Source organism: Hibiscus syriacus, unplaced genomic scaffold (assembly GCF_006381635.1).
Source record: "Hibiscus syriacus cultivar Baekdansim isolate YM2019G1 unplaced genomic scaffold, ASM638163v2 tig00110683_pilon, whole genome shotgun sequence".
Classification (NCBI taxonomy): domain Eukaryota; kingdom Viridiplantae; phylum Streptophyta; class Magnoliopsida; order Malvales; family Malvaceae; genus Hibiscus; species Hibiscus syriacus.
This window is the reverse complement of record NW_024062823.1, coordinates 669,676-741,764: the sequence shown is the minus strand read 5'-3', so window position 1 is coordinate 741,764 and position 72,089 is coordinate 669,676. Positions and strand designations below refer to the sequence as shown.

Here is a 72,089-nt window from a genome sequence, read left to right as displayed (position 1 = left end):
GGGTGAATTGGCAATAAAAATTTAGGTGGAAGCTTTTGCAGAAAATTGAAAGAAATTGCACAGCGATTTAGAGTGGTTCGACTTTATCAACCAAAGTCTACGTCCACTACCTTAGCTATCCACACTAAGAATTTTCCAACAAATTCACTAATTTGTTCTTTCTTTTGAGGCCAAAGAGATAACCTTACAACTCCCTCAAGAATATACCCCAATTCTTAAGAACACTCTTTTCTCAAAGAGAAATACAAATTTGCAAACTTACAAGAAAAACCTCACAAGGCAAATATGTTTGCACAATTCTAGAAAAAAAGAAAGAACACTCAAGAATAAATACAATTGAGTACAATAAGTGTTCTTGAAAGCAAAATGAATATTGAATGAAAATATGTTTGAAATGCTCAAACTTGAGGTTTGATGCTTTCTCTTTGATTCTCTCTTGATTCTAATTGCTTGATGTTTCTTGTTGTTGATCAATGGCTTCTAAGCTTGCTTAAATACACCTTGAATCACTTCTGAACGTTGGGGATGATTAGAGAAAATAATATAGCCGTTTTAGTGTGAAAACAATTAATAAAACAGTTTGGAGCGTGGGGGGAATCGGTATCACCTATGGGGAATCAGTTCCCTAAGTGTAAAATTCAAATATTTCGACCGTTATACAATGGGGAATCGGTACCCCCTGGGGGGAATCGGTTCCCTCCGAGCATAATGGAATTCTCAGAGCCAAACCATTCAGGGGGGAATCGGTACCCCCTTGGGGGGGAATCGGTTCCCTCTGTGCAATCTGGAATTTTTAGCTTTGAAATGATTCGAAATATTTTGTAAAATTATTTTGAAATTGTTTTAAGATTAAAACTTAATTTTACACTTGAGTAAGGATTAAAAATGATCTTTAAAGATTTGGAGTATTGTTTTGATATTCGAATAGTTATATCGAATATATTTAGAAAATCATTTGGAAAATCTTAAAATTCATTTAACTTAATTTGTTATATCGAAATATCAAAATGTTTTCAACACATGTGCATAGCCTTTGTGTTTTGTTGAGCTTTCTTCCGTTCTTAATCACTCCACTTCTTTGCCTTTTTTGTAGGAAATGAATACCCTTTCTCGATTATAATCCAAGCTTCCATATCAAATGCTTGGATAAATATCATTATAAACCTCTTCCAACGATGATAATTTGTTCCGTTAAAGTGTGGAGGCACGTCAATTGGTCTGGATTCTTCCTTGGAGAATGAACCAGAAGTGAACGCCATCTTTATCGATTTAACTCTTCCCGGATCTACTCAAGAGGCGGTTAAACCTTTAAATGAGTCAAGCTCTGATACCAATTGTTAAGTTAATCGATCGACGGAATCGGCCAAGAGGGGGGTGAATTGGCAATTAAAAATTTGGTGGAAGCTTTTAAAGAAAATTGAAAGTAATTGCACAACGATTTAGAGTGGTTCGACTTTCTCAACCAAAGTCTACGTCCACTACCTTAGCTATCCACACTAAGGATTTTTCAACAAATTCACTAATTTGTTCTTTCTTTTGAGGACAAAGAGTAACCTTACAACTCCCTCAAGAATTATACCCCAATTCTTGAGCACACCCTTTTTCAAAGAGAAATACACAAATTTGCAAAATTACAAGGAAAACCTCACAAGGCACTATGCTTGCACAATTCTAGAACAAGATAAGAACACTCAAAGATAATTATAAATGAGCACAAATTGTGTTCTTGAAAGTAAAATGAATATTGAAAGGAAATTTGGCTTGAATTGCATAAACTTGATGTTTGATGCTTTTGATATTCGAATAATTGAGTCGAATATACTTATAAAATCATTTGTAAAATCTTAAAATTCTTTTAACTTAATTTGTTATATCGAAACATCAAAATGTTTTCAACATTTTCTTTGCGGATGACCTGCTCATTTTCTGCAAGGGTTTCATTGATTCTGTCATGGGAGTACAAGTTGTGCTAGATAACTTCTCCTCCATGTCAGGGTTGAAGTTGAATGCCAACAAGTGTGAGATGTATTCTGTTGGTATTCATGCTGAGCATAATAACACCATCAAGGAAATCACTGGTTTCAAATTAGGTAGCCTCCTAGTCAGATATTTGGGAGTCCCATTGGTTACCAGAAAATTAGTTGTGAATGACTGTCAAAGTCTCATAGATAAACTTAGGACAAAGCTGAGTTTATGGGCTAATAAGCATCTTAGCTTCGCTAGAAGGCTACAACTCATTCGTTTTGTTTTACTCAGTATCTCGAACTACTGGTGCGGGCAGCTCATATTGCCACAAGCAATTATCAGGAAAGTAGAGCAGTTGTGTTCCCAATTTTTTTGGAAGGGGTCTGATGCTCCTGCTAAAGGTACAAGAGTTTGTTGGAAGATTATTTGCTTAATGAAATTTGAAGGTAGATTGGGGATACAAGATATAGAAGGATGGAACAAGTCTTGCATTATTCATCTAATCAGGAAGCTTTTGTCTAATGAAGGCTCCCTTTGGGTGGCTTGGATGCACTCCTATGTAATTAGGAATGCTGATTTCTGGCAGATGGAAATCCCTACAAATGCTAGCTTTAGTTTCAAATATCTGCTGAAAATTAGGCCTGATGTTGCTCACCTCTTTTCAGGTCAGGTATGTGATCTTGATACGAGGCATGTCTGGGAAGATTTGCGCTCATTTGCCCCCAAGGTACCTTGGCACCATTTGGTCTGGTTCCCTGGACGTATTCCCAAACATAGCATTATTGTATGGATGGCCATACTGAACAGGCTGCCTACTCGGGTAAGGCTCTTGCAAATGGGTTTAGCCATTGAAACTAGGAATTGCTTACTATGTGGAATTGAGGAAGAGACAAGAGATCACCTATTCTTTGAATGTAGATTTGCTAAGGTGCTATGGGGCTCCATTCTTGATCTGTGTAGCATCTCTCGTGGAGCTAGCAACTGGATGGTGAACTGGCTTAGGCTTCTCTGCTTTTTAAAGGTAAATCTCTCATTGTGAAAGTTCTCAAACTTGCTTGGACTGGCCATGTCTATGGCATTTGGAAGGAAATGAACAGTAGATTGTTTGGGAGTAGAGCTAGATCAAAGGAAGATGTGCTGGGAGATATTAAAGAGATCATTCAAATACGGCTGGAAGGCAAATCTTTCAACAGAGCAGACTCGTTCAACATTGCTCTATGTGTAAAGTGGGGCATTGCCTAAGTAGGATTTGTCTCATTGTTTTGCTTCATATGTAAGTTGTGATAGTTTAGTATGCTTTCATAGCTTTGCTAATGAGTTGTTTATTGACTTTGTATTCTATAGCAGGTTTTCTGTTTCTTGGGTAATGAAATTGAATTATCCAAAAAAATTAATTTATTATTTTCACCCTTATTATATTTATATATCAATTTAATCTTTAAAATTATTTAGTTGCATCATTCTATAATAATTTTAACTTAAAATTTTAAATTTTAAATCCTAAATCATAATCCCTCTACTTCTAAATTATACCTTAAAACCCTAAACAATAATAAATAATTTAAATATTGATTCAATTGAATAATTTTGATGATTAAATTAATAAAAAAAATACTGTATACATAAAAATAAAAATAACAAATTAAATTTACTAAGTGAATAATGGACAAAAGTGATCCTTTTGTCAAAATAATAATAATAAATTAAAAAAATTCAGTAAAAAAAAAAAACTTCGGAAGAGAATACCAAAGTCTAAACAGATGGAAACATAACAGATTTAGAATAACCTGACGCGCACCAAGGTACTCGTCCATGTCTTAATGTTTACCAGTTCAATTTTAATTTTGATTATTATTTTTTAATCTTCTTTCAGTCATTTTCACAAACAACTGACAGGTGACAGGTGAAAGGTGACAGGTGAAAGGTGACAGGTTTTAGATCTCTCCTCGATACTGCGACACCGATCATCAAGCTTCATTTATCAGCCTTTTTTTGGTATTTGAAATGGTTATTATTACTAGTATTTGATTTTTTTTAATTGAAAGTTGAAGCTTCGTATTTGGTGAAAGAAAAAACTTCCATTGAAATTTCGTGAGGTAAAATGGACGGTGGAGACGGAACGGTAAGATTAGGAGCTTTGAATTTGAAAGCAGGTCGAGGCTTAGATTTGGATCCGGATGTCTCCGTTTCTTCGCCGGTAACCAGGCAAAAAGTTGCCGCCGCTAAACAGTTCATTGAGAATCATTACAAGAACTACCGGCAAGGTTTACAAGAGCGTAAAGAAAGGTAATTCCGATGGTCCGGACTATTATTGTATTTAAATATCCATGTGCTCTTTGAATTTAATAGTTTGCTATTTATTAGTTGAATTTATTTGTTTTAGGTAATAATTGAATTTTTTATTTTAAGTGGTGGATATGGTTAGCTCGCGGTTTTAGAATTGAATTGTAATTTTATTGGATTCTAACTGTCCATTTAAGACGACGAGCACTGCAAAGGATGGCTGAGGAAGCTCAGGTTTCCAGTGAAGAACAAGAGGAGATGATGAGGAATTTGGAGATGAAAGAAACCAAATATACGAGGCTGCAAAGACGTAAAGTCGGAATTGATGATTTCGAACAACTAAATGTAATTGGAAAAGGTGTATTCGGTGAGGTATATTTCAAATGTTTGTTATTTTAGGGCTCTTGATCCTTGGTTAACAATGAGTTGGTTTACATTTTCAGTGTTTTTTGAACTTATTTGGGATTTCTGAACTTGTTTCAATTATGCTTTAAAAGAAATTGCAAATGTTGATAATTACAAGGCTTGACACTTACCACTCTTTCAATGTAACAAATGCAGGTTAGGTTATGCCGTGCTAAAATTACAGGAGAGATTTTTGCCATGAAGAAGTTAAAGAAATCAGAGATGCTTAGTCGAGGACAGGTAACCCACCGAAATAATAGACACTTTCAAAATAATAAACCTTTTGATTATATTCTTTTATTACATGGTTTGTTTTTCGTTTCGTGCCTAGTGGTTTGGCTGTTGATTTAATCATATGATCACAAATCTTGTTAGATTCCTGAAAGTGATAAGTAGCCTTTTTAGAGATGCATTTGATTTAGAGATGAATTTGATGCAGGAATTATTTGCAAGGTTATTACTGTTGGGATTCCGATGAAGTTCAAATTGATCAACCGAATAATTTGTCAAGAGGGAGTGAATTGACTTTTTGAGATTAGGGAGTAAGGAGTATAAAGATGAGACAATTTGCACAAGAATTTATAGTGGTTCAACTTCTCAACCAAGTCTACATCCACTACCTTAGCTCCTCACTTAGGATTTTCTATCAAATTCACTAATTTGTTCTTTTTTTTCCAGTTTAAATAGATAACTTTTATAACTCCATAATTTTTAAAAGGTTAAGTTAGAATCAATCTCATTTAAAAAAGGAATAAAGATGTATACAAGAAAAACCTCTCAAAAGAAAGGTGTTTACAAAAATTAAACTCACATGCAATGAGCTCAAAAACACTTATGTACAAGAGAAAAAGAAAAATAAGAGTGAAAGAGTTTTTCTCTTGATCTCAATTGCTTGGATAGATGTTTCAATCTTCTTCAAGTGTCATCAACTTGTTTTTATATGTTGGAATGAGTTTGTGCCTATTTTTAGCCGTTGGAAATGTTTTGGAGCCGTTGATAATTAATTTTCTGCAAAATAAAATAGCAAACGACATGGAGTATCGGTACTCCTTTAATGAGTATCGGTACTACCTTTGTAATATTTAAATAAACTATCCGTTAAAGATCATTGGGCTTGTCCAATATCGATACTATGCTTCATGGTATCGATACTACTGTGTAAAGTAGTATCGGTACCCCTTGAGTATCGATACCTATTTTGCATTATGGAATTTGAGCAATTTGAAAAACAACTGATATTATCGATACTACCTAGAGAATATCGATATTTCTCTTACCTTTTGTATCGGTACCATACGAATAATATTAATAATGTTAATGTAGTATCTATACTGTAAGAATAGTATCGGTACTATGTACCTAGAAAACTATTTTGTTCTCAAATTCTAGTTTAATGGACTTTAAATTATTTTTAAAAATTTTGAACAAATTCAATCAAATCCAAAAATATTTTTCCTTAATTTGATATATAAAATATTATAAAACATGATTCAGCAATCTCATCCTTTTTTATATAACAAAACATTTGAAAAATTATTTTGCAAAACTCCCCCTTAATAAAATATTTCATGAAAAAGAGAAATATTTGGAAAATATTAAAGTCCCTCATTTTTCATTCTAGAAATTGAATTTTTCAAACTCATACTTCTCCCCCTCTTTGTTATATAAAAATAATTTAACTTTAAAAGTTCAAAACAACAATGGAGAGTAAGTAAAAAATTTAGCATAAAATCATTTGAAAAATCAAAGATCCCCTCAATAAAAGCATTTCAAACAAAAAATTGACTTTAAAAGCTTGACACTTAAAAGACATTGAATTTTAGCAAAGATAAACAAACATGTTATAGTAGCACATGAAATTCAATGTATCAAAGTCTAATATACTTTATGCAATATCAATTGTTGTATTTTAGTGCATGTGCATAAAACTATCCAAAAATGTTATGCATTTGAAAATTTGATATCAATTGTTAGAGAGATATCATTTGCAATAAATCACATGCATAAACATTTAAATTAAGGTAAACAATTAAAATTTGTAAAAACAAAACATTAAAACCAATTTTGACCAAAATTCATTATGATAAACAAACATTTATAAAAAATCATTAAAACTTTAGAAAATGTTCATCACAACACTTTTTAACATACATGAGATAGAAAATCAACATAAAATCATTTAAGTTCAAAACTCATGCATGCATACAACAAATAGGCAACCAATTAATCAAAACAAAAACATTAAGCTTAGAGGTCACCCATTCATTTTCAAGTGTGGCTAGAGCATTTGAATATCTTCATTTTCATCACTATTGATCTCACACTCCTAAAAGAGACACTTAATTGGATTTTGGTATCCAAATTGCTTTGGATCCTTGTGTGTTAGTTTCAATGCCTATTGTTCCCTTAGGAATCCATACTTGTTTAATTTTAAAACATTTTCCTTTATTTAAATGACAAGTATGTTCATTGTTACCATGATAATGATAGTGTGAGCATTTCGTCGTTATGAAACTAGATGAATTATTTAAAATGATTTCCTTTTCTTTTGTTAAGCATTCAAGTTTAACCTTTAAATCAAAACTTTTTTTTTCAAAAATTTTCAATTTTCATTTTCGAAAGCTCTAAATCTTTTTTCAAAATTTCATTTTGTTTTTCAAAATCAACTTTTGCTTTCAAAATAAAATCGTTTTCAACTTTATGTTTTGAAATCATTTTCTTATATTTGGAGTTCATGGTCTCAAACTCCAAAAATAATTCATCATATGCATCTTGTAACTCTTTAAAATAATATGAATCAGATTCATTAGAGTTAGAAGATACCTTGGGCTCTTCAAGAGCCATTAAGCACACCACCTTTGTTGGTTCTTTTTTCTTGTTTCATGGATCTCATCGAGCTTATTCCAAAACTCCTTGGCATTTGAACAAGAAGAAACTCCTTCATAGACATCGGAACCAAATGCACAAAACAACATGTGCATGACCTTAGAATTTTGTTGAGTTTTCTTCCGTTCTTGGGCACCCCACTCATTCGTCTTCTTCTTTGGAGAAGAGTAGACGTTCCCGATCATCTCCCATGCATCAAGATCATTGGATTGGATAAATAGCTTCATTAATTTCTTTCAATGACGTTAGTTGGCTCCATTAATGAAGTATGGAGGCTTGTCAATCGGTTGAGAGTCTTTCATCTGGAACGAACCGGTGGTGGAAGTCATCTTTTCGGTTGTGTAAAAAATGGATAGAACTTTTTCAAGGATCATCTCAAGGTTGTTAAACCTTCTAATGAGTCAAGCTCTGATACCAATTATTGGGATTCCAATGAAGCTCCAATTGATCAACCAAATAATTTTCCAAGAGGGGGTGAATTGGTTTTTTGAGATTAGAGAGTGAGTATAAAGATGAGATAATTTGCACAATGATTTATAGTGGTTTGACTTGTCAATCAAGTCTACATCCATTATCTAAGCTCATCACTTAGGATTTTCTAACAAATTAACTAATTTGTTATTTCTTTTTCCAGGATGAAAAGATAACCTTTACAATTCCGTAGAAGGTTAATCTAGAACCAATCCCCTTTACAAATGGAATAAAGATGTAAGCAAAAAAAATCTCTCAAAATGAATGTGTTTATAAAAATTAAGCTCACAATAAAAACAATTAAAAGATTTGCAATGAGCTCAAAAACACTTTTGTACAAGAGAAAAAGAAAAATAAGAGTGAAAGAGTTTTTCTCTTGATCTCAATTGCTTAGATAGATGTTTCATCCTTCTTAAAGTGTCCTCAACTTATTTTTATATGTTAGAATGAGCTTGTGGTTGTTTCTAGCCATTGGGGATGTTTTGGAGCAGTTGGGGAATTAATTTTCTACAAAATAAAACTGCCTAGGACAGGGAGCATTGGTACTTCTTTAATGAGTATCGGTACTACCTTTGTAATATTTAAATAAACTAGTTGTTAAAGATCATTGGGCTTGACCAGTATCAATACTATGCTTCATGGTATGGATAACACTGTGTAAAGTAGTATCAGTACCCCTTGAGTATCGATACCTATTTTGCATTCTGGAATTTGAGCAATTTGGAAAACAACTGGTAGTATCGATACTACCTATAAAGTATCGATTCTTCTCTTACCTTTGGTATCAGTACCACACGAACAATATATGTATTATTCATGTAGTATCATGTAACACCCATAGCCCATAAATGTCTTATAATACGAGCCACATATGTCACATCAACTCAACTGACATTTACTGAACTTAATTGCTTAAAAATTTTGTTTCATTTAATAATTTCCTTTTTTACTTTAAAAACTTTTTCCTTAATCATATAAATTTATAAAATATTATTTAATCATTGAAAATTAATCTGATTTCAGTCAGTAATTAGCACTTTAGTGTTGTTTCATATCTAAATACAATTGCCTAATACCGCTTGATTTTAAACCATTTAAAATATAAAATTTATATTATTCACTAAAAAATATGATTAATACTAAATTTAGACAAAACTAAATAAAATAACTCAAATTACTATTACAAACCCTTTTAAAATAAATCTGATAAAGCAACCCAACAGATATAATGTACATGCCACTAATAAGTCAAAGTTAGGATGTCTTACTGATATTGTTGGTAGGTTTGATTTTGCATAAGATGTTGGCAAGCTCCTCACTTCACGAACTCTACTTTATTCGAACCTACGCATAAAAATCATCACGCGCTAAGTAAAACTTAGTGAGGCAAAAATATAACTAAAATGTAAAATCTATAAAATATAAGTAATAAACTATAATTTAAATAAAAACATTACAACTTCAAACCCGGCTAGTCAAGTCATTTTTCCTTCTGAAAACCTGAAAAATCATCATCTTATGATTTTATCAAAAAACATGTAAGTCAACATTGAATATCATAAATATCTTTTGTTCTTTTGAATCAAACATATTTCAAAACTTTCCTTTCAATTCTATGTTCTTTTCACATTTATTGTTATAGCCCAATGTATATGTAAGAGAATTTAAGGTACGTGAGTGTAAAGTGTGCACTAGGCACAACATAGTATCGAATCATAACTGAAACTGCGATATGATGCACTTCAGTGCAATCATAACCTGAGTACCAACGGTGTTGAACATTGATACACGAATGTACCAAAGTTGAACTAATAACTGATAACTTATAAGCACTCATTTAGTGGCATGCCAAATACCTACGACTGTCAATGCAACATACAATGGGCTTATATTTATCATCATAAAATCATTTATTAACATGTATATGATAGTTGTAAAATATATAATATTTGTAATTATCTGATAATTGTAAATCATCTAATAATTGTAAATATCTGATAACTGAAAATCATATGATAACTGAAAATCATCTGATAATTGAAAATCATCTAGTAACTGAAAATCATCTAATAGTTGTAAATATCTGATAACTAAAAAATCATCTGATAACTGTAAATATCTGATAATTGTAAATATCATACTTGGGCAGTTCATACCCAACATTATTCATAAAAATGAAAATTATTATAGAAATATTTCAAACTAAAAATTATAAATCATGTTGGAAAATAAAATATGGTTGACTTATCGTAAGTCGTCCTTGATAAAAATAATTTAAAAAAATAAATTTCACTTACTTTAACACTTTATTATTATTATTTTTAAATCAAAATGTAAGCCTCACTAACCTTTAGATTTAAATAATTTGCCTTTCACTACTTTCAATATGCAATTTTTCAAAATTTTATATTCTGGCATTTTGCACTACCTTCAAACAAATATTATTATGTATTAATTAATATACTAAAAATTATTATGTTTGCACTAATGAAAATTAGACTCGAATATGAATATAACCATATAAGGAACTATGTCTAGTTCTACTTGTACAATTTATAGTGAATTTTCAAAGTTAACTAACAGAAGCTGTTTCGGGCAGAATCTATTGTCCTGTTTTCTGACCTATCACCGATTAAAAATTTATATCTTTTTTATACCCATCAAAAGCAGTTTCCATTTGTTCTAAACGAAACTAGATTGATATACAAATCTAATGACATAAGATTCATTCTTCAATTATTTTTGTAGAATATCGAGTGACTTTCTAAACTTTCTGTTCAGAACATAATTTCTAGGCAGATTCACCAACTTGCATCCTTAACTTATTCTCTAAATCTATAATCTTACCAATTGAACATATAGGTTTGAAGTACACTTTTTATGCGCTAGGTGTCCCTTCTTAATGTAACTCTGACACTAGCTCCTCGCAAGCCAATGGTTGTTTTGATAACATAAAGACAAGTTAAACACACTCACATTTGCCTCGCAATCGAACCTTCTCCACGATAAGTTTCTCGGTTTCACACTTTTTCCTTCCCTTTTAAGCTACTTGAATCTCTAAATTTACCTTGATATGACGATATTATATAATAACATAAAAAATTCAAACTATATATTAGCATCGAAATAACATAATCTAAACTTAAATATAAAATTCGATAGAAGTAAATCCGATACTTAAATCGATATAAAACTAAATCATACTTTCATCGTAACTTTCAAACTTCTCAAAATACTTATTCAATCCTATGAATATTTATTTTCACTATTAACCCTTCAACTTTTTCCAACTCCGCAATCAAACCACTAATTATGAATTCTTTCTAGAATTCACCTTGACTTTTATATTAATTTCATAATCATCCTTCACCATTATGATTATTTCACATTAATCACATAAAATTTCTGGCACCTTACTAAAATATTCAAATCAACACTTAACATTCAAAAACTTAAAATTTCATCCTAAACTTCACATTCTTGCAATAATATCCCGTAATTTTCAAAACTTGTATATTAGCCCTTTTTACTAGCTCAAGCTTCCAAATTGATTCAAATCAACTTCCAAGTCACTTTTATCATCATTATAAGCCTTTATGAAATTTTTGAGAATTTTTCCAAATATTTCCCCCTTTTTTTTTGAATAGTTTTATTCTTTTCAATATAATCTCTAAACTTGATTCAAGCTCAATTTCATCATTCACATAACATTTACAACCAATTCAACTCCTTTCCATATCAAATATAAATCAAACACAACATTTTCCTAAACATAACCTTGGCCGAACCATAAATATAGTCTTACACTTGATTTTTAACAACTTTCATGCTTGATTTCAACTTCACAACACTTCTAACATCAATAATCAACCTTTAATCATAAGAATCACACTTCCCCTTTATCCACATCTCATCAACTTAGACATAAAACATGAAGATTTTTATGTCAAATGAAAGAGAATTTCATGTAGGTTATTATATCCTTAATAACCTAACTTAAAATCCTAATGAAAATGGACCATTTTTTAAAAAAACAATTCACCTTTGTCTATGGAGGTTCGGCAGCTTGTTGGAAGAAAGAAGTTGATTTCTTGAAAATTCTAAACAAATATCTCCCAACTTTGACTTTTAAAAGCTAATTAAATTGAATTTTTAATTCAATTTAATCCAAAAGTCTAAATTACCATTAATGAACCCTATTTTTACCTCCATGCTACTCCTTTAATTCTATTTAATATTCTTAAATGGATGCAAAAAATCTCATCTCTCAATTTCCTTATTTGACCATCAAATTTTCTAAAATTTAATTTTAGTCACTAAATTGCACTATTCCACTTTATAGTGCAATTTTCATCAAATTCCACCAATCCAACTTAAATTTCACTAACTAAAAATATCCATATAATTTTTCTAACCCAAAAATACATTCCTTCAAAATTTTATAGACTTTAGATTCGATCTGATTATCCGAATATAATTTTGATCTTTGTCCTTTAATAAACTTTTATACAAACTCCAAATCAAAATTCTAAAACCTACTAAAATAATTGTTTTGGGCTGAACTACTTATTTAGAGACCCAAAATATAACTTTTAAAAATTATATTTTTGGGTCTCTGAACTTTTACAAAGTTTATACGTTAGCTATAAAACTTTCAAAACTTACATTTTAGTCACTAGTCAAAATTTGGTTATTACATATCGATACTGTAAGAATAGTATCGGTACTACCTACCCAAAAAACTGTTTTGTGCTCAAATTTTAGTTTAATGGACTTTGAATAAATTCAATCAAATCGAAAAACATTGTGCCTTAATTTGTTATATCAAAATATTATAAAACATGGTTGAACAATTACCTACTTCCTTTTCTTTTATCATCCTTTGTTTTGGTATTATGCTAAAACTAGATTTTTGGTAGTTGTCAATTCAATTTGCACAGAAAAAACATTAATTCCATTTGATTTGGAATGACTAGCATCTTTATGAGACCAACTCATACATTTTCTTGCTGGATCATGATAAAAGCTTCATAGCAAGTTAAATTATTATCCTTTCATTTGACTTTACTTTATTTCAAGGTTGAGCATGTTCGTTATGAGATAAACTTACTTGCCAAGGTTAATAGCTGGTGCATTGTAAATCTATTCTATTCTTTTCAAGATTCTGACTTATTGTACCTTATTATGGAGTATTTACCTGGTGGTGATATCATGACACCGCTAATGAGGGAAGATATTCTCTCTGAAGATGTAGCACGTTTCTATTTAGCAGAGAGCATTTTGGCTATTCATTAGATTCACCAACACAACTATATACATAGGTATTGCTTGTTGTTAATATGTTTCTAAGATTACGATTTTCTTGAATGTATGTTGGCATGTGGACTGTAATCAGTGAGAGAGTCTTGACTAATTGTTGAATATATGGAGGACATAAAATACTTAAACTAGAAAAGTTCTTTGCAGATATTTATTCTTGATCATGCTTTTCTTGTAGGGACATTAAACCAGATAACCTGATACTAGATAAGAATGGGCATTTAAACTTTCAGATTTTGGCTTGTGTAAACCCCTAGATGAAAAGTATTCAACAATTTTGTTGGAAGATGAAGATTTAGCATCCCAGGATGCTAGTGAAGCTGAGATCCAATCCGGAACTGAAAGACCCCCTTGGTTGATGCCAAAAGAACAACTACAACAATGGAAACGCAATCGCCGTGCATGGGTATTGTCTTTATTTTAGTTGCAACATGCACATTTTTTCACTTAATTACATTTATACTTTCAGATTTTACATTTGTTACATTTCTTAAGCAGGTATGTCATTCCATTCGGTATCAACAAATGTCTGGCTTTTGCAGGTGTCATAACAATATTTTTGAAAAAAACAATTAAACATTATTTTAAAAATGATTATGACTTTAATTTTAATAAATTGGGGATTTATGAATTGATTTGGATGAAATTGGATAGGAGTTGCCATCGACCTTTGGGTTTGGTAGGTCGAATACCTAAAAACGTCTTTTAAAAATAATTTTAAGAAAAATCATTTTTTAGACAAAAAATCGGTCTGTGTTTACCAAAGATTCGATTTAAAAGGTTTGGGAGTCGGTTACGTGTGGGGAAGGGTTAGCACCCCACAACGCCCAAAATTGATACTGTGTAGCTTACATATTATCGTAAATGGTGGAAAGTATGAATCGAATATAAAATTAAAATATGATCCATTTATTAAATTGCTTCGAATTAATTATTTAAAGAAAATCCTTTAACTCGATAAGAAATCTTGATATTCACAATATTCCGTCGGGAAAATTATCTCCATTATTTCTCATTTGTAAAAGAATATTCCCTCCTTGATTTGAAAATGTGAATCGAATAAATAAAAAAAACGATGCTTACATTCACATAAAATGAAATAAATTGTTAATTAAAATAACACACATTGCATCATTAAAAAAAATTAATTAGAAAAATAAACTCGATTTATTTCAAGTTACTATGTCGTACGAGATCGTACCACTTTGACCAAGTGGTGCTTTCCACGTTTATTCTACGCATTCGTGTTCTTGAAAATAAAATCGAATAATCTCATCAACAAATAAAACTATAATGGAAATAAACTCAATTGAAAATATACAATATAAGATATTTACATTAAATAGAGCTAGCAATATTTATTTAATATAGTGCAAAATAATACATAATATGTAAAACATACATTGAAAATGAAGGACTATGATACAAAGAAGAAAACATTAAGGATTAAAATACAAACAATAGAATAAGTTCATTCAATGATTTATGGGACCACAATAAAAATAACAAAAACTTAAAGGACACTACAACCATTATGAACAAATCAGAACCATAGTCAACATTTTAAACAAATATAGGTACTAAATATGAAAATAACCCATAATAATGCTAGAACTAAAATAAACTAAACTAAAATATATAAGGGAAAATAACGATTAAACCAAAATATAATCACATGCATATTAATGACCAAAATGACATAATTATGAATATTGTAACCAAAATCCAATATTAATTAAAGTAATACAATACATCATATAGGACTTAAATACAATATTTAAATAAAGGAGTGCTCGAAACATACTAATGTAAAATTTCATTAAATGGTCCAAATGGTGAGATTACAAAACAAGAAGGACCTGGTATGCTATTATACCCAAGCCCAAAAATATGGAGGGGATTGTGCCAAAACGACACCGTTTTGTGTGATGCATATAAGCTCCCAAAACAGGCTTATTTTTCATCTTTCTCTCATTTTCCACTTCTCAGAAAATAGAGAGGGAGAGATATATAAACCTCTCTCAACGTCCCTCGTCAGAGAGAGTGAGCTACGACGGAACCCGCCGCGACGCACAACGGTCGGAGCTAGCCAAAAGGACCCCAAAAGGTCCCTCTCTCTCACCTTAACCCGAAACTAACCCCACTTAACCTAAATCTTACCCCAAACCCCTCGATCTAGGAAAAGATACGACCTTTTTTACCTTCGATGAAGGACTCTTCCAACTCCGATGAGGTTACCCAAGTCCAGATCTGCAAGGGTAAGATTTATCTTTTCAGTTCTTTTTCTACTTTGATTTTTCTGGGTTTTTTTTAAACTCTCTCCCTATTTTTTTATGGCTCTCTCCCCGATTCTCTCTCTGAAAAAAATGGTTCTCAAATCTTTTCCCCTTTTATGTTGCATGTTCCTTGGTTGAAATCCACTGCCACCGAAACATAGGATATCATTATCCTACTTGTTGACAGAAATATGATTAGACTTGTTTTTCTTTTTGGGTATGATATTTCTGTCATCCTCACTGTTGATGATGTCACTGTAGGTAAAGCGACGGCGTAAAAAATTCCATCGGTGACAGGAGCAACAAGCGACGATGGTAACAGCAGCTACCTAGGGTTATGATCGAACCCTAGGTAGAATCGGGTCGGGTCAACTTAACTGGGTCGATTGGATCAGCTGTTGGGTTGGACCTTAGGTTCTGGTGGGCTGCTTTAATGGGTCACGGGTTTTGTAATTGGGTTGTTGGGCTTATATGTATTAGGTCGGGTCTGCTGGTTAAGATGTGTTGGTTGTAATTCGCTTCAGTGAGGGCCTTATCTTTATGGGCTTCGGGTTTATTAATGGGCCTGAAAAATATGTGAATGTAATAATAATAATAATAATAATTATTATTATTATTATTATTTTTATTATAATAATATTTTTTCCAGACCCAGACAAAAAACGGGTGTCTACAGTTGCCTCTCTTTGCACATTCTTATGTTAACAAGAATAGGACAAAGACGAAAAAGACAACCAGTTTTTTTTCGGTTCTCTTTTTTGGTTTTGAAATTTTATAGTGTTTGATTTGGGGATGACACTGCTCATACGTGATGAAGAGTTATGGTTGTCTAAGGGTGACACGCCTCCTACATGATGAGTAGATCTGGTCGGAGGATGACACTGTTCCTACGTGATGAGGACGGCTGGCCATCTTGTGGAAGGGTGATAACACGGTTCCTACGCGATGAGGACATCTGGTTATCTAGGGGTGACACGGCTCCTACTTGATGAGGAGGTCTGATCGGTGGATGACACGATTCCTACATGATGAGGACGACATGCCATCTTTAGGGATGATAACATGGTTCCTACGTGATGAGGACAGCTGGTTATCTAGGGTGACACAGCTACTACGTGATGAGGAGGTCTGGTCGGTGGATGGCATGGTTCTTATGCGATGAGGACGACAGGCCATCTTTAGGGATAATGGCTTCAAGAGAAACTGACTCATAGATGATGCTTCAAGAGAAGTTGTCTCAAGAGAGAAAAAATTCGTTTCAAGGGAAACGATCTCAAAAGATGGATGTTTCAAGAGAAACTGTCTAAAGAGAGACGAAATTTTGTTTCAAGGTAAACAATCTCAAAGGTTAGAGACAAAATTTGTTTCAAGAGAAACGACTCAAAGATAGTTTTATTTCAAGTGAAACAATTTTAGAATTTGTATTTTAAAGAAAAACTGTCTCAAGTTAGACGAAACTTGTTTTTAAAGAAATAATCTCAAGTGAGATTAATTTTGTTTCAAGTAAAATAACTTTGAAATTTGTGTTCTGATGGAATATGTCTCAAGTGAGATGAAATTTGTTTTAAGAGAAAATTGTCTCAAGCGAGACAACATTTGTTTTTAAGAAAAAAATGTCTCTAGCGAGACGACACTTTGTTTCAAGAGAAACAACATCAAAAGAGACAGATAGTCTGCTTGTTCCTGCATGTTGAGGAGATCTAGCTGCCTTTAGAAGATCTGATCGTTCTCTTCAAGATGTTGAATCTTTATATGACATTGTTTCTTTAAGCTAGAGACATTTGGTCATTTCTAAACCTTTATTTCTTGAAAATTAATGATACATTTATGAATGATTATCTTGGATGTTATTATGGATGTCAAGATGAAATTTATTTGATGTTTTATTGAATTTGTCCACAAAAGAGGGAAACTCAGAGTCTTTATTGCACATGATGATGAATGCAAAGATGCAAATTTCATGTGTATGTATGCGTTGATGTATGTATATGTTGATATGTGAGGGGAATGGTTGCGTGAGCAGTCTTCATTCTTTGTTTGATTCAGTTTGTCTTCATTTCCACCAGTGTGTACTCTTGCAAACCTCGACATGAGACAATTTGTTTTCCTTACCCCATCAAAAAATTGCCACAAAAATTTGGCTTCTCTTGCCCCAGCTTCGATCTTGAGCTTCGGAGAGATATTCGTTGAATTCCAAGATACTTCCAGAGAACTTATCTTATTTGAAAATGTTTTTCTTCCTTTGGATTTTCAAATTTTTGAAAAATATCAAAAGGAATTTTGAAAAATATTGTCTCCTTCTAAGTTTTATAATTGAAACAAATCATAAAACATGAGTTAATTGAATATCAAAAGAATTAACTGCTCTTTTAATCTTTGATAGCTACAAATCTTTGACAAATATCAGGATCGACAGGTAGGTTTTGAGGTTGGCTACCTAAATTCTAAGGTTTGTTTCATTTATTCGTCCTTCGTGAAGATTATGGCATGCCCCTTTTTATTATCTGGCATTTTGATCGAAGGCGAACAAAATGACACAACTAGCATAGTAAGTTGCTAGACTTTTTAAAACACTTTTGTTTCAGTTCTCTAAAAATCTTCCATTTGTTCAAGCTTCGTAGATTCCTCTAGTCAAGGTAGTGTAGAAATATCAGTCTAAAAATGAGATTTCTGAGTGCTCGTGTGAGTTCGACTATAACAGGTGTTCCTCAACTCCCTTAGTTCATATTCATCGAAACTCCTTATTTAGTAAATTTACTTAATTTTCCATTGTTTGGCTAGTTGAATTCAGCTTTATTGTACATATATTTTATAATTGCCTTTGTTCTGCTAGCTGAAGGATTCATGTCGTCACAAAGTCTTCGACTTGACAATCACGATGGAGCAAACACCGAATTTCCAAGTACCCGATCAATGTCATGGTTTGAATGAAATCTATTCATAAAGCCAAGGCTTTCGAGTTTCCTCTATAACCAATTGCTTTAGCGGAATAGCTCAACTTTATTGTATACTTATATATATTTTTCTGGATACAGATTCCATATCTTAAGTTCACTGAGGAAAACCTATTATAGCCCAAGTGTATGTTGAAAGTTAGAAAATCTCATCGTTAGAGTTCAATTCCCAAGCAACTAATCTAAACTAGATTCACCTACTCGACCATTCCATCTGTGAAGATCATGATCATCATTGAACATCATTACCAGAAGTAGAAACTAATCATCTTTGCTATTTCATGTGCTAGTTGCCCTATTTTGTACGCTCCTAACACATACATGAATGCTAAACCCTTGATTGACTCTGAATGCAAGGAGAAAGGTAGCTCGGTCCCTATAAAAGAAGGGTATGTATTCTGGTTTATATTCTGGAGTAGGATTAAGGGTTTTTATTTTGCAGGGGTTCAATCTTGTCATTATCAAAGATTTACATCCTCAATTATTAAAGAGCTTTTAATTAAAATGATATTCAAAGAATTTCAATATTGAAATTTGCTCATTGTTCATTTCCTAAGAAGGAAGCTTTTTATTGAAAATGTTTGAACCTCAAGTGACTTACAAACATTTAAACATAAGAAGTACAAAAGAAAAACAAGTTTAAACAAGATGACATGCATGAGAATGCAACAAAACTCCTGATGGATGCCTTAGCCGATTCCCAATCAGAATGCCCCATTATACATTGAATGTCAATACCTCTGAATCGATAAGATCTTGGACCTTGCGCTTCAATGCCCCACAGTTCTCAGTGGTGTGCCCTGAGCTCCTAATATAATAGTTGCATATGGCATTAATATCATGGCCTTCAGGATATGGGGCCTCTCTTGGTTTGGATTGAATTGGAGTCATAAGATTCTTCTCAACTAGCGTTGGGAGCAATTCCTCATACGTCATTGGAATTGGATCGATGCGAGTCTTTTCACGAAACACATTATGAGGTTTGGTCCCCAAACTAGCTAGATAAGATCCTGCTATGTTAATCTCAACTCTTTCCTCCATGTTGATACTACTATTGCTTTTTATCTGGCCATTCTTGACAGCTCTTTTGATCATTTCTCCACACATGACGATGTCAGAGAAACTCTTAGTGGAAACCCCTATCATGTGATTAATATATGGAGACTTCAATCTGTCGATGACTCTTTTTTAGTCATCGGTGGATGCACTTGAGATGCGACATCCCTCTATCGTTATGCGTACTGTCAGAAGTTTTACTCTTCATCTCCATATTTTGTAGTGTTACTCGATCAGGGGCCATATCAGTCATGTGCTTGTATTGACTCAGAAAGGCACTAGCCAAATCCTTCCAAAAGCGGATTTGAGCACGACTCAGTTAATTATAACACTTAGAAGCGGGTCCAATCAAATTGTCTTAGAAGCAGTGGATCAACATCTGATCATTATTGGTGTATCCAATCATCCTTCGAATAAACATCTTGAGATGGGTATTAGGGCAACTGGTTCCATTGTATTTTTCAAATTCAGAAATTTTGAATTTGGGTGAAAGAACCAAGTCGGGAACTAAGACTAGTTCTGTTGCATCCATTTCATTATGAGAGCTTTGTCCTCTCATTCCCTTGAATGTCTCTCTGTGCCACTTTTTCAAATTCTCCGGGATCTCATTGTTAGCTCTTTTCATCTCATCAAAATTTGGCATGTTGTGATCAGTAGAATTACCCCGAGGATCTAATACGGTTGTAAGATTTTTAGTACTAGATAAGCCTTCTTGGTGGCTTGAAAGCTAGTGGGGAAAAATGAGTATCGGTTGAATAGCATGAGACATCACATACTCGGAGGTTCCTCTGGTCGAGGAAATCTTCTCTTTGTGTCTTTCTTGGTTGAGCCCAACCAATTTTTCTACCATTTGGTCAACTAGGTCTTTTTGGTTTTGCAAGATACAATCCACATTGGCCTTTTGCTCATGCTCTATTTTAACCTTCCACTCTGCTTGCATTCTTCACAAATTCTCTTCTTGCTCTTTCTTCAGTTTCTCAAATTTCTTCCATTCTCAATACTTTGTGAATGTAGTTGCACAGTTAGAAGCACTTCCTCAAAGTCTTCCACGAGATAAACTCATGATTCCATGATTAATGCATTTAAAAATGCTTAAATGAATGCAATGCAAAATGTAATGATGCAAAAATGTTGATCCCAACGGTGAATAACATAGACTAATTTTTACCATAAATAAAAGATTTCACATTACAAAACATTCCATTTTACAGACACGCTTTCACTTAGATGTTGAGTCTGAATTGGATCACTAATTTGTCTCGGATCTTCTTCCTTGAAAATGATTCCCCTCAATTGTTTTGTAATCCGACTCCATTAATGCCCTGGTGGTGCTGAAGTTAATGCATCGCTCCTTGATGAATAGAGATGAAATGATCGTATGCGAAAATCTACTGCTGGATTACTCCTCAGATCAATGGATCATCGTTTTAGTCTCGAATGTTGTATGATTTTCGACCAAGTCTCCTTCTTGTACTCTGAACTTCTTTTAGCCCTCGATGCATGTCTGTGTATGTGACTACTTGATTGAAATTTTTTATCTCTTCTTGTAAAAATTTTCTCTTGAATATCACCTTGTGGATCAACACTCTTGCATTATGTTATGTTGATGCAATGCAATGCAAAAAGGTTAAAATGACACGAACAAAAGAGAAGAACTAAGTTAGTGAACGCAAACAAAAGAAAAGAAATTAGTTAGTACATGTAAGACAGTCGATAAAGATAAAAATGTTATTCAAAGATGAATATAACACCTACCCCGTCATGATATCTACCCGAACATGCTTTAATTAAATAACATTCCTACCCGGACATGCTATCTACCCAAAATGATTTTTTCAAGAAAATAATCCTAACCGTATGATATATAGTTTGCATGCTTTTATTCGAAAAGAAAAAATATATTCTACGAATCTTAAAGCAAAAAATGTAAGGGTTTAGAAATACTCCTCCTTTGTGTACACTTATTTTGGGTACCTACTGACGGACAGAGGTTCAGTATGACTATACCTAGGGTAACCGTTCTACGGCTCACTACATGCATGGTTTCGGCTCTACGAGGGTACTCGAATTATCCTTGTTGTCATTCCGCTTTGGGCTACCAAACCCTCGATCCTCACCCATTATAGGTTTCGAACGGAACGAGTTCAATTTGAGGGGATGCACTACCTTATACCCATACGAGGAATAAATCCCTACGAATGTATAAGATATGTATCCCATGGGTTATTTGCTAAAACTCATACAAAGAATAAATTCTTACGAGAGTAAAGCATTAACCCCAACTAATTTGGATCAAATCTCAGGTCTAGAGCTTATGTCATGAAATGCACGTGATGTGTGTGAGGAGGAGCATACCAACCTTTGACTAAAAAAGGGAAACAAAAAAAAAAATCGATAAAAACTTGGACATAGCTTAAAGAAAAAATTAAAATGTTAGTATGACAATTAAAAATGAAGCAATTAAAAACTTCAATAAACTTATCATAAGTCTACAACCTGACTCTCTAAAAAAAAGGTCCCCAACAGAATCGTCAAACTGTCATAACCATTGTTTTTGAAAAAATAATTAAATGTTATTTTAAAAATAATTATGACTTTAATTTTAATAAATTGGGGATTTATGAATTGATTTGGATGAAATTGGATAGGAGTCACCATCGATCTTTGGGTTAGGTAGGTTGAATACCTAAAAACGTCTTTTTAAAAAAAATTTAAGAAAAATCATTTTTTAGATTAGAAAAAAATCGGTCTACGTTTACCAAAGATTCGATTTAAAAGGTTCGAGATTCGATTATGTGTGGGGAAGGGTTAACACCTCCACAGCACCCAAAATTGGTATTGTGTAGCTTACATGTTATCGTAAATGGTGGAAAGTATGAATCGAATTTAAAATTAAAATATGATCCATTTATTAAATTGCTTCGAATTAATTATTTAAAGAAAATCTTTTAACTCGATAAGAAAATCTTGAGATTCGCAATCCTCCGTCAAGAAAGCTATCTCCATTATTTCTCATTTGTAAAATAATATTCCCTCATTGATTTGAAAACGTGAATCGAATAAATAAAAAAAATCGACGCTTACATTCACATAAAATGAAATAAATTGTTAATTAAAATACCACACATTGCATCATTAAAACAAATGAATTAGTAAAATAAACTCGATTTATTTCAAGTTACTATGTCATTAAAATTTCATACGGGTTCGCACCACTTCGACCAAGTGGTGGTTTCCACGCTCATTCTACGCATTCGTGTTCTTGAAAATAAAATCGAATAATCTCATCAACAAATAAAAATATAATGGAAATAAACTCAGTTGAAAATATACAATATAAGATATTTACATTAAATAGAGCTAACAATATTTATTTAATATAGTGCAAAATAATTACATAATATGTAAAACATACATTCAAAATGAAGGACTATAATACAAAGAATAAAACATTAAGGATTAAAATACAAACAATAAAAATAAGTTCATTCAATGATTTATTGGACCAATATAAAAATAACATAAACTTAAAGGACAATACAACCATTATGAACAAATCAGAACCACAATCAACATTTTAAACAAATATAGGTACTAAAAATGAAAATAACCCATAATAATGCTAGGACTAAAATAAACTAAACTAAAATATGTAAGGGAAAATAATGATTAAACCAAAATATAATCACATGCACATTAATGACAAAAATGACATAATTATGAATATTTAACCAAAATCCAATATTAACTAAAGTAATACAATACATCATATAGGACTTAAATACAATATCTAAAAAAGGAGTGCTCGAAACATAATAATGTAGAAATTCATTAAATGGTCCAAATGGTGAGATTACAAAACAAGAAGGACCTGGTATGTTATTATACCCAAGCCCAAATTCACGGGGAGGGTTGTGCCAAAACGGCACCATTTTGTGTGACACATATAAACTCCCAAAACGGGCTTATTTTTCATCTTTCTCTTATTTTCCACTTTTCAAAAAACAAAGAGGGAGAGAGAGTTATAAACCTCTCTCAACGTCCCCCATCAGAGAGAGTGAGCTACGACGAAACCCGCGGTGGCGCACGGCGACCAGAGCTAGCCAAAAGGACCCCAAAAGGTAGGGGTATACAAATCCGGGTACCTGGATTTTCGAGTACCCGATTACCGGGTACCCGCAACATCCTGGTCGATGATTTCTTGTCCTGTGTCCCAACTCGGATGTTGTGGGTACCGATTACCCTATTTTTTTCGTTTTCAAATTATTAATTTTAAAAAAATATACACAAATTTAAAATGTTCGAAACTTCGAATTACATACTCCAACATCCGAACATAAAATTTAAAAGTTTGAAATACAAAATCTAATAATTAATAATATAAATAATCCATTATATTATATATATATATATATATATTTATATAATAAAAAATAAAACTAACCGGGTACCCAAAAAAACTCAATTTTGTGACCCGGGTCCAACCCAGGAAATGTCAGGCCGGGTACCCGACCCGGTCGGGTATTATTTTTAGAAAATTACCCAGTTTTTAATACACGGGTCAGCGGGTCGGGTATTTTTGCATACCCCTACCAAAAGGTCTCTCTCTCTTTCCTTAACCCGAAACCCAACCCCACTTAACTTAAATCTTACCCCAAACCCCTAGATCTAGGAAAAGAGACGACTTTTTTTTACCTTCGATGAAGGGCTCTTCCAACTCCGGTGAGGTTACCCAAGGCCAGATCTACAAGGGTAAGATTTCTCTTTTCCTTTCTTTTTCTACTTTGATTTTTCAGGGTTTTTTTAAACACTCTCCCTATTTTTTTCTTCTGGCTCCCTCCCCGATTCTCCCTCTTAAAAAAATGGTTCTCAAATCTTTTCCCCTTTTATGTTGCATGCTCTTTGGTTGAAATCCACTGCCACCGAAACATAGGATATCATTATCCTACTTGTTGACAGAAATAAGATTAGACTTGTTTTTAATTTGGGTATGATATTTCTACCATCCTCACTGTTGATGTTGTTACTGTAGGTGAAGCGGCGGCGTCAGAAATCCCATCGGTGGCAGGAGCAACAGGCGGCGGTGGCAACATTAGCTACCTAGGGTTATGATGAACCCTAGGTAGAATCGGGTCGGGTCAACTGAACTGGGTCGGTTGGATCAGCTGTTGGGTCGGACCTTGGGTTCTGGTGGGCTGCTTTAATGGGTCACGGGTCTTGTAATTGGGTTGATGGGCTTGTATGTACTGGGTCGGGTCTGCTGGTTGAGGTGTGTTGGTTGTAATGGGCTTCGGTGAGGGCCTTATCTTGGTGGGCTCCAAGTTTGTTAATGGGCCTGTAAAATATGTGAATGTAATAATAATAATAATAATAATAATAATAATAATAATAATAGTAATAGTAATATTAATAATAATTTATTATTATTATTATTATATTTTTTCGAGATCCGAACAAAAACGGGTGTCTATAGCAGGCATATTCAACTGTTGGAACACTGAATTACATGGCTCCTGAAGTTCTACTAAAGAAGGGTTATGGGATGGAATGTGATTGGTGGTCCCTAGGTGCTATCATGTATGAGATGCTCATAGGCTATCCTCCATTTTGTTCCGATGATCCTCGGATAACATGCCGCAAGGTGTCACATTACCTAGTTTTTGGTTCTTAGGTATTTTTTTTATCCTCTTTTTTTTCACCTAGATGGTGTCCTGGACAGATCACCAACCGGAGAGCTTGCTTGAAATTGCCCGAGGAACCAAATATATCTGCTGAGGCTAAGGATTTAATATGTCACCTTCTCTGTGATGTTGAAACCCGTCTGGGCACCAGAGGGGTAGAAGAATTGAAGGTTTAAAGTGGTACCTTTATGTTTTTTGTACTTGTTTTTGTTGTTTTATACCTTTGAACCAAATATTCATGACAAGTAAACATATTTCTCTGGTCTGAAGATTGCATCTTGATCTTAATTTTGTACATTGGCAAATTAGTTGCACCATCTGCAATATTTTAGTATTAGATTGTTTACTTTCTCAGTTTGAGCTTGTTGGAATTTTGTTCAATTATAACTTTGAAGTCTTGAAGTTTATCAGGCACATCCATGGTTCAAAGGTGTTAGGTGGGAAAAGCTGTATGAGATTGAAGCTGCAGATCAGCCAACAGTCAATGGAGACTTGGATACTCAAAATTTTGAGAAGTTCCCAGAAGTGAGTACTTTAAAAGCTAATGTATCAGAGTTATACCCTTAATGGGTTGATAAAGTGTTTACAGTTCTGAAGACTAGTGATATCCTTCCTACTTTGAACGCTGAAGCACTTTTAACTTAATGTCTCTTCCCCAATGGGATGTTAAGAGTTTCCGTAAATTGATACCTTTCTTCATTGTATTTTAATTAACATGTGGTATACGGTTTCTGGTTAGCTTTGCTTGTTGCATCTTTTAGTTTTTGTTTTTCTGATTTGGAAATATTTTAGCATCCTCAACTTTAAATTGTTTTTTTTCTTCCAAAGATTCTTTAAATGAAAGTTTGAAATTCTCCGTCTCTTTTTTTTTTCCTTTCAGTGAAACTAATTTTACTATATCTTTGCTTCTTGGTAGATTGACGGCCCTCCCTCCTCAATACCAGAAGTGGGACCTTGGAGGAAGGTAATGGCCTTTTTTGCTCCAATTTTCTTTTTCTTTCTAGTAAGCTTTATAGTACAATATTATACTAGGTTGATTTTGAAACGTTTTGATGTGTTTTTGTTCATTTGATGGTGCAGATGTTGGCATCAAAAGATAACAATTTCATAGGATTTACATTTAATAAATCAGACATTGTTCAGTCACTTGAAAGTTCAGGTATACTTTATATGCTTTGGTGCATTTTTTTAGCTAGAAGTTCTAGCGCTGTATTACAGCAATATGTCGTAATTTAATTTTCCCCAAAACTGATGTTTGTATAATATCTAGAATAGTTGTTTAGCATACGACAACGTAGAAGGCTGAATTACCCCCCGCTCTTCTCTTCTTGTCACATTCTTCCCGTAGCTGATTTCACTTTATGAATTGTTGGACAGTCAAATATGCGACATTTTCTTTGCTTAAAAGATAACGCTTTTAAAAGTGAAAAACAAAAAAGGAGTCTTTTTCCCATTTCTACGAACTTTATCTGTAAGTGTTCAAGTCGTCTCCATCTTAAACTTGTCCATATCAAGAACATTATTGTATATTTGCAAAAACCGGAAATGTGAGTTTTGTTTGATAATGAATTCTTTCTACTATAACAATTTACAGGTCGAATCGATCTTCAAGAAACGGTAACGCCGGAGGACGAGCAGGAGCAAGAAACTCGAATCCGTTGTTGACATCTGCGAGCATTGTTTCATCTCAGATACACATTCTGCAATTGGAGACAGTAACAAGGTCAACTTCAAATATTTCATATCGTCTTTGACCACTATATCCTTGTTTTCGTATCTCCAAAAATCGTTGTCGTGAAAGCTACTGTAAAGCCCAAAATACGTTCAAACCATTTTGACTGTAATTTTACCACAAGTTCATATGCGATTTCATGTGGTTGTGTTTCTGCTCGTTGGAGTTTTGTAGTGTGGGCGGCTTGAGCTTGGCTTACGTAACTTGAATAAATATCTTTGTTTGGTGTGGAGAAATCGGATATCGCAAACTGTATTAATATTTTATTGGTCTGAACTCAGATATTTACTAGAGCTTTTATCTGTACGAATCTCTCACTGTCCCGAGAAATTATTTTATGGTCTTCACTTACAACGTTTTCTATCAGTGAATGGGAGTTATATAATTTAAAATAATTTTTAAATAATTATCTACTTTTTATATATATATAATAAAGTGATAAAAATTTATATTAAAAAAATGAAATAAAAAATTATTATTGATTAAGATAATAGATGACATGATGAACCGGGATTAACTAATAATTTTTTCTTTTAAAAAGCTTTTGATATACTAATTTAAAAATAATTGATAAAAATAATTAACAATGCACAAATATTTACGGAGATATAAATACCAGTGTCAGAGAGTGGAACAGAATGATTTGTAATTATTATTATTCTTTTGCGTGTGTGAATCTGTAATTATTGAAATTATGATAACAAACATAAAATAATCAGATATATGATAAAATTTCCCTAACAGCAATTTTGCTTATTTTTGTTAATATAAAAGAAGAAATTAAATATAAATATTTTTAAATCTTTGAATAAGAAGATATTTGAGTAATATAAAATTATTAAAAAATCATTAAATATAAAATTAAAAATATAAAATTTAATATTATAAGTAAAAATAAATTTGAAAAGATCATATTTATAAAATATTTCATAAAATTGGATTTAAATTAATCGATTAACCAATTAAGTATTGATTATTATATAAAAATATATATAAAATGATAGACACGAATTCAGTAAAAAGTTATACCCACATTTTTTAGCTGAATGATTTGCTTTTTCTTACATATAATGCGCTCTTTCACATTAGAAAAATTAAATATACTTTAGAATGGAAAGACGATCGTAATCTTATCCCCAAGTTTGAAGAAAAAGAAATAAATAAGATTAGATATTTTGAAGAGCCAATAAATATCTGGCTGCTGTATTCGCCAACCCCTAAGAAATGACGTGGCAAAGTGAAGGTCCCATGACACGTGTAAAAGCGATGACAACTGTAACGTTCTTTTGTCCCCTCCTCGTATCATCTCATCTCCCATTTTTGTTTCTCTTGTTCTCCTTTCTCCACTCTCAAATATTTCTGTTCTTTAAAAAACAAGCAAACTTTGTTCCTTATTCTAATCTTTTCAACACGGGATTTTTCTCTTGCATGGAGGGTTTTAGGAGAATTGAATCTCGCGCGAGTTCAGAGGCTTCTGCCTCTGAGTTGACTCCTCATAGATCACCCGAGTTTGCTCCCCATGGACAAAATCCAAGCCTGGTACACCCTCTTCTTCTTCTTCTTCTTCTTCTTCTAGATCTTTTATGATTATTGATTTATGCATCAACGAATTTGAGTCCTGGGTTTCATTTTTTCCCCTTGTTTGAAGGAAGTAAATTCGAGTGACATGGGTTTAGCATTTAAATCAGCTAAATTTTCGAACTTCAGTTTAAAACATTTAATAGTTAGTAATTAGACTCTTTACACGGTAAATTGTCATAATTTTCAATTATGCATATCCTTTTGATTTTCATTAAAAGCGTTTCTGTTGAGCATTAGAACTAGAGTTTTAAGATGGAAAAAAGGAAGGATTTATCGTTAGGCGTTTCTAACTTACAAGTAGCTTTGATTGTTAGGTACTATTAATCGAGAATTTGTAACTTGGAAGCCTGGAAAATTGATTATCCCTTTTACTTCTTCTAGATGTTAAGCTACCTCACATTTTTCATGGTATTGATGCTGTAGATGTAGTTGGCTCCAATGGGGTCTCCTTAATTATATGTTTTCCTTTCTTAATTTGGATTGTTTATTTCTTCTTTCTAATCTGTTTTCTTATAAAATTATTTGTTTAGTTTGGGAGAACTTACTAATCATGTCTGTTAATGATAACACTACAGGATTCTCTGATGACAGAATCTACCTCTACAGAATGGACAGATGAGAAGCACAGTTTATACCTTAAATCCATGGAAGCATCATTTGTTAATCAGTTATATGATTCTATGAGTTCTCTTGGCTGGAACTCAAAGGAAAAATTGCCAGGATCAAAATCATCAAGGAAAACACATTGCATCTCTCCAGGCCAGGTTAAAGTTTGATCTCTGCTTCTTGATAATGATGGAGCTGCCTCTCTTTTTCCTGTGTCAAATCTTATTTACTGCATGTTCCAATCTTCGTTGCAGTTTAAGGTTCTTCGAGGTGGTTGCTGGAAGAAGATCAATTTCGAAAGTCCTGGATTTCAACTAAATAAAAGAGATAGCTCTCGCTCATTTGTGGCAAGTCCATGGATCCAGCACTTCAGATCTAGGCCTACATCTTGTGGTGTTTTAGCCTCTTGTAGTCTTCAAGATAATGCTTCATTCAAAGGTGATAAAACAAACAATGTTCATTTGTAAGAAGCAATTTCTGTTCAGCAGCTTCTGAAACGCTTTCTTGCATATGGCAGTAAAACAGTTCCCTGCAGTGATATTTTGGTGTGTTCATATTGTTGTTATCTAAAATTTGTGTTTAGGTGCCTGAGGGGTACCTGATTTAGTTCATCCAATCTTAGGCTTGCTTGATTATTAGACTTTTAAGGTTGATTTGTCTATGTTTCTCTTGAAGTGATATCCCTTCTGATTCCACCTATCATAGAATCATGATTTCGTTCTATTATATGTTTGGGGTGTAACAAAATATATTTATTCAAGATTATTAGATGTAAATCATATTGTATGAGTAGTATCCTTCTCTATACAGTTCAAAGCGTTGAAGCTTACAATTTGAGTGAGTTCAATTCAATTAGTCCTCATATTCTAATGGTGGCTCGTAATCATGTGCATGCTGTTAAATTCTATCAACTTTGGCTGGGATATTTGGTCTGTATGTGAGAACGAGTTCAGAGCGTTGAAGCTTACAATCTGAGCTTGAGTTCAATTCAATTAGTTCTCGGGTTTCTTTACATTTTCAAAAAATATCTAGTCAGCTCGTTGACATATGGTTTTTCATTGTTGTTATGCCCAAGGAGGCATACATTTATTTGTTTTTAGTACAATGTCTGCCAATGAATTTTCTATGTTGCAAAAGAGATGCTTAAAGTGATATCTTTCAGTTGTCATTTGTCAAATAATTGAACTCTAAAAGATTGGTTGGTTTGTTGCAGAGGTGTCGGATCAGAACTTCATAGGCGAGAAACTTGCTGAAAGAACTAGCAGTGAATGCAGCCCGAAGAAGCTGAAAACTTTGGTAACTGATGCTTCATGCAATGAACAGGTAAAAATGATTAGCATGGATCTTTTACTTATAATACCTAAGACTCTAAAACAATAGGTATAAATCACTTATCTTAATCCTAAACATCTAGCATTTTCTCATTTGTGTTATTAGGTTGTTCCATGAGGTGAAGAGTCGAACAGCTGTGATAAATAAAAAGTGGGCATCCACCAAAGCAAGTGATTTGTGTGATCGCATCCTGATACAGTGAGCAAACTGATTACATAGACATTCATCTTGGTGACTTAAATTTTGAATTCCGAACGTTTTTTCGTTACATGCATATATGTGTGGGACACCGATGGAGCCGAAATGATCGGGGTAGTTAGTTCAGGGCTTTTCTTACTGTAAATATAACAAGATTGTGGTTAGTATTTTAGTAAATTTTGGTGGAGGATGTTCATTGTTGGTTTGCTGATGGTTCTTTTCTATCTATCTATATATGTAAATATTATTCTATCATATCGTGCAGTTTTGAGTTTCGAATGTGATAAGTAGTTGTTCCAGTTTAACAATGACTTGTGGCTAAGGATATAATAGCTAAAAAGGTAGAGCAAAGCATAAAATGATGCACTGAACAGAATTGGTTGGCTTGGAACTGGGGGTTGATTTTCAAGTGATTTTTCTTGATGCAATTTTAGCTTCTTGGCAAAAGCAAACTTGGAATTTGCTTTATGGTTTGGGCTAACTGTTGATCTTCTGTCCATGGGCTTTTTGTGTAATCCTAGGTTCTTGGACAAAAAACAAGTCTTCTGCATTACCAACAAATGAATGGAATACTTGTATGCTTTCTATCTTCGACTGTTTTAGGAACGCAGAGAATACTGTTTTAGAATGCTTACATGTTTATAAAAATGGTTGGGAAATAAAACGAGAACGAGTAATTTTCCTATAACCAGATTAGTGAGAATGCGAAATAAAAGCGGAAAAATAATACCCGAAATTGATAATGGAGTTCAGCCAATTTTGCCTACGTCTCCGGACTGCTGCAGATCTTTTACTAAAAAGAAAATTTACAGGTGTTTACAAAACACATTTGAGAGAGAACTAGAAGATTTTGGGATGATATTGAAGCTAAATGAGCTAGGGTATTTATAGTTGAAGCTTAGGGACTAATTCTGTAATTACCCTAAAATACAATGACTGAATGTATGTTTTATCCATTTCCATTTTCAAACAATTAGGCAACCCACCTTTGAATTGTGCGTTTGGTGGTGCCAAACATTTGTTGAAAAATGCTTAGGCGGTGCCCCCCATTTCATCACCTTTTGACTTTATAATCTCCCACTTGAAGACTGATTTTAATCTGTCTTCACACCTCGATTGATGCAGCAGCATTTCTGGTCTTGTTACTATAGCATGCCAACTGAAGTTGAATACAACTTCAGTTTGTTCGTGGTCACCGTCTTTGTCAACATGTCTGTCGGATTTTGAGCTCTACTAATCTTTTCAAGTTTCAAAATCTCATCTTCCAGAAGAGACCGGATAAAATGATACCGTAATTGTATGTGCTTCGTCCTGGAATAAAAAGACGGATTCTTTGCTAGATGGATAACACTTTGACTGTCGCAATACAAGACATTGTTTTGTTTCTTGTCTAACTCTTCCAAGAAACTTTGGAGCCAAACAATCTCTTTGATGGCTTCCGTAACAGCGACATATTCTTCTTCAGTTGTGGATAGAGCAACTATCTTCTGTAGTTGAGAAACCTAACTCACTGGGGTTCCTCCTAGGGTATAGACATACCTTGTAGTGCTCCTTCTGATGTCAACATTTCCGGCAAAGTCAGCATCTACATAGCCTGTCAATATCGTATCTCCACCTTTGAAACAAAGTGCTTTGTTTGTAGTACCCCACATATATCTGAGGATCCATTTGACAGCTTCCTAGTGTACCTTGCCTGGATTATTCATGTACCTGCTAACAACTCCCACTGCATGAGCAATATATGGTCTGGTACAAACCATGACATACATCAGACTTCCAATTGCTGAGGCATACGTCACCTTTACCATGTGTGCACGTTCTTCCTCCGTCTTTGGTGACTGTTCTTTTGAGAGTCTAAAATGAACACCTAAAGGTGCACTTACTGCTTTAGCATCTTGCATGTTGAACTTGGAGAGTACTTTGTTGATGTACTCAGTCTGTGATAACATCAAATTCCCCGACTTTGTGTCTCTCTTGATCCCCATCCCTAGAATCTGCTTTACAGCGCCCAGATCTTTCATTGTAAACTGCTTCGACAATTTTTGCTTCAAGTTTATAATATCTTGCATGTCTTAACCTGCAACAAGCTTGTCATAAAAATACAACAATAAAATAATGAAGTTGTTGTCCAACTTCTTGATGTAGCAACAATGATCTGCATGACATCTGGTAAAACCACTGCTACCCATGAAACTATCAAACTTCTTATACCATTGTCTAGGAGGTTGTTTTAAACCATACAAGCTCTTCTTCAACCTGCATACCAGGTTTTTCTTGCCTGCCTCTATGAAGCCTTCTGGTTGCCTCATATATATTTTTTCCTCCAAATCACCATGAAGGAAAGCTGTCTTTACATCTAACTGCTCAAGATGTAGATTTTCTACAGCTACAATTTTCAACACCAGTCTGATTGTAGACAGTTTCACGACTGGAGAGAAAATTTCGTTGAAGTCAATGCCTTCTTTTTGCTGAAAACCTTTGACAACCAATCTCGCTTTGTAGCGTTTTCTCCCATCGTGCTCTTCCTTGATCCTGTAAATCCACTTGTTGTGGAGCGCTTTCTTGTCTGGTGGTAATTCAACTAATTCCCACGTCTGATTTGACATAAGCGAGTCCATCTCATCTTTCATGGAAGACTCACACTTGACTGAATCCTCCACTTGCATTGCTTCATCATAGCACTCTGGTTCACCATTGTCAGTCAGCAACAAGTAGTGCAAAGAAGGAGAATATGTTGGGTTGGTTTAGGAATTCTGGAGGAGCGTCTTAGTTTTGGTGTGACTGATTCTTCTTGAACTGCTTCAGGAGTGATCTGAACATCATTTCTAGAAATCTCCTTAAACTCAACAAATTCCTTTGTTTCAGCTTCGGTGTTGGAGCTACTTGATTCCATGGTTGATATGTCTTTGTACATCACATTCTCATTGAAAATGACATCTCTGCTTCTGATGATCTTCCGATTTTCATAGTCCCAAAACCGATAACCGAACTCATTACCACCATAACCAACAAAGATGCATTTGTTAGACTTGACATCAAATTTACTTCTTTCAGCAGAATCTATGTGTACATAAGAAATATAACCAAACACTCTTAAGTGTGAAAGGTTTATTTCTTTCTTGCTCCAAACTTCCTCTGGTATTCTGCCATCCAAAAGAACTGAGGGCCCACGGTTGATCAGGTAAGCTACAGTGTTGATAGCTTCAGCCCATAGAAATTTGGGCAGTTCGACATGTATCCTCATGCTTCTGGCACGTTCATTCAGAGTTCTGTTCATGCGCTCTGCTACGCCATTCTGTTGCGGTGTCATGGGAACTGTTGTCTCCATCTTTATCCCATTGTTTGCGCAGAAATCTCTGAATCTTCTATTTTTGTACTCTCCTCCATTATCAGACCTCAACCGCTTGACTTTCAAATCAATCTCATTTTCCACCATGGCTTTCCATTTTCTGAAGGTATCAAAGACTTCTGATTTCTTCTTCAGAAAATAAACCCACACCTTCCTCGTAGAATCATCGATGAAGGTGACATAATATAATGAGCCTGCAAGAGATGGAACTGGAGATGGTCCCCATACATCAGTATGAACCAACTCTAACTTTTCAGCATTGGGTGTCTTGCCAATCTTTGCAAAACTCACTTTCTTTTGTTTGCCAAAGATGCAATCCTCGCATAGTCCGACATCTACACTCTTTAGATCCGGCAACTTCCCTTTTGACAAAAGTGTATTCATCCCTTTCTCGCTCATATGGCCAAGCCTTTGGTGCCATAGGTTTAATTTTCCATCAGCATCTGCTGCTGCAATGATATTATCTAAATTTGAGATTATATAGAGAGTACCAGTCTTCTTACAACGAGCAATGACGAGTACTCCTTTGGTAATCTTCCATTCACAGCCTGAAAAGGTTGTACTATAACCTTCTCCAACAAGTTGTCCTACAGAAATCAAATTTCTTTTGAGGCCAGGAATATGTCTCACTCCTTTCAGCTTCCAGGTGGTCTGGTTTGGCATCTTTAGTCGGATGTCTCCTTTTCCGACGATCTTCAAGGTTTCATCATCAGCTAGATGAACCTTCTCAAAATCACCACTGACATAGTTCTCCATGATTTCTCGGCATGGGGTGGAGTGGAAAAATGCCCCTGGATCCAAGATCCATGATTCAATCGGACTGTTGACGCTTAGAATCATGGCATCACCTGTCTCCTCTGTCATGTTGGCATATTTCTGTGCGTCGGTATCTTTCTTTAGTGCTCGAAAATCTCTTTTAAAGTGACCCTTCTTGCCACAATTATAACAGGTAAAATCTTTCTTTCCCGTTCTTGATTTTCCTCATCTGGATTTGGATTTGCCACGATTTGAATTTCTTTCTGAAGTTCTCCCTCTGGACTCCGTGTGCAAGGCTGGGGAGGTTAATGCTTCACCCAATTCTCTCCGTCGAATTTCTTTGCTCAGTACCAGATCCCGAACGTCGTCGAATCTCAATTTACTATTTCTCGACGAGCTGCTAACTGCTGTAACAGTAGCATTCCAACTGTCTGGTAGAGATGATAAGAGAATTAAAGCTCGAACTTCATCATCGGATTCAATTTCCACGGAACTCAACTGGGTTGTAATTGTGTTAAGTTCATTTAGGTGTTGAGCCATTGATGCCCCTTCCGCCATCCGCAAATTGAATAATCTCCTCATCAAGTGAACTTTGTTTGAGGCCAATGGCTTCTCATACATACTGGAGAGAGCCGCCATAAGACTCGCCGTGGTCTTTTCCTTTGCTATGTTGAAGGCAACATTGCGGGATAAAGTCAGTCGGATAACTCCGAGGGCTTGTCTGTCGAGAAGAGCCCAGTCTTCATTCTTAATGCCCTCTGGTTGCTTTTCTGAGAGATGTTGATATAGATTTTTCTGGTATAAAAAATCTTCAGTCTGCATCTTCCAAAAGCCAAAGTCCGCACCATCGAACTTTTCAATTTTCACCTTCCCTTCGTCTATAGCCATCGCTCCCACTCGAATTTGGTTTCGTTTGGATCGTTTCTGACAATTCTTGCGAATCACCGTGTATTAGAACACCTTCGTCGAAAAATTTGTACCGCCGACAAAATTTTTACTATTCACGAAATTCACTATTAACGTGAACAATAATGAATAGTAACCTCGCAAAAAAATTGATAAAATTTACAACCAAAAGCTCTGATTATCAGTTGTTGGGAAATAAAACGAGAACGAGTAATTTTCCTATAACCAGATTAGTGAGAATGCGAAATAAAAGCGGAAAAATAATACCCAAAATTGATAACGGAGTTCATACAATTTTGCCTACGTCTCCGGACTGCTGCAAATCTTTTACTAAAGAGAAATTTTACAGTTGCTTACAAAACACACTTGAGAGAGAACTATAAGATTTTGGGATGATTTTGAAGCTAAATGAGCTAGGGTATTTATAGTTGAAGCTTAGGGACTAATTCTGTAATTACCCTAAAATACAATGACTGAATGCATATTTTATCCATTTCCATTTTCAAACAATTAGGCAATCCACCTTTGAATTATGCGTTTGACGGTGCCAAACATTTGTTGAAAAATGCTTAGGCGGTGCCCCCATTTCATCACCTTTTGACTTTACAAACACAAGGTTCATTAAAACTATAAGTCTTGATTGCTTGATCAAATATTTGGTTATATGAGCAAGAGCAAGATACTTGTTTAAGTCCATGGCTTACAAAATTTGTTGTTTTGACCTTCAGCTATGTATCCATAAGTTTGTATCATATAGATGTTTTCATAAAAAATACTCATTTACAAACAGGGATGGACTTAGGGGAATGGGTGGAGGTTGACCTTAAAAATATAAAATTATCATACATTTTAGTTTTTTATGCATTTTTATTGAAAATTTATTTTTTCCTCTTAAAATTTTATAAGTTCAAGTTCACCTATAAAAATTTATAAGTTCAAGTTCGTGTCTTCAAATTTAAAATCGTGCATCCATTCGGTTTACAAATGCTGTTTAAACATCAATTCTCAAGGTTAAGACATGGAATTGACTATTTCACCTCTATCAAATCAGTTGAAGGAAACCCTCCAAGGAAGGTAAGTGAATTGCACAAATTAAAGAATTAAAGAAAGCAAAGACTAAATTAGTAACAAATTGCCACCTCTTATTCACCAAAAAGAAACGGCGAGATCATGAAACTAGCGGGAAATGATTACATGACAATCTTAATATACGATTAAAAAAAGATGCTATTGTTTTTGTTATTATTTTTTTTAACAAAATCGGTAAAAAATTACTGAAAATATTATTATTTCTACCTGTTTTGTTATTATTGGGCGCACTACCGGTTTTATTAATATATCCGGTAAAGCGCTACCGATTTTGTTATTATCGGACACTTTACTAGAATTGTTAAAAAATATTAATGTTTTAGGTAGAAATAATAATGTTTTAGGTAATTTTTACCGGCTTTGTTTAAAAAATAATAACAAAACTGATAACGCCTTTCCTTAGTCGTGTGATAAGGGTACCACATTGTAAAACTTCCCGAAACTACCCATCCCAATCTTTTCTACCGTTAACATTAATCATTGCTTGTTCTAATCGATCCTTTAGCCATTAATCTTCTCTCCTATTTTCATTGGAGCATCAAAGTTTCATTTTTTTCACTATAGTTACCATATTCTTCATTTTTCACATTTTAGTTCTCAAATAATTTCCAATGAAAATTATACATTAATCTTATTTATTAAAAACGAAATTAATAATTGTCTCAGAAATTATAAAATACCTAAATAACTTATCGAAAAATAATTCTTTAGTCGTCAAACATAAAAAAATAAACCAATTTTTGAGGTATTACAATTTATATAAATCAAAATAATCTTAGCATATATAATATAATTCACATAGCGAATGATCATTAAAAGGTAGATAATAAAAATGATCTAATATGGCAATGTGTTTTTATAAAGAGATAAAAATTAATGTATGCTATAATTATTTTATATATTGAAAATATCATTTAAAAAAATCCAATTTGAATTTAACACATCTACTGTGTGACTTAATGATTGTAAGATTTCTAAATGTCAAGAAAGATCTTTTGTCTTTAAGAAAATGGAAAAGAAATCCTAGGGTGATATCTTAGTTATTCCATAAGCATCATACTTTGGTTCAAAAGTACCGTATCTTAATTGGCCCAAAAAATATTATCTGAGTACTACAAGATTATTATCTTTAGATTTTTATTAACAATAATGTATAAAGATATTTTTGCATCTATTTCCTTAATCGCATCAAACCATAAAATAATATTTAATCATAGAAAACAAATTCGATTTCAAGCAACAATTAGGTAGTTAAGTGTTGTTTCATAAACTATTTAAACTGTCTAAATACTGCTTAATTTGAAAATATATATATATATATATATATATATATATATATTATTTACACATAATATTCTAATATACTAAAACCAATTTGAAACAAAATACCTCTAGTTTATTATTAAATACCACAAAAAAATATGATAAAGCAACTAACATATATAAAAATGCATGCCACTAATAGTAAAAAAAAAACATCATAGATGTCTTACTGATACATGTAGTAGGCATGATCTCTAAAAAGATGCTCGGTAGGCTCCTCACTGCACGTCCTTATCTTATCAGAACCTACGTATGAAAATCATCAAGCGCTAAGTATAACTTAGTGAGACAGTATTAAACTAAGGTGAGACAAAACAATAAATATCATAAATACGTGAAAAATATAAAAAGCAACTTAGATAAAACAGTAAACTTTCAAACCAACTTATTCAAGGCAATTTCTTCTTCATAAACCTGAAAATCAATTTCATCTCATGATTTTATCCAAAATCATGAAAAACATTATTAGATAAAAATAATCATTTCGTATTCCTTTCCGTTCAGACAATTTCATAACTTTCATATTTATTTTTATTGCCCAAAGAATATTTAAGAGAATGGAATGCATGTGAGTCAGACGAGTGTGTGCAAAAAGCACTTAACGGTGCTATCATCATAAACATAATATGCACTCCAAGTGCATCCATATCATTTGCACCAACTGTGCTATACATGACGTACACAAATGCACCAGATCAAATCAAAATCACTCCCACCTCATAGCATGCCAATTGTACCTACAACTCTCAATGCAACATACAATGGGCTTTCAGATCATATATTGTTCATTCAACAATCATCGATTCATAATTTGGAATCATTTAAAATTCATCATCATAAAATCGTACTTGAGTAGTTCATACCCTAAATCATCCATAAAACTTTATAAAAACATCATGGAAATAATTCATTTTGTTGAGTTAATCGATCGACGAAATAGCCAAGAGGGGGTGAATTGGTAATTAAATTTTGGTGGAAGTTTTTACAGAAAATAGAAAATATTTGCACAGCGATTTAGAGTGGTTCGACTTTCTCAACCAAAGTCTACGTTCACTACCTTAGCTATACACACTAAGGATTTTCCACAAATTCACTAATATTTCTTTCTTTTGAGGACAAAGAGTAACCTTACAACTCCCTCAAGAATTATACCCCAAATTCTTGAGAACACTCTCTCCCAAAGAGAAGAATACAAATTTCACAAACTTACAGAAAAACCTCACAAGGTAAGATGTTTGCACAATTCTAGAACAAAGAAGGAACACTCAAATATGAATACAATTGAGCACAAATAGTGTTCTTGAAAGTAAAATGAATATTGAATGAAAATAGGCTTGAAATGATCAAACAATAAGGTTTGATGCTTCTCTTTGATTCTCTCTCAATTCTTGTTTCTTGTTATTGATAAATGGCTCCTAAGCTTGTTTAAATACACCTTGGATCACTTCTGAACGTTGGGGATCATCGGTAAAGTCAATAGAGCCTTTATGGTGTAATTATCATTTAAAAAATATGTTGGGAGCGTAGGTGTATCGGTACACTCTCAAGGTGTATCGGTACACTCAGTGTAAAATTCAAATATCTCGACCGTTAGTTGACCTAGTGTATCGGTACATCCCAGGTGTATCGATAAGCTAATTACATTCGATGTTTCTCGGAGCCAAGAGTGTATCGATGCATATGTTGTGTATCGGTACACAAAATGCATTCGATGTTTGGTGTGTATCGATACATTCAAGAGTGTATCAATACATCCCTTTGTAAAAATTATTTTTGGCCCGATTATGGTTCGAAATACTTTATAAAAATTGTTTCAAAAACATTTTAAGTTTAAAACACAATTTTACACTTTAGTAAGGATTGAAATTGACCTTTGAAAAACTTGGAGTAATATTTGAATAATTTAATCAAATATACTATAAAAAGATTATAAAATCTTAAAATTCAATAACACCTAATTTGTTATATCGAAACATCAAAATGTTTTCAACAATCTCCCCCTTTTTGATATAACAAAACATTTTAGTAATTTTAAGATTTTTCTTTGAAAATCATTTTTGAACTCAATTTTGAAATTACTCCCCCTTACTATATTCTCCCATTTTTTGTTAAATCAAAAAGACTCTATAAAACTTTTTTAAACAAGATTTATTCTCCCCTCTAGAAAAATAGCCAATTGATTTAAAAATTTAAAGCTTAAGCTGCTAAGATCACAATCAAGAGAAAGATTAGCCATTAGTCCATAATCAATATTAAAAAACAATGTGCAATGGTAATTGGTCATATTTTAACTAAAATGTAAATTATGCATATTTTTAACATGTAAAATAATATCCAACAAACCAAATTCAAACAATTAAAGTCAAATAACCATATATATATAAACATCCAAATATTCATTACCCAAAATTCCAAAAACATCCAAAATGTTTTAACAATATATAAGTTCAAATCACCCTAAGAAAAACAAAGCAAGAAAAAGGTCTAATCATCCATTGGTGTATCGGGAGGTGATAGATGTGCCCATATGTTAGCCACATCTCGTGTAAGTGCGTCGACCCTTTCGTCCATAGCATCGAATCGATGATTCATTGCTTCGTTTTTAGCAGTTAAATGGGACTCAATGGTTGCAAACCTCATGTCAAGATTCTCCATAAACGATCGAAAGTATGGAGGCATCTCACTCTCTTGTTGTGCCAGCTCGTACTCGGGTACGTGATCATCTATATCGCGCATGAGTTCTTCAAGCTCTGGATCATCGTCCGCAGTCAGTACCGGAGGAGCTCGTGAAGAGCTAGCTCCCAGTGTTTTCTCGGTAGATCGAACCCATTGATCCTTGTCCCCGGACAATCTCGATTTCTTCAAGGTTGTGAAATTTATTTGGTTCTTTAGAGGGATGGCTACATCAAGATGGACCCTTAGATTGGATTTGATAAACAGATTGCTAATAAGACAACCGTAAACTAAAGTTTCTACATATTTGGAGGGAACATTGTTTACGGTTTCTACTAGCTCACCAAAGATGATTTGTGGCAGATTTATTTTCTTTTTATTTTGGGTACAATGTATCCACCAAAGGTCTAGTACTCTAAGCGTAAATATCTACCCCTGGATGGTCTAAACCACAAAGAGATGATTAAGTGAAGAAAATGCTCGTGATAGTTAACAATGTAATTGCACTAGCTTTGGCTCTATAAGGAGTTGCCACAATTTCTCTTTCATTATCTAATCATGTGTTATCTAATCCAAAAATATTATCGGTTGTGTCGGAGTCAATATAGACAAATTGGCCTAAGAGATAAGACTGAATACCTAAGGTTTTAGTGCGAGACTCGTTTTGGACATAAACCACATTGGAATAGAAAATGCAGACTATTTGATGATAAATGATAGGTTTAAGCTGAAACAATTCATCAAATTTCCACGATTGGAGGGTATGAAGATATTCAAATTTTATATCGACCATGGCTTGGATTGAGGGGATACGCTCTTCCCGATTTTATATGACTGGAATAAATTAACATACCTATGGTAGAGATTTTCTCTACGACTAGGTTGGTTAAAGCAAGAGTTTAGAATAGTCATTTTTGGTTCGTTTGGATTTAGGTTAGGAGGTGGAATAGGAGGTCGGTTTTGAGGTTGGTTTGAAGACCGACTAGAGGATGACATAGGGTGTTTAGACATGATTAGAATCGGAATAGATAGGGTTGCATGCAATTAAAAACACATGTATACAATACAATCAATCCCAAAACTCAATATGAGTCCTCAATATTCAAGGTTCTCTAAATAATATCCTAATGGGCAAAATTTGAAAACTATTTTAAAAACAATGTTTGAAAAATCATATTATGTATGGTTTTCATGAAAACAACATATCAAAAACAACAATTTTAAAATCAAAAAAAAATTTATTTCGAAATTTAAAAAAATTGACAAAATTGTGTGTTTTTTTTATGAAATTAGTTGTAGATTATAGTTCTAAACTACAATCTAACAAATGCCTGATATATACTTCAACCTAGAACTAATTAAAACTAGTCATAAGTTCAAAATCATTAAAATATGAGTTTTAGAAAAATTACCTTGAAAAATTGGGATTGAGTGGAATATAGTGTTGTTTGCACGAATTTGTTGATCGTAGCAGGTTTAGGAGTTGAAAACCGAGTAGATTCTGACTTGAAAGTGTTGATTTGAAGAAATTTAGAGAGTAGGGTGAGAGAGAGAGACGAACGGTAAGTGTTTAGGGGTTTTGTATTTTGGCTAAATGTGATATTTTAGGGATTTAAAGCCAAAAACCCGACGAGTGTATCGGTACACTCTTGAGTGTATCGATACACATTCAAGGAATGCATCGCTACACTATCATAGTGTATCGATACATAGTGAGGATGTATCGATACATTTTGCACAAAAATGTCCAAAATCTGTTTTAAACATTTAGAATGTTAAATTAATTAGCTCTAGTGGTATTGACAACTCATATTTTGAAAATTGACTATGTTCAATCAATTAAATATCCTTAAATTTTATTTGAACATACAATTAATTTTCACTAAAGAACATAAACTCCCCTAACTATTAGCAAATACTGCAATCAAAAGTGTTATTTTTATAAGCATTTTTCAATTCTAACTAAAAGTGCTAAAATTATTTTAAACACTAAGTCAAGGTAGGTTTGTTAAACCTAATTCTCTCCTAAGTGTCCAAAATATCCCCTTTTCTAAAGGTTTTGTAAAAATATATGCAAATTGATGCAAAGTATCAACATATTCTAGAATAATATCTCTTTTAGTGACATGATCTCTAATGAAATGATATCTAATTTCAATGTGCTTAGTTCTAGAATGTTGGATGGGATTTTTAGTTAGACAAATAGAACTAGTATTGTCACACTTGATAGGTATGGTACCAACTTCAATTCCATAATTTAAAAGTTGTTGTTTCATCCATAAAACTTGTAAGCGAAATGTATTCTGCTTTAGTGGTAGATAATGCAACACTATTTTGTTTCTTTAAAAACCATGAAATCAACATATTTCCTAGGAATTGACAAGTACCGGAGGTGCTTTTCCTATCTATTTTGCATCCTCCATAATCTGCATCAGAGAAGGCATGCAAGCTAAAGCTAGAGTCTCTAGGATACCAAAGTCCTAAACTAGGAGTATCCTTAAGGTATCTAAAGATTCTCTTAATGGCTTTTAGATATGATTCCTTAGGACATGATTGAAATCTAGCACATTAGCAAACACTAAATATAATGTCTGGTCTACTTGCGGTTAGATAAAGCAACGAGCCAATCATAGACCTATATAATTTAACATCTACATATTTACCTCCTTTATCTTTGTCAAGCTTTGTAGATGAGCTTATTGGAGTGGCTTGGGGTTTTTCATCTTCCAATCCAAACTTTTTGAGCATATCCTTGATGTATTTTGCTTGATTGATGAAGATGACATCTTTTCTTTGCTTGATTTGGAGTCCCAAGAAAAATGAGAGCTCCCCCATCATGCTCATCTCGAATTCACTCTGCATTATCTTAGAAAATTCTTGGCAAAGAGCATCATTAGTAGAACCAAATATTATATCATCAACATAATTTTGAACTACTAATAAATCTTTACTTTTTCTCTTTAAAAACAATATAGTGTCAACCTTCCCTTTTGAAAAACCTTTTTCTATTAAAAAATTGATAATATTTCGTACCAAGCTCTATGAGCTTGTTTTAAACCATAAAGAGCTTTTGTCAATTTAAAAACATGATCTGGAAATTTTGAATATTTAAAACCATGAGGTTGTTCCACATACACTTATTCTTTTATAAAACCAATTAAAAATGCACTTTTAACATTCATTTGATATAATTTAAATTCATTGAAACATGCAAGTGCTAATAACATTCTTATTGTTTCCATCCTAGCTACGGGGGTGTATGTTTCATCAAGTCTATGCCTTTTCTTGAGTATAGCCTTGAGCAATAAGTCTAGCATTGTTCCTCACTATATTACCACTTTCATCGAGCTTATTCCTAAATACCCATTTAGTACCTACAGTAGATTTATTACTAGGCCTTTCAACTAATGTCCACACTTTACTTCTCTCAAATTGATTTAACTCTTGTTGCATAGCCATAATCCAATTTTCATATTTTAATTCTTCTTGGATATTCTTAGGCTCTATGCATGAGATAAATGCAACATAATTACATATATTTCTAAGAGAAGATAAAGTTGCTACCCCTTTAGATGGATCACCTGTACTTTCACCATCCTTGATATAGTTGTATTCTCATGGGTAAGAGACTTCCCTTTCTTCAATGGTTGGATTCTTGAGAAAATCGTGAGTTTCCTCATCTTTTACTTCTTCCTTTGATGATGGTTCTCCAACATCATGTCTAACGTTATGTGTATTTACAATACCTAAGTCATCATCAACACAAAAATACTTCATCGGAAGGGGATTATCATCGAAAACAACATGTATAGACTTTTCTACAACTAAAGTTATTTTATTAAATACTCGATAAGCTTTACAATTTAAGGAATAACCCAGAAAAATTCCTTCATCACTTTTAGCATCAAATTTGCCAAGATTGTCTTTACCATTGTTTAAAACAAAACAGTTACATCTAAAAGGATGAAAATAACTAATGTTAGGCTTTTTATTTTTTAAAAGTTCATATGGAGTTTTCTTTAAAATTGACCTAATCATTACTCGGTTTATAACATAACAAACGATATTTGTGGCTTCTGCCCAAAAATATTTTGGAAAATTATTTTCACAAAGCATGGTTCTAACCATTTCTTCTAAAGTTTGATTTTTTATTTCAACAACTCCATTTTGTTGAGGGGTTCTAGGTGCTGAAAAATTATGGCTAATACCATTAGAATTACAAAAATCAATAAATCCAAGATTTTCAAATTCAGTTCCATGATCACTCCTAACACTAGTTATGGAGTAACCTTTTTCGTTTTGGATTACTTTTGAAAACATGATGAATTTTCTAATGCTTCATCTTTAGTACTTAAGAATAGAACCCAAGTATATCTAGAATAGTCATCTACCAATACAAAATAATATTGTTTTCCACCCAAGCTAGTGGTCCTAATTGGCCCAAAAAGATCTATATGGATCAATTGTAATACTCTACTAGTTGATACATCATTAATGGATTTAAAGGAAACTCTTTTATGTTTTCCTTTAGCACATACATCACAGATTTTATCATTATCAAATTTTAGCTTTGGCAATCCTCTTACTAAATCTCCTTGAATTAGTCCTTGTAAAACACTCATGCTAGTATGTCCTAGTCTCCTATGCCATAACCAACTAACATGTTAATCCTTAGCAACTAGGCACAAGTTAGTCATATTAATAGAATCTAAATGCACCATGTATATGTTTTCTATTCTATGACCAACAAGCATAATCCGATTAAATGCAATGTTAATAATTTTACAACCATTTGTTTCAAATAATCGCATAATTGGCTAATACTCAATAAATTATGCTTTAACCCATTCACATATAATACTTTTCTATTTGTATGGAAGAGGTATTACCTATAGTACCTATACCTTTAATGTAACCTTTTGAATTGTCACCAAAGGTTACCACTCCTCCATTTTTGTCTTTAAGCTCTATAAACCGTCTCTTGTGTCCGGTCATGTATCTTGAACATCCACTATTAAGGAACCATGAATTTGAACTTGTATTTTACGCCTTGTAGCAATGCTCATTTTCCTGAGAATTCTCCCCGATGGCCATTAAGCACACGTTTGCTACTTCTTGTTCCTCTTCATCGGATTGTTCATCATCACTCTATGTAGCCACGTGTGCCTTGTGCTTCTTCTTGGATTGACCCTTATTCTTTAATTGTGCAATCGTATTTGACATGTCCCGGCTTTTTGCATTCGTAGCAAATGATAGGATCCTTCTCTTTTGATTTAGTTTTGAATCCTTCATTTCTTTTGAATTTTCTTCCTATGTTGGGCTTCATTAGTTTTCTGAATCGTTTGATAAATAATGCCATTTCCTCGTCATCTTCATCCGAATCACTCTCATCTTTTGTAGATTTGAGAGCAACTCCAACGTTCTTCTTTTTCTCTATCTCCTTCTTTGTCTCATCCTTCTTTTCGAGGTATACCTCATCTTGAATCATTATTTCATGCGTGAGGAGAGAACCGATGAGTTCATCAAGAGTTAAAGACTTTAGGTTTTTAGCTTCGATGATCGTCATCTTCTTCGATTGCCAAGCTTTAGGAAGAGAATATATTAACTTTCTCACAAGCTTCTCATTTGTAATGATCTCTCCATATGACTTGAAACCATTGACAATCATGTAAAATCTATTTGTCATAGCTTTGATATCTTCGTCCGGTTTCATCTTGAAATTTTCATAGGTATGAGTTAGAAGACTAATTTTAGATTCTTTTACCTCGTTTGTGCCTTAATGAGTGACTTTTAGTTTATCCCATATTTCTTTGGCGGTTGTAAAAGATATAACTCTTCCATATTCATCTGGTCCAAGAGCACAAAATATAATATGGATAGCCTTTGAGTTGAGCTGGAACATTCTTGTCTCTTCTTCACTCCATAACCTTGAATGAATGGAAGGTATGATGTATCTGTATTCCACTATATTTCATGCTCCCATGTCACTTGCTTGAATGAAGTACCTCATTTATTCTTCCAATAAGCATAATTAGCTCCATTGAAGAAAGAAGGCTTATTGACGGGCATTGAATCAAGAACGAAGTCAAAGTTTGAAGTGGAGGCCATTGATGACTTGAATATCGATATAACTCTTCCCGAATCGACTCAAGAGGTGGTTAAACCTTTAAATGAATGTAGCTATGATACCAATTGTTGAATTAATCGATTGACGAAATAGCCAAGAGAGGGGGTGAATTGGCAATTAAAATTTTGGTTGAAGCTTTTGCAGAAAATAGAAAATATTTGAACAACTATTTAGAGTGGTTTAACTTTCTCAACCAAAGTCTACGTCCACTACCTTAGTTTATCCACACTAAGGATTTTTCACAATTCACTAATTTGTCTTTCTTTTGAGGACAAAGAGTAACCTTACAACTCCCTCAAGAATTATACCCCAAATTCTTGAGAACACTCTCTCCCAAAGAAAAGAATACAAATTTCGCAAACTTACATAAAAACCTCACAAGGTAAGATGTTTGCATAATTCTAGAACAAAGAAAGAACACTCAAAGATGAATACAATTAAGCACAAATAGTGTTCTTGAAAGCAAAATGAATATTGAATGAAAATAAGCTTGAAATGCTCAAACAATAAGGTTTGATGTTTTCTCTTTGATTATCTCTCAATTTTTTTTCTTGTTATTGATCAATGGCTCCTAAGCTTGTTTAAATACACATTGGATCACTTTTCAACGTTGGGGATCATTGGTGAAGTCAATAGAGCCGTTATGGTGTAATTATCATTTAAAAAATATGTTGGGAGCGTAAGTGTATCGGTACACTCTCAAGGTGTATCGATACACTCATTGTATAATTCAAATATTTCGACCGTTAGTTGACCTAGTGTATCGGTACATCCTAAGTGCATCGGTACACTAATTACATTCGATGTTTCTCGGAGCCAGGAGTGTATCGATGCATCTGCTGTGTATCGGTACACAAAATGCATTTGATGTTTGGTGTGTATTGATACATTCAAGAGTGTATTGGTACATCCCTTTGGAAAAATTATTTTTTGCTTGATTATGGTTTGAAATACTTTGTAAAAATTGTTTCAAAATTATTTTAAGTTTAAAACACAATTTTACACTTTAGTAAGGATTGAATTTGATCTTTGAAAAACTTGGAGTAATATTTGAATAATTTAATCGAATATACTATAAAAATGATTATAAAATCTTAAAATTCAATAACACCTAATTGTTTATATCGAAACATCAAAATGTTTTCAACACATTTTTCTTTTTTTTAATAAAAATGTACTTTAAAATAATATGAGGTTGACTTATTGCAAGTCGTCCTCAATCAGAATAATTAAATAAACAAACCGCACTACCTTTGCCACACAACTGAACTTTTATATAATAATTCTTTACTCCTACACTTTTCTTTTCCTTTCGAATCGCTAGGATCGCTAGATTTGTCGTGATCTGACAACATCACATAATAAAACAAGATATTTGAACTGTATGTTAGAATCATACTAACATAAGTTAACAATATAAAAGTCTATAAAATAAAACCAAAACTAAATCGATATCAAACTAAATCAAATTCCCATCATAATATCAAATCTCCCAAAATAATCATTTGAGTCCATAAATATTTATTTTCTATCATTAACCCTTCAAGTTTTAACAACTTCACAATCAAGCCACTAATTATGAATTATTTTTAGAATTCATATCAACCTTTCCATTTAATTAATAATGACCCCTTCTACCATTATGATCATTTCACATTAATTACCAAAATTTCCAGCACTTTAATAACATACTCAACTCAATACTTTAACATTTAAAAACTTGAAATCAAGTCTCTCAATTCTAGAACCATTCAAACTTCACCTTAGATTTTTACCAAATTTGCAATTTGGTTCCAATCAACTTTCTAACTTAAAGTTCCAGCATTTCAATATTAAAATTCAACATGAACACCCCAATTAATACATTTATGCAATAATGTCTCACAATTCTCAAAACTTGAAAAATAACCCTTTTTCTATTTCAAGCTTCCAAATTGATCCAAATCAATCTCCAAATCACATATAATACATCTAACATCAATTCTAAACCATAGGAAAATTTTCAACATTTCCCCCCAATTTATTTCCCTATGGTCGAACCTTCCAAGGTATTTAGGGTAAACTTTACATTCAATTTCAAGCATGAATTCAAGTTTTTATATCAAATTCATGTATTCTAATCATCACAACATCAAATTAAATCAAAATTCAATCATTCTCATCAAACCCTATTATGGTCAAATGCTTCATAAGTATCTACACATGATTTTAATCATCACACATATTTTAGAATTAATCCTCAACATAAAAAACATAATAATCTTTCATCAAATCCTCAAAATTAATAAACCCTACATAAACCCTAATTTTCAATCTCATCACATAAGCATGTTCACCATGTAATATTTATACCAAATGATAAAGAATTTCATGTAGATTAATTCTCTATCTAATAGCTTAATCCAAAAACCAATCATGTAGCTTTAAAAACCAAAACAAAAACCTTACCTTGAAGAGCAATGGTGTTTCAGCCTAGCTTGGATGAAGATGATAATGTATTGAATTTTCTATAATTATCATTTAATACACTTGTATTAAAATTAATTTAATTAAATTTTAGATTCAATTAATGAGAAATTACAAAATTATCATTAATAAAACTTGATAATTACAATATGTCATTGCATTATCTTCCATTAAAATATTCAATAGTCAAAGATGAACCAATTTAGCTTTGACTTTCTACTTTATCCATGCAATTTTCAAAAATTGCGTTTTACTCTAAATTTCCACTGTTCGGCCAAATTTGTCAAATTGACTTCAATTCTACTGATTAAATTTCGCTAATCTAAAATATGAAAATAATATTTCCAGCCCTTGTCTAGAATCCTTTAAATTTTTGTAAAATTTCGGTTCGATCCGATTATCCAATTTCTATACCGAATTTTATCGCTTTATAGCTTTTAATACAAATCCCGTATCAGAAATCTGATTCCCACGAAAATTATTGTTTTAGGACAAACTGTTCATTTACAGGGTAAAATATATAACTTTCTAAAATTACATTTTTGGTTCCTAAACTATTAAAAGTTTATACTCTAGCCACCAAACTTTTAAAACTTATATTTTAGTCACTAACTAAAATTTGCAGTATTATATTAGCCCTATAAATAGTAGTTATGTAAAGATCATAATATATAAGTAATAAAAATATTTGTCTCTCTTATGTTCTATACCTCTCTTGTTCTTGCTACAAATTCTATAATTATATAAAAAGATAATTTAGTTCTTCCAACGAAATGCCATTAATGGAAAAAGAGGGATTAGTGGTGTCGATTTCGTCCTTTAGTGGCACTATAAGAATAGAAAAAAAAACTTAATACAAAAATAAGTGCCCAAACTATGTCTCGAAAAATGTTTTAGTGCTTAAAGAAATTTTGGCTAAAAATAGTTGGCTAATGTTTCAAACGTTATATTTTTAGGTGCCCGGACGTTAACCGCTGTAAAATATTTGTGTTAAGTAACACGTATCATGTTTTGGTAATTTTAAGAATTTATTCAAAAATAAATAAAAATATTTTTTTGTAAAAAAACCAAACAGTAGATTCAGCTCACCCTTCCCCTTGACACATGCTCCTTCACTTCCCCCTTCCCACTTCCCATAGCCGCCAACCGGCTAGTGGTGACCTTCACTGCCACCGTCATCAGCACCGATATCAATCTCCGATCAACCCCGTTGACTTTTTGTTATAATATTCACTATTTGTCATGGAGAAACGTTCAAAGGTTTGTCGGATGCCGTCATAATTTTTTGTTGATTCCAGCGGATACCGACGTCTACAAGACACAACGCCGCTACCATTCGAACTACCGTGCAATTCCGATTAAAACTCAACCGTTCGATGATGAAGATGATGGCCGGTGTTCGTTTGGTTAGGAAATTGAATTTGGGAATTAGGGATTTAGATTTTGGGGGATTTAGATTTAGGGATTTTTGGTCACGGTAAGGACGACGATTGATCAATGCGTGGGTGGAAATGGATGGGTAACCGTTTGTAACACCCCGACTCGTACCTGACTCGGATACGACTTTGAGGTGTTACACTGACTTTTTAAACACTTCGACTCTTTTAAAATGTGATTAATTTTGACAATGAAAACAAATCTTAATAAAATCAAATGAAAATACATATGAGAGCATCTAAGATTTACACATTTTTAGTACATGCCAAAAATTTGCAATTAATCAAATCCCATACTACTCAAATTCACTCTGATCTGATAACCTTCAGAGATATGTTGTCATGCCCTTACTTAATCGACTTACTCCTCGACTCTATTTGAAATTACATGTGAAAACAATCACATGCTAAGTCTATGACTTAGTGAGGCAATACTTATTATAATAACAAAATAAAACAGTTATGTAAGTGTTTATAAAAGAATCATGAACTACTATAACAACATATTATTCGTAACTTATAACATATAATATTATTCATTGATTAATTTATCTACCTTTAACACTTGCTTATAAAATTCTTTGAAACATTTTGTATAAAACCAACAGACACTTCATTAACATTTTATATTTTACTCATTGTTCAAATTATTTCAAGTATGTTTTATTAGCCCAACGTATATCGCTGAGAACTCAAGGTATGCGAGTACATTGAGGTTGTGAACAAATACAATCACCATTGCTCATATAATTTGCACCGAAGTGCCACATAGAATTTTCATCAAAGTGCCACATAAAATTTTCCCTAAAGACCACGTAGAATTTTCCCAAAGGACCACATAGAATTGTCCCAAAGGACCGCGTAGAACCCTCGACTTTTGGTATGCCAACTATACCCCTTTTCTCATAAAATATACTTTGGGCTTCAGTTTTATAATTAATTTTCAATACTTTATTTCTATGTCTTTTATCAACATAAAACATTTTCACATTTATTATTCAAATATCTTTTATTGACATAAAATATTTATGCATAGCATTCCTTTTAACATTTTCACTTATCCTTTATGTTCCATAGAACATATCCACTTAGCACATATTCATATAACATTTCACGTAAAACATTGTCGTATAGCAATATCAAATTTTATTATTTATTCACATTCAAACAATTACTCATAGTATTTCATTTCACATAGCATTATTCAATATTTTCATTTAATTATATATAACATACATTCATAGTGACATAATTATTTCATGTTACATATCATTATTCAACTTATCCATTTACTTATATAGAACATATTCACATAGAAAACCTTCACATATACTCATAAAATTTCATTTTGTTCAAAAATATTTACGGTTGGCTCATCGCAAGCCGTTCTCAAATCATAAATAAATTAAGTAAATAGCACTCACCTTTGCCTCACTTAAGCCTTAAACAATTCATTCTCTCTTTTACTTTATCTTGGTACATTTCTTTGTTTCGTATTTGTTTTCAATCAAATCTACATATAGCATGACCCATATGAATACCATAACTCAATTAACATCTAACCCATTAACTTTTATTTAAGTGAAATGAAACACTTAATTAACATTTCCAACTAAATAGTATCGGTACTCTACCCGCAGTACCGATACTTCTCTTCTATGGTACCAATACCCACTTCAGTACCGATACCATTTTAGCATTCTAGAATTATTTTGTCAATTATAGTATCGATACCTTTCTCTTGGTATCCATACCTCCACATCAGTATCGATACTACTTCAATCAGTATCGATAATGTTCATCATATTCATACTCTTTCCTTTAATTTTAACTTTATAGTATCGGTACTTTTCTTCCAGTACCGATATCCTTACCCATATTTCACTTATTTCACTTCGAATATTTCCCAAACTTCACTTAAATCTCTTACCCTTAACTCTATTCTTGCTTTCAAACTCTTTACACTTATTCCCACTAATTTATATCCATTAAAACTCCTTTAAGATCTAAATTCTTCATAGAACTCTTGAAACTAAAAATCATACCAGTTTTCCAATCATGTTTTAAATCATTTCTAGCACTTCAAACACATTTATTAGACCTTTGACAAGGCAAATATATCATTAGAAATCCAAATACTATTAATCTCATAAACTCTCTTAAAAACTCATTTTACTAATTTATTAATAATTCCTTAATTACTTAGTTTCATCATCATCTATAAGCTTACTTAATCTTCTATACCAACCATGAACCAAAAGCCAACTCAAAATGAAAGGAATAACCAACTTTCAGGAAACTCACCTTGACAATGGAGTTACCGGGAAAGAGGAAGAAGAAAAGAGAAAAACTTCCAGACTTTTCATTTATTTCTTTCTTTCATTCTTTTTTCACATTTTATATAACCATAGAAAATGAATTTTAGATTCCTTCATGTTAACAGACCATTATGCCCTTCTACCTTTCCATCTTTGATATTAAGTCCTACACAAAAATTTCCCGATTAAATACTTGAACTTTTCAATTTTTCATATTAAACCACCAAATTTTAAATCCTTATATTTCAAACACTGACCCAAAGTTTGGGGTATTACAATTCTCCCCTTAAGAAAATTCATCCTCGAATTTTCACTGTACAAAGAGATTAGGAACTTTTCTCTTTATGTCCCACTATACGCTTCCATGCCACCTCCTTCACTTTATGGATACCCAAAGCACTCTTACTAACAAAGTCATCTAATTTCTTAATTATTTAACTTAATATACTAAAATTTGTACTAGTTCTTCTTCACAGGTCAGGTCAGACTGAATCGGTTCTATGATATGAGAAAGATCTGATCTATATATCTAGATAATTGAAACAAGAAAGACATTGTGAATCTTTTCCATTCGGGTGGAAACATTCACTGATAGGGTACTGGTCCAACTCTTTTTAAGATCTCATACGATACAATGAATCTAGGACTGAGCATTCCTTTGCATCCTAAATAAAGAATCTTCTTCCAAGGTAAAACTTTGAGAAACACTTTCTCACCTTCTTGGAATTTAATTTCTTTTCTCTTCAAATCCGTGTAGGACGTTTGCTGATCATCATCTATGTTAATATTATCTTAAATATTTTTCACTTTTTCTTCAATTTCTTTAATCAAATCAGACCACACTAAGTCTCGATTTTTAATTCTAACCAACTTAATGGTGCCTGACATTTTCTTATAGGAAAAACTTCACTTAAAGCTATCTTGATATCTTTCTTAAACTTGTTGACATACCAAAATTTAAAAACAAACTTAATGATAACTCTTTCCATGGCACTATAAACATTCATCAAACATTAAGTCTTTAGTTTCTCCTTTTTCCTACTTATTCTATACTTAACAAGTACGAAAATTTTTTAACTTTTTCTTAAGATCTTTAAATTGATCCACAACAAAGTATTTAATTTAATTATACAATCAAAACACTATCTATCTTTAAAAACAAGTACATATTCAGAACTCTCAAAATATAAATATTTGTCGGCTTTGTCATAACAACCACTATAACAATCTTTCATACTTGCAGTTGATAAGAACGTCTTCAATCTCCAAGGAAATCAATCCATTTCCTGTCTTTTCACTCCTTCAATTCTAAAGCTACTTTTGACTTTTATAAATCTGTATAGATATAACATCATTCACCATGTAGATAATGGTGTTCTATCCACATAGTAACACCAATCATTGCCAACTCAAAATCGAGAGTTAGTTGATTCCTTCCATCATTCTCTAATTGCTTTATAACATAAACCAAAACCTTAATTCTTGCAAAACCCTCATCCTAATTACGATACACATAATCCTTCCCAAATTCTATTTATATTAACCTTGAAGTTAATGTCAATATTCTTTTTATCATCTCATAATTTTCATGGTACTAAACTGTCCAAAAGTAACATTCCTATCTTTAACAACATGATTAGAGGGAATATAATTATTTGACTATATCTCAAGCTTCCTTAATATATATAAATCCGTATCACTTTGACTACATCTACATGGCCAAGAAATACAACCTTAAGCAAGTCCACATCACACTTGGTTAACTTAGCATGAATTTTTCTTATGATCTTTTAAACTCTATCTTACTCACCCTTAACATAACTTTTTAAAACCTGAATAATCTACCTAACTAACTATCTGTCTATGCATGGATAGAAATGTTAGAGTTAAGTCGAATTCTCAACACTTTGTTCAAAGATTTCCCAAACGTTGAGGTAACCTTAAATCTCCATAAGATATAATTGAGACATATACTTCATGAAATCAAACAATCTTTTTATATAACCACACGTACTTATCCATTGAATATTCACCTCGTTAAAATAAAAGGTGCTAACTTAATCAACCTCTTCATAGACATCAAATTTAGTCTCCAAAGCAAACATGATACAAAGTTCATAACAACTCTTTCTCATTTCCACTGAGAATTGAAAATTGCTTACTTCCAAACCAAACTTATAATCTATACCTCATTATCACCATTGTCATACTTGATTCTTTAAACTAAATCACTTAAATTCCTTAGCTCTTTATTCATTCATAAATTGAAACCTCATTGCAACATAGGTCCTCTTTTTTTTTCAATGTTCCATTACTTTTCTCATATTAGTATGAGAAGCATCATCATACCACTTATACTTATAATTGATTACCAATTTTTATTGCACCTTCATAAATTTTGATAGTCAACATTACTTGCACAAAACCTTATTCTTATCATTTCTTATACTTATATTTTCTCCGCTTGATTCATCAAGGACTAGATTCAAATACTTACCTAACCATTTAAAATACCCCTTCTACTTCAAATTGCACAATTTCTGACAGATATTCTAATCCATATCACAAAATTTATATTTAAAGCTAACTTCCTATCAATTAGCCGTTCCTATCTCCTTATTTAATTTTTTGAAATAAGTTTCTCTTACCTTGAATGAAACTCACTTAATTTATTTTTGTACTACTTTGGAATGATTTTCAATATCATTTGCTACATTGCACTTATTTTTCCGACTTACATTTCCATACTATTAATTTCTAATTGATAAGACATACCTTGGATTTCCTTGTTTCTTACTAATATAAATGACTATTGGCTCATTACTATAACTTACTAAGTGGGAAGGGGCCTTTGATAGTTTCTTTAGGAATCTTTTGAAAAATCAGAGAATTCCCACAATATTTCAAATTCAAATAACTTTTCAAACTTCCCCTCAATCATAACTCGTACATATATTACACTTTCTACCCTTTCACCATTAACTTATTTCGGAAAGTTTAAATCATTCAACAAGATTCTACTTGATGTCTTTATTTTATCTTAATCAATCTATTCGACTTAACAATAAAAATATATCTAATCTGCAACCAAGATTATTATAAATCCATAGAAGAGGATACTTGTTCTTCTTTGTTACTTTACTTAATGGATGATAATCCATCCATAATTCATAACTCATCTTTCTTTTCACAATAACACTAATACTTCCCAGATGATACACTTAATCCTGTAAATCCTGGTCTTATCAACCCTATATCAATCTCTTAATAATAATTATTTCCAAAACTCTTAGAAGGGAACATATTCACCTTTTGTATAACACTTAATCCATTATACCCATACTTGACCTCTTAGTAGTGAGACTATTCCCTCCAACATTTCCATTTCAAAACAATGGAGACCCTACAACGAAAGATTCTAGTCATTTAATCAAAAATCCATAGAAACGTGACTTTCCTCAGGTCAAACCTTAAACTTGGGTACTCCAAAACCTTTTTAACTCTATAACAACTTTTTATTCTAATAATACAAGGAAGTAGATGATTGGAAACACTTCAAAATCGAGTTCAACATCAAGAAAATACTACCATAAGCGTCAACTATTTACTTTGTCGAGTTACTACTTCTCTTATCAACTCTATTTCCCGTTTCACTTCGAAAGACCTCTTAGTCGTACATATTAAACTATAGTCATTTAACTATACTAGCAAGGACAACATACTCATTACACTATGAGATCAGAGAAATTTATTATTTTGTTGGCATGTACAAACCAAACATTTTTTTACAGTTGATTGGCCGATCTATTTCGAAAACTTGACTCAACCTAAGATTTTATACCAATAAATATAACACCTCGATCCGTACCCGACCCTGATACGACTATGAGGTGTCACACTGACTTTTTAAACACTTTTAAAATGCAATTAATTTTGACAATAAAAACAAATCTTAAAAAAACCGAATGAAAATACATATCAGAGCATCTAAGGTTTACACATTTTTAGTACATGCCAACAATTTGTAATTGCTAAAATTTATACTACTCAAATTCACACTGATCCGATAACCTTCAAAGATATGATGTCATGCCCTTGCTTAATCGACTTACTCCTCGAATCTCTTTGAACCTACATATGAAAACAATCACACACTAAGTCTATGACTTAGTGAGGCAATATTGATGATAATAACATAATAAAACAATTATGTAAATGTTTTGTAAAAGAATCATGAACTATTATAACAACATATTATTCGTAACTTATAACATACAATATTATTCATTGATTCATTTATCTACCGTTGACACTTACTTATACAATTATTTGAAATATTTCGCATAAAAACAATAGACACTTCATTAACATTTTATAATGTTACTCATTGTTCAAATTATATCAAGTGTGTTTTATTAGCCCAACGTATATCGCTGAGAACTCAAGGTATGCAGTACATTAAGGTTATGCACAAATGCAGTCACTACTGCTCATATAATTTGCACTAAAGTGCCACGTAGAATTTACACTGAAGTACCACGTAGATTTGTCCCAAAGGACCACGTAGTATTTGTCCCGAAAGACCACATAGAATTGTCCCGAAGGACCATATAGAATTGTCCCGATGGACCACATAGATTTGTCCTGAAATACCACGTAGAACCCTCGACTCTTGGCATGATAACTATACCCCTATTTCTCATAAAATATACTTTGGGCTTTAGTTTTATAATTAATTTTCAATACATTATTTCAAGGTGTTTTATCCACATAAAACATTTTCACATTTATTATTCAAGTATCTTTTATTCACATAAAGCATTTACTCATATCATTCCTTTTAACATTTTTCACTTATCCTTTATGTTCCATATAACATATCCACCTAGCACATATTCCCATAACATTTCATGTAAAACATTGTCATATAACATTATCAAATATTATTATTTATTCACATTCAAACAATTACTTGTAGTGTTTCATTTCACGTAGCATTATTCAATATTTTCATTTAATTACATATAACATACATTCATAGTGACATAATTATTTCATATTACATATCATTATTCAACTTATCTATTTACTTATATATAACATATTCACATAGAAAACCTTCACATATACTCATAGCATTTCATTTTGCTCAAAAATATTTGCGGTTGGCTCATCGCAAGCCGTTCTCCAGTCATAAATAAATCAAGTAAATATCACTCACCTTTACCTCACTTAAGCTTAAACAACTTATTCTCTCTTTCACTTTATCTTGGTTTGTCCATTCGTTTCGTATTTATTTTCAATCAAATCTACACATAGCATGACCTATTTGAATACCAGAACTCAATTAACATCTAATCCATTAACTTTTATTTAAGTGAAATAAAACACTTAATTAACATTTACGATCGAATAGTATCGGTACTCTACCCACAATACCGATACTTCTCTTCTATGGTATTGATACCCACTTCAGTACCGATACCATTTTTGAATTCTGGAATTCCTTTTTCAATTACAGTATCAATTCTTCCTCTTGGTATCAATACCTCCACATCAGTATCAATATTACTTCAATCAGTATCGATACTACTTCAATCAATATCGATAATGTTCATTATATTCATACTATTTCCTTTAGTTTTAACCTTATAGTATCGACATTGTTCTTGCAATATTGATACCCTTACCCAGATTTCGTTTATTTCACTTCGAATTTTTCCCAAACTTCACTTAAATCTCTCACCCTTAACTATATTCATGCTTTCAAACTCTTTACACTTATTCCCACTAATTTATATCCATTAAAACTCCTTTAACATCTAAATCCTTCCGTAGAACTCTTGAAACTAAAAATCATACCAGTTTTCCAAAAATATTTTAAATCATTTCTAACACTTAAAAAACCTTTATTAGATCATTGACAAGTCAAATATATCATTAGAAATCCAAATACTAATCAATCTCATAAACTCCCTTAAAAACCCATTTTACTAATTCATTAATAATTCTTTAGTTACTTAGTTTCATCATCATCTATAAGCTTACTTAATCTTTTATACCAACAATGAACCAAAAACCAACTCAAAATGAAAGGAAAAACCAACTCTCAGGAAACTCACCTTGACAATGGAATTACCGGAAAAGAGGAAGAAAAAAATAGAAAAGCTTCAGACTTTTCCTTTCTTCCTTTCTTTCTTTTTATCACGTTTTATATAACCTTAGGAAATGAATTTTAAATTCCTTCATGTTAAAAGACCATTATGCCCTTCCACCTTTCCATCTTTGATATTAAATCCTAGACAAAATTTCCCAATCCAATCCTTGAATTTTTCAATTTATTCATATTAAACCACTAAATTTTAAATCCTTGTATTTTAGTCACTGACCCAAAGTTTAGGGTATTACAATTCTCTCCCTTAAGAAAATTCGTCCTTGAATTTTCACTGTACAAAGAGATGAGGAACTTTTCTCTTTATGTCCACTACACGCTTCCATACCACCTCCTTCACTTTGTGATTACCCAAAGCACTCTTACTAACGAAATCATCCAATTTTTTAATTATTTAACTTCATAAACTAAAATATATACTAGTTCTTCTTTATAGGCAGTTCAGACTGAACCGGTGCTATGATATAAGAAGGATATGATCTATATCTCTTGAGCATTGAAATATGAAAGACATTGTGAATCTTTTCCATTCGGGTGACAACGTTCACTGATAGTCTACTAGTCCAACTCTTTTTAAGATCTCACAGGGTACAATGAATCTAGGATGAGCTTTCCTTTGCATCGTAAACAGAGAATATTCTTCCAATGTAAAACTTTGAGAAACACTTTCTCACCTTCTTGGAATTTAATTTATTTTCTCTTCAAATATGTGTAGGACTTTTTTCAATCATCATCTATCTTAAGATTATCTTAAATAATATTAATTTTTATTTATTTTCTTTAATCAAATAAGATCACACTAACTCTCAATCTTTCAATTCGAACCAACTTAAAGGTGCCCGACATTTTCTTATATGTAAAACTTTACTTAAAGCTATATTGATATCTTTCTTAAACTTGCTGACATACCAAACATTTAAAAACAAACTTAATGATAACTCTTTCTATTCCTATTTCATTCTCTTTTCATGGCACTATAAACATTCATCAAACATTATGTCTTTAGTTTCTCATTTTTCCTACTTATTATGTACTTAACAAGTACGAAAATTTTTCATCTTTCTCTTAAGATCCTTAAATCGATCCCACAACAAAGGCTTTAATTTAATTGTACAATCAAAACACTATCTATCTTTAAAAACAAGTACATATTCAGAACTCTCAAAATATAAATATATGTCGGCTTCGTCATAATAGACACTATAACAATCTTTCATACTTGTAGTTGATAAGAACGACTTCAATCTCCAAGAAATTCAATCCATTTCCTATCTATTCACTCCTTTAATTCTACACCTACTTTTAACTTTTGGACATCCGTATAGATATAACGTCATTCACCATGTAGATAATGGTGTTCTATCCACACAGTGACCCCAATCATTGCCAACTCAAGATCGTGAGTCAGTTGAATTCTTCCACCGTTCTCTAATTGCATTGTAACATAAACCAAAACCTTTACTCTTGTAAAATATCTCATCCTAATTACGATACACATAATCCTTCCCAAAATATACTTATACTAACCTTGAACTTAATATCAATATTCTTTTTATCATCTCATAATTTTCTTGGTACTAAATCGTCCAAAAGTAACATGCCTATCTTTAACAACTTGATTAGAGGGAATATAATTATTCAACTATATCTCAAGCTTCCTTAATATATATAAATCCTTATACTACGTCTACATGGCCAAGAAACACAACCATAAACAAATCCACATCACAGTTGGTTAATTTAGCATGAAATTTTTCTTCCGATCTTTTAAACCCTATCTCACTCACCCTTTACATAACATTTTAAAACTTGAATAATCTGCTTAACTAGCTATCTGTCTATGCAATGATAGAAATGTTACAGTTAAGTCGAATTCCCAAGACTTTGTTCAAAGATTTCCATAAACTTTAAGGTAACCTTAAATCTCCATCAGATATAATTAAGACATATACTTCATGAAATCAAACAATCTTTTTATATAACCACACGTACTTATCCATTGAATATTCACCTTGTTAAAATAAAAGGTGCTAACTTAATCAATCTCTTAATAAACATCCAAATTTAGTTTCCAAAGCAAATCTGATACAAAATTCATAACAACGCTTTCTCATTTCCACTGAGAATTGAAAATTGCTTACTTCCATACCAAACTTATAATCTATACCTCATTATCACCCTTTTCATACTTGATTCTTTAAACTAAATCACTTAAATTCTTTAGCTCTTTATTCCTTCATAAATCGAAACCTTTTTGCAGCATATATCATCTTCTTTTTTTCATGCTCCATTACTCTTCTCATATCAATATGAGAAGCATCATCATACCACTTATATGCATAACAGATTACCAATTATTATTGCACCTTCATAAATTTTGATAGCCAACATTACTTGCACAGAACCTTATTCTTTATCATTTCTTATACTTATATTTTCTCCACTTGATTCATCAAGGACTAGATTCAAATACTTACCTAAACATTTAAAATACTTATTCTACTTCAAATTGCACAATTGTTTTATATATCTTCTAATCCAGTTCACAAATTTATATTTAAACCTATCTTCTTATATTAACCATTCCGATCTCCTTATTTAATTTTTTGAAATAAGTTTCTCTTACCTTGAATGAAACTCACTTACTTTATTTATGTACTACTTTGGATTCTTTTTCAATATCATTTGCTACACTGCAATTATTTGTCCGACTTACTTTTCCCTACTATTAATTTCCAATTGATAAGACATACCTTGCATTTCCTTGTTTCTTACTAATCCAAATGACTATTACCTCATTACTATAACTTACTAAGTGGGAAGGGGTCTTTGAGAGTTTCTCTAGGATTCTTTTGAAAAATCAGAGAATTCCCACAATATTTCAAATTCAAAAAACCTTTTCCAAACTTCCCTCAATCATAACTGATACATATATTATACTTTCTACCCTTTCACTATTAACTTCTTTCGAAAAGTTTAAATCATTAAACAAGATTCTACTTCATGTCTTTATTTTATCTCAATCAATCTATTCGGCTTAACAACAAAAATATATATAATCTGCAACCAAGATTATTATAAATCCCCAGAAGAGGATATTTGTTTTTCTTTGTTACTTTACTTAATGGACGGTAATCCATCCATAATTTATAACCCATTTTTCTTTTCACAATAACACTAATATTTTCCACATGACACACTTAGTCTTGTAAATCCTTGGTCTTATCAACCCTATATCAATATCTTCATAATAATTACTTCCAAAAATCCTAGAAAAAAACATGTTCACCCTTTTTAACACACTTAATCCATTATACCCATACTTGACCTCTTAGCTATGAGACTATTCCCTCCAACTTTCTATTTAAAAACAATAGAGACCCTCCAACAAAATTTTCTCGTCATTTAATAAAAAATCCACAGAAACATGACTTTCCTCAGCTCAATCCTTAAACTCGGGTACTCCTAAACCTTTTCAACTCTATAACAATATTTATTCTAATAATACGGGGAAGTATATGATTGGAAACACTTCATAATCAAGTCTAGCGTCCATCAAATACTATCTTAGGCATCTACTATTCACTTTGCCGAGTTACTACTTTTATTATCTCTATTTCCTGTTTCACTTCGGAAGACCTCTTAGTCTTACATCTATTAAACTATAATCATTTAACTATACTAGCAAGGACAACATACTCATTACACTATTAGATCAGAGATATTTATTATTTCCTTAGCTTGTACAAAGCAAACATTTTTAACAGTCGACCGACCGATCTCTTTTAAAAACTTGACTCAACCTAAGCTCTGATACCAATAAATGTAACACCCCGACCCATACCTAGCCCGGATAAGACTCTAAGGTGTCACACTGACTTTTTTAACACTTTGACTCTTTTAAAATACGATTAATTTTGACAATAAAAACAAATCTTAATAAAACCGAATGAAAATACATATCAGAGCATCTAAGATTTACAAATTTTTAGTACATGCCAACAATTTGCAATTACTCAAATCCCATACTACTCAAATTCACTCTGATCTGATAACCTTCAGAGATATGTTGTCATGTCCTTGGTTAATCGACTTACTCCACTAATCTCTTTGAACCTACGGATGAAAACAATCACACGCTAAGTCTATGACTTAGTAAGGAAATATTGATTATAATAACATAATAAAACCGTTATGTAAATGTTTATAAAAGAATCATGAACTACTATAACAACATATTATTCGTAACTTATAACAGACAATATTATTATTGATTAATTTATCTACCTTTGACACTTGCTTAAACAATTATTTGAAACATTTCGTATAAACCAATAGACACTTCATTAACATTTTATATTATTACTCATTGTTCAAATTATATCAAGTGTGTTTCATTATCCCAACGTATATCGCTGAGAACTCAAGGTATGCGAGTACATTGAGGTTGTGCACAAATGTAGTCATCATTGTCATATAATTTACATTGAAGTGTCACGTAGAATTTGCACCGAAGTTCCATGTAGATTTTTCCCGAAAGACCACCTAGAATTTGTCCTGAAGGACCATGTAGAATTGTCTCGAAGGACCACATAGATTTGTCCCGAAAGATCACGTAGAACCCTCGATTCTTGGCATGCCAACTATACTCCTAATTCTCATAAAATATACTTTGGGCTTTAGTTTTATAATTAATTTTAAATACTTTATTTCAATGTCATTTATCCACATAAAACATTTTCACATTTATTATTCAAGTATCTTTTGTTCACATAAAGGATTTATGCATATCATTCGTTTTAACATTTTTCACATATCCTTTATGTTTCATAGAACATATCCACTTAGCACATATTCACATAACATTTCATGTAAAACATTGTCATATAGCATTATCAAATTTTATTATTTATTCACATTCAAACAATTACTCATAGTATTTCATTTCACATAACATTATTCAATATTTTCATTTAATTACATATAACATACATTCATAGTGACATAATTATTTCATGTTACATATCATTATTCAACTTATCCATTTACTTATATAGAACATATTCATATAGAAAACCTTCACATATACTCATAGTCATTTCATTTTGTTCAAAAATATTTGAGGTTGGCTCATCGCAAGTTGTCCTCCAATCTTAAATAAATTAAGTAAATAGCACTCACATTTGCCTCACTTAAGCATTAACCAACTCATTCTCTCTTTCACTTTATATTGGTACGTCCCTTCGTTCCGCATTTGCTTTCAAACAAATCTATACATAGCATGACCCATATGAATACCATAACTCAATTAACATCTAACCCATTAACTTTTATTTAAGAGAAATGAAACACTTAATTAACATTTCCGACTGAATAATATCGTTACTCTACTCACAATACTGATACTTCTCTTCTATGGTACTGATACCTACTTCTGTACCGATACCATTTTAGCATTCTGGAATTCCTTTTTCAATTACAGTATCGATACCTTCCTCTTGGTATCGATACCTCCACATCAGTATCGATATTATTTCAATCAGTATCAATAATGTTCATCATATTCATACTCTTTCCTTTAATTTTAACCTTATAATATCGATATTGTTCTTCCAATACTGATACCCATACTCAAATTTCAATTATTTCACTTCAAATTTTACCCAAACTTCACTTAAATCTCTTACCCTTAACTCTATTCCTACTTTCAAACTCATTTACACTTATTCTCACTAACTTATATCCATTAAAACGTCTTTAACATCTAAATTCTTCCATAGAACTCTTGAAACTAAAAATCATATCAATTTTCCAAACATGTTTTAAATCCTTTATAACACTTCAAACACCTTTATTAGACCTTTGAGAAGTCAAATATATCATTAGAAATCCAAATACTAATCAATCTCATAAACTCCCTTAAAAATCTATTTGACTAATTCATCAATAATTCCTTAATTACTTAGTTTCATCATCATCTATAAGCTTCCTTAATCTTCTATACCAACCATGAACCAAAAACCAACTCTCAAGAAACTCACCTTGACAATGGAGTTTCACGGGAAAAAGGAAGAAGAAAAGAGAAAAGCTTCCAGACTTTTCCTTTCTTTCTTTCTTTCTTTCTTTCTTTATTTATTTATTTATTTATATCATGTTTTATATAATCTTAGGAAATGAATTTTAAATTCCTTCATGTTAAAAGACCATTATGCCCTTCCACCTTTTCATCTTTGATATTAAGTCCTAGATAAAATTTCCCAATCAATCCTTCAACTTTTCAATTTATTCAAATTAAACCACCAAATTTTAAATCCTTACATTTTAGTCACTGGCCCGAAGTTTGGGGTATTATATTTCGGCGATGACAATGGTGGTCGGAGATGGACGACAACAATTGGTAATGGGGTTAAAATGAGAAATTTTAGTTTTTTAGGGTTTTTTTAATAATTTTAGTAAAAAATTATGTTTTCTTATAAATAATTTTTATTTTTAATTCCAAAATAAAATTTTTATTATTAAAAAAATAAAAATGAACGGTGGGTACCTAAAATTTTAATTGAGAAAATATTGGACACCTATTTTTAACGAAAAATTCTTTAAGCGCTAAAACGTTTTTCTAAACATAGTTCATACACTTATTTTTGTATTAAGCCAAGAAAAAAAAAACAATGTAATAGGCGTTGCTACAAGATTCTGGCATTTTCCTAAAAACACCGTTAAATCTGTAAAATTGAGACAAGAATTGTCACTGAATTACGGTAATTAATGGTGTTTTCATGAAAACATTGATTTCGCAGGTTTTTTCCTTGAAAATTGTTATTATTGGTTGGTGATTAAGGAAGGAGTAAGAATTCTGTTCAAGCGGAGAAAAGTATAACTAACAATAAAATTACGAGGGACAAAATAAAAATAAATCAAAATGTGAAGGTCTAAATATATATTTATCTCTATATATTTTTTAATATAAAAAAATTTGGTTTTAACAATCATAGTTCCGGCACTGTTGGTAATATTATAGTATAGATAATTTGGGGTTTGGGATTAAATTCTAAAAGTTGCATGGTGAACAAAGATTAGAACAACTTCTCTAATTTTGCAGTAACAAAATCCTATTTGTCCTCATAAATATTCATATCATCAATGAATAATGATCTTTTGCTTTCATCATGCCACTGTAGATTATAAAATTAAAACCAGTTAGTCTAATCATATACCATCAGAACTTTGAACTAAACCTTAAGATACCATCAGAATTTAGATTTGGATTTCAAAGATAATATAAATTGAATAGTAAAATACTTAAAAAAAATACAACGTTTAAATTGAATAGTAAAATCACCGGCTGTAATACCGTTTTATCTCTTATTATTAATTAATATTAAGAATCCCATATATATATATATATATATATCCAAGTCCATTATTTACAAACTAAACCCAATTCCCCCAACTCATTGTACAAAACCAAATTGAAGCCCAACAACTATTAGGCCCGTGTATACAATTCCAATGGGATTAGGGTTTCTCATGTTTATCCTGGTCGCCTCTGCTATCAGCCGTTGGATTCACAAGTAATCCAACAGTCCACGATTAATATAGCATTAAAGGGTTTTCACCGTTTGTGCCACACCAACTCCTTGTCGTTGGATCTAAAGAAGATCAAGGGCCTAAATCTCCCACATTTCGCACAGATTAGGGTTGGGATAACCTTTCAGTCCCACACCGCCAGTTGTGGCCTTTCAAATCCCACATCAGCAGTCAAGTCGGTGGTCCCAGCGGTCCCCGGGCATTCCAGCGATTCCCTGCCCTGCCACGACTGCCAAGTGCCAAATCGGCCTCCATGGTCCTCGTCAGCATCATGCAACCGAATAAAGAAAAAATATTAGAAATAGAATTTATCTATTGATTTTACATTTTAAACCTAATAATCAGGTTATAAAAACCCAAAAAATCATATGATAAATGTTAGCCAATGAGCAACTGAAAATCAAAAAAAAAAAAAACCGAAAACAATATACAGGTTTTTAGGTATTTCGAACTTCATTTTTTAGTGTGTGTGTGTTATGTTTCAAAATAAAGGTAGAGCAAGTGAGTGAGTAAATTAGTTTACCTATCATCGGAATCGTCGCCAGAGTCAAAACATCAGGGCTGAAAAGCTTAGGGGTCATACATTTTTTAAAGCTTTAAGAACCTTGCATGTTCGATTTGGGGCTCTCTTTGAGGGTTAGAGCAGATGAGAAAGATTTTTAGGATGAAATAGGAGCGAACAATCATTTAAGGTTCATCCTAGTTCGAGAAACCGAAAAGTCGAGTGTGGTTTTGAAGGATTTGTAAGTTCTTTTTGGTGCTTCTAGCCTCGGTTCTGAGTTATGGATAGTAAATCGGAGATTTTAGGGGTGTTTTCTGATGAGCTTTGGTGTTCCGACTATTGCCGGTGGTGGATCGACGCCGATGAACGGCGGAGGCGGGGAGTGTTTGAGCCTTCGGTTAAGTAGACGAAGGGGAGATCCTTTAGAGAAAACAAGAGTGGGGAAGAGTTTTTTTTAGGTTTATGGTTGAAATGATCAAAAAACAAAAAACTGGTTGATATAGTCATACTATCGGGGTATGTCGGCTTTATTAATCGATCGAAATATGAAGCGGAGTGAATTAGTTTTCTTTAAAAAAAATTTGTAGAACAATAAAAAAATGGAAAGATTTGTATAACAATTTAAAGTAGTTCGACTTCTAAATTAAATCTACATCTATTATTTTTTAAATTCATTAGATTTGTTTACCTTTAAACAATATCTTAGCACCCACACTAGAAATTTTTCAAATCCATTATAATTGCTTACCTTCAAACACTTCAAAGTTTATACCTAAACTTTGAGTGCATACTCTCCCAAAGAGTAAATACAAATAAAACAAACAGATGAGAAAACTTTATAAGACAAATATGTTTGTATGATTTAAGCACTCACTCAATACACATTTGAACAAAAAAAATACAATGTATCTCACAAGTGTGTTTATAACAAAGAATTTGAGAAATTAAGCACAAAAAAATACTTTGATGTTGGTAGGTTTGTTCAATATGATTCTTGTTGACCTTGTGATATTTTGACCTTCAATTTATACCTTCTCCATCAATTCTAGTCGCTTGGAGCCGTTGATGATCATTATAGTCGTTATCTACAACCAAAAACTACATTTAATTCATAAGGGATGAATCCTTTTTCAAATAATTTGACTGTTGTAAGAAAGGGATCTATCCTTTTGGTGAAGGGGTCAATCCTTTTGTGAAGGGATCAATCCAAAACCTATCGGAATTCGAGGGACCGATCATTTTTCAAGGGGAACGATCATTTGGTCAAATCGATCCTTTTGCTAGGGGATCGATCCTTTGAACAAAAAATCATTGGATAAAGCGCGAAAACGATCGAGTATGTTTTTGAAAATGTTCCATTACGTTAGAAAACATCTAAAACATGTTTTTTTAAGTTATTTTGGATTTTGAATTATTTTTGATAAATTCTTTTGACAAATTCGATTAAGTGCAAAATTAATTTTTTAATTTATTGTTCTATCAAAATCTTAATTCAACATGATAAATTACATTTAGGTCTTTAAACTTTAGGTGCATATTTGTATTTTGATCCCCTATTGCGTTTTTAATTTAATTCGAATTTTAGTTCTAATTTTGTAATTTTGTAATTTTTTTATCATTATTTATTGCTTCTTTTTAAACATTGTTAATAAACACTTATATCGGCCTTGTAGTGACTCGTCTTGGGGTACAATCTGCATTATTATGGCCCGAGTAAATTTTTAATTATTAGATAGCTAATTTCTACTTATTAACTATTAACTTTAAAATATTCCAAATTTATTTTACAACCTCATGTTTACCGGTCTTGAGATATGACTCGCATTATTATGGTCCGATTAAAAAATAAAAAAATTAACCTCTAACTTTAATTTTGTTCGATTTTACATTTATGTTATTTTTTATTTTCGCCGCTTTAAATTTATGTCCTTTAATACCTGGCATTTTAAATTTCTTTATTTTTATTTATGCACATTGCTTTCTATTTTATTTTATTTTAGTCCTATTTTTATTTAGGCATTTTGAATGTTACTTTTGGTTTATTTGCATTCTCAGTGCCTGTGTTGTGTAGTATTTCTGTTTGACACCATGAAATCTACCTTGCTTATTGATTGTGTTACTAAAGTTGTTATTTTTATTATCTATTTCTTTTTATTTAAGCATATCTAGTTATGTTGTTAGTATTTTGGCCTACCAAATGTATATTTCATTAACACTTATACACTAATTTCATCTATATTATTTTGCTACTTCATTTTATGTCATATATATTCATGCGAATACGTACACTGGTTTCCATCACGTTTTGCAATATATCGTACTATGTAAATATAATATGTTTAATTCTTTATATATATATATATATATTATTTTTTATACATTCGCATATATATATATATATATATATATATATATATATATATATATATATATATATATATATATATATATATATATTATTTTGTCAAGGTTTGATTATAATTTTTAAAAAAATATTATTTTGTGCGATGAATTTATAGAAATACGCATTGACCGAAAAATATTGTGTTTCTGGGGATTCTTCGAACAAAATGATATTATTTTTTATTTAAAAAAACCAAACAATATTATTTTGTGAGAGTAATTTATGGATGTAATTACAAATTTTGTTTAGGCCCAATACTTAAACCCATATCTATTACACAACCTAAAACCTAAAGGAAAACCCTAGCCCATCTTTTTTCAAAAAATGATAATAAAAAAACTAATAGAGTTCCTCTCTTAGGAGGAATCTATCATTACCACATCTTAAAAAAACAACTAACTTATCCCATTAAATCCAATATCCCACTACAACTCAACTTCTCCAAGAATCCCATAAAATTCGGACTTTCACCATCATATTTTTGGTCTCATACATCCCTATTTAAACTCATTTCACACTTTGCATAGGAGGAAAAATATTGGGAAAAAAGACGGCAAAAGCACAAAATTTGGAGAAGAAGAAATTTGTGAAAAAGAAAGAAAAGAACTCAATAGATCGAGGGAAGTAAAACAAAAGTATCAAGATGGCAAACGAACCTTGTGGGGGGGTGCTTTAACCTTCTCTACATGTAATCGACTCTTGAACCCTATTATATCTGGCTTTAAATGCAAACCTAATTTAAAGGTATTCGGTCGTACCTAAACCAAAACGACCGATGGCGACTCTTGTTTTCAAAACAAATATTTTTCCATGACTATTTTCGAACCACTCAAAAATGATTTCGACAATTTGTCGACAATATTGGGGACTCTTTCTATTTTGAGAGTCAAGCCACAAATAAAATTACATGATATTATCTTTCAAAGAATTGTGAATATGAAATTAGTTTTAATTTTAATTTCACATTTTTTAAGAAAATGTTTTATAATGTTTTTCAAAACATTTTAAGAATAAAACGGGTAGTTTTTGTTTTTAAGGCGTTTGACCAACAGATGACTTGTGAAAATAAAAGGTTTTCATAATATAGAAATTGTGAAGGTCGTTTTATTAAAAGTTATTTCTCGTGTCAACATCTCACCGTGATTATATTTTCATAACATGAGTTTTTTTATCCAAGCTCTGTCCCTTTTAAGTGTGTGCAAACGCTACGTCTTCTTGAGTAACCCCTCTATGTAGGCCTAATAATTGCTTCTAGGGTGCATATGTCCTATGTCTTCGTCAGTAACCCTCCATGTAGGCATAGGAAAATGTATACTATCGGGTTGAGCCTGATCTATTTGGAGCTTGTAGTGGGTGAGGATCTGAGGCCTTACTAGCCTTAGTAGGTGACAATAAGGACAACTAAGATAAATTTTTAGAACCAAACCTCATGAATAAACCATAGAAACCAACCCAATTAGAGTCATAAATCTTAGGGATTACTATGGTAAGTATGAAAATTTACTTATTTATGCATTCGCAGTCGATGTAAGTTAAATTTTAATGATGAATAAGGTTTATTTGTTTCTACCTTATGTTTACAATTTGATTTCCATTATACTGACTTATTTATTGGTTTCTCTTATCATGCATACATACATCATTTGCACAATAAAGGTGTTGGTCCAAAACTGATTTAAAAAATAAATGGTTATTTGCCATGAAGAAAAGGTATCAAAACAAGGTTGATGAAAATCCTGATGTGCGAAAGTGGTCGGAAGTAACTCAGAGAAAACAAGGAGATAACAATTTGGTGGACTATGAGTTAGACCTGACCGACTACACCTATATCAATGTTAAGCGAAATGACTTGCAAGAGTTACGAAAGATATGGGATAAGTGGGATTTCAAGATGAGACAATTTATTTTGTCAAACTTATGGTGATATATCTTATTTACTCTATGTGCCGGTGACAAGGGGCTCTTATACAGTTTTGGAACCTTGCCTATAGCTGTTTAGCATTCAATCAGGATGATATGACATAGAAAGTTTTGACTTTCTCACCCCTCCACGCGCCGGCGCCGACGGAGACACTAAGGAAACCGGTGGACTCGGAACGATGCAAGGAACACGATGGTGGGGGAGGTGTTAAAAACGGTGGCCAGATCGACGTGAATCGACGGAAAACCAACAAAAATTGAGTTAAAACCGATGATACTTTCGACTGAAATTAACGACGAACGACAATGCTTCACG

General features: G+C 32.3%; 3 protein-coding genes across 3 annotated transcripts; all 3 read left to right on the top strand.

Annotated features, from left to right (window-relative positions):
• The first annotated feature begins 3,907 nt into the window (after positions 1–3,907).
• On the top strand, positions 3,908–5,049 carry LOC120138286 (serine/threonine-protein kinase 38-like). Its single transcript, XM_039153801.1, has 4 exons — positions 3,908–4,251; positions 4,446–4,620; positions 4,810–4,893; positions 5,029–5,049. Exons 1-4 carry the CDS (start codon positions 4,067–4,069, stop codon positions 5,047–5,049), a joined length of 465 nt encoding a protein of 154 aa, XP_039009732.1. The 5' UTR covers positions 3,908–4,066.
• A 20,051-nt stretch (positions 5,050–25,100) lies between these two features.
• LOC120138267 (serine/threonine-protein kinase tricornered-like) lies at positions 25,101–26,974 on the top strand. Its single transcript, XM_039153787.1, has 6 exons — positions 25,101–25,256; positions 25,335–25,466; positions 25,708–25,821; positions 26,213–26,260; positions 26,377–26,455; positions 26,891–26,974. Exons 1-6 carry the CDS (start codon positions 25,122–25,124, stop codon positions 26,959–26,961), a joined length of 579 nt encoding a protein of 192 aa, XP_039009718.1. The 5' UTR covers positions 25,101–25,121; the 3' UTR covers positions 26,962–26,974.
• A 1,452-nt stretch (positions 26,975–28,426) lies between these two features.
• Positions 28,427–30,939, top strand: LOC120138275 (cold-regulated protein 27-like). Its single transcript, XM_039153795.1, has 5 exons — positions 28,427–28,567; positions 29,185–29,373; positions 29,470–29,653; positions 30,429–30,538; positions 30,653–30,939. The coding sequence occupies exons 1-5, from the start codon at positions 28,457–28,459 to the stop codon at positions 30,662–30,664; spliced, it is 606 nt and encodes a 201-aa protein (XP_039009726.1). The 5' UTR covers positions 28,427–28,456; the 3' UTR covers positions 30,665–30,939.
• The last annotated feature ends 41,150 nt before the right edge of the window (positions 30,940–72,089 follow it).

Excerpts from the sequence above, each read along its gene's own strand:
- LOC120138275 (XM_039153795.1), top strand. The coding sequence starts at position 28,457 with ATGGAGGGTTTTAGGAGAATTGAATCTCGCGCGAGTTCAGAGGCTTCT. Across the intron at positions 28,568-29,184 it reads ATGGACAAAATCCAAGCCTG|GATTCTCTGATGACAGAATC; the intron begins GTACACCCTCTT and ends ATAACACTACAG. Across the intron at positions 29,374-29,469 it reads ATTGCATCTCTCCAGGCCAG|TTTAAGGTTCTTCGAGGTGG; the intron begins GTTAAAGTTTGA and ends TCTTCGTTGCAG.
- LOC120138286 (XM_039153801.1), top strand. The coding sequence starts at position 4,067 with ATGGACGGTGGAGACGGAACGGTAAGATTAGGAGCTTTGAATTTGAAA. Across the intron at positions 4,252-4,445 it reads TTACAAGAGCGTAAAGAAAG|ACGACGAGCACTGCAAAGGA; the intron begins GTAATTCCGATG and ends TGTCCATTTAAG. Across the intron at positions 4,621-4,809 it reads GAAAAGGTGTATTCGGTGAG|GTTAGGTTATGCCGTGCTAA; the intron begins GTATATTTCAAA and ends TAACAAATGCAG.
- LOC120138267 (XM_039153787.1), top strand. The coding sequence starts at position 25,122 with ATGGCTCCTGAAGTTCTACTAAAGAAGGGTTATGGGATGGAATGTGAT. Across the intron at positions 25,467-25,707 it reads GAGGGGTAGAAGAATTGAAG|GCACATCCATGGTTCAAAGG; the intron begins GTTTAAAGTGGT and ends GAAGTTTATCAG. Across the intron at positions 26,456-26,890 it reads TCAGTCACTTGAAAGTTCAG|GTCGAATCGATCTTCAAGAA; the intron begins GTATACTTTATA and ends AACAATTTACAG.